Source organism: Chlamydotis macqueenii, chromosome 4 (assembly GCF_036417535.1).
Source record: "Chlamydotis macqueenii isolate bChlMac1 chromosome 4, bChlMac1.mat, whole genome shotgun sequence".
NCBI lineage: Eukaryota > Metazoa > Chordata > Aves > Otidiformes > Otididae > Chlamydotis > Chlamydotis macqueenii.
In genome coordinates, this window is record NC_141559.1 from 5932182 (window position 1) to 6001962 (window position 69781).

General features: G+C 50.7%; 5 protein-coding genes across 5 annotated transcripts; all 5 read left to right on the forward strand.

Moving 5' to 3' along the window:
• The first annotated feature begins 5535 nt into the window (after positions 1-5535).
• LOC147600804 (olfactory receptor 14A16-like) lies at positions 5536-9902 on the forward strand. Its single transcript, XM_086746613.1, has 2 exons — positions 5536-6545; positions 9848-9902. Exons 1-2 carry the CDS (start codon positions 5536-5538, stop codon positions 9900-9902), a joined length of 1065 nt encoding a protein of 354 aa, XP_086602739.1.
• Positions 9903-15445: 5543 nt separating this feature from the next.
• On the forward strand, positions 15446-16411 carry LOC147600805 (olfactory receptor 14C36-like). The gene has a single exon (XM_086746921.1). The coding sequence runs from the start codon at positions 15446-15448 to the stop codon at positions 16409-16411; it is 966 nt and encodes a 321-aa protein (XP_086603047.1).
• Positions 16412-34224: 17813 nt separating this feature from the next.
• LOC147600806 (olfactory receptor 14A16-like) lies at positions 34225-38592 on the forward strand. The gene is made up of 2 exons (XM_086746614.1): positions 34225-35234; positions 38538-38592. The coding sequence occupies exons 1-2, from the start codon at positions 34225-34227 to the stop codon at positions 38590-38592; spliced, it is 1065 nt and encodes a 354-aa protein (XP_086602740.1).
• Positions 38593-44152: 5560 nt separating this feature from the next.
• Positions 44153-45118, forward strand: LOC147600807 (olfactory receptor 14I1-like). The gene has a single exon (XM_086746471.1). It carries the CDS (start codon positions 44153-44155, stop codon positions 45116-45118), a length of 966 nt encoding a protein of 321 aa, XP_086602597.1.
• Positions 45119-62905: 17787 nt separating this feature from the next.
• On the forward strand, positions 62906-67272 carry LOC147600808 (olfactory receptor 14C36-like). The gene is made up of 2 exons (XM_086746616.1): positions 62906-63915; positions 67218-67272. Exons 1-2 carry the CDS (start codon positions 62906-62908, stop codon positions 67270-67272), a joined length of 1065 nt encoding a protein of 354 aa, XP_086602742.1.
• The last annotated feature ends 2509 nt before the right edge of the window (positions 67273-69781 follow it).

The window sequence follows — 69781 nt, forward strand, 5'->3', positions numbered from 1 at the left end:
CATCCTCGGATCTTAGCCCCATTTACAGTCTTCCTTCCTGGCAGTTCTAACGACTCTGACAATCTCCTGTCACGGTTCACAGCGCATCTGTATTGGCTGGTAAATTTGAGGGACTGACCTGGGTCACTGGTTGGCCATGGAGTTCTGCCCTGTGCTTCACAGGCCCATTTGCTAATTGTTTCCCAGATTTCAATTCTGTCATCAGCAGTGAAAAGAGTCTCAAACACTCCCTGCACGTCAGCCCACAGAGGGCTAGAGATGCCAAAGATGCCACCTACAGTTTGCATCACCTTCCCTGTGTCATCCCACTCTGGGCACTTGTTACCCCAAACCCAAATCAGCAGGTGCAAATGGCACGTAGGCTGTTCCCACAGAAAGCTGACCAGGTTCCGGTCCCAGCTCTTTTATTTCTTGTTGGAGAGCTGTTTGCAAACCAGAAGCAGCAGCTGGAGCCGAAACCAGATCAAAAGCAGAAGAAAGAGCAGTAGCATGGGCAGGTGGAGCTGAATGTGGCACGTCCCTGATTTTCCTGTTCAGACAGAGACTTTTACTCAATTTCCAACCTGGAGGGGAAACTTCTCTCTGAGATTTAATAGCTCTGGAATGTAAAGAGATACTATTTTTCCCATTTGTTCACAACCCTACTTTTTCTCCACTCTGGAGGGGAACATTTGCTTTGATACCTGTAAGTATCCCAGACATACCAAGGGCTACTTCTTGTGATGGGAACCAGATCTCCCATTGCTGGCATAATTAACTCAGCTTAATCAAAAGAACCAGAGTGCGGCCACGGTTGGTTCACATCACCAAAGGCAGTCACTCCTGGCCAAATTTCCTGACACACGGCTTGGCTTTTTGGTGACTCAGCCATCCCATCAGGTTCCAGTGTTGCAGCAATTAATCTGCTGGGGAATCTTCCACTATCCTTCCTCGGCATCCCATTATTCCAAAATCACCTCCTTACTTCCAAACAAGCTCCACACTTCACTGATCACCCTGTGCTCCAGCCTCTTGAGAGGAACTCGGCAACAAGGCAGCAGTGCAGGTCACGGGGTACGCATGGGAGAGAGACATTGGACCAGGTGAGTCAGCTGTGTCCTTTCTGGGTTTCCAAAGTGTTACAAAAATTCCCAACTGGCCAATGCCGACTGAGAACCTAGGATGCACTTACAGAATTACCAGAGTGAATATTTATTCATGTTCATGAGTGTTGTCCAGCCAAACTGGGGCACCTCAAATCTGGTTTACATGGGGTTCTTATACCCTACAAACATTGAGGTACAACAATATTTGACTAATCACTAGTTAACAAATACACTCCTGATTACTAATCATAATAAAACTTTGCAAAGCAACTGTATTTCTGTGTCATCGCCACAGATTAACGATGATTAATCCAGATGTCCCTGGAGTTGCTCTTGCTATGCTTACTTGTCTGTGGTGCCAGACACTGGGAGGGTCTCAAAGCTGTGTTAGAGGGACTGGCATGCTGGCGTTGAGTTTCGGGGGTGTTTTTTATCCCTCATGCACAGCTCTGAGATTCCGAGAGGTAAAGTCTTTGTTTTCAGGTCCAGAGTGTCCTTCAGGTTCTTGTGAGGAGCTGGTGTCTGTCAGTTTGCTTCCTTGCGCATGAGTAATCCGTACACAATGTGAAATCTCTCTGTCTCTCTCCCTCTCTCAGGTTAAAATTCTTGCATACTATAAAGGCTGATTTGCATAATTGGGAGGGAAATGTTCACAGCACTCTGCAGACACACACACAGTGTGGTTCCCTTCAGGAGCTGGTTTTAGACCCTCTGTCTATCCAGCAGCTGGCCCTGGGATCCCCTCATCCCCCAGTTCCCCCAGGCCCACACAAGAACACACACAGACAAATGTAAGTATGAAGTCCCACAGGGCACCTCACCTCTCTGACTGCTCAGTCACCCTTGTCAGGAAGATGTCGTCATTGTGCTCCAAAAACCTCCTGGACTGCTTGCGCCTGGCTATGTTGCCCCTTCACAAAATACTGGGATAGTTTAGATCTGCTTTTGGGACCAGGGCCTGCAAACATGAGGCTTCTTCCAATTCCCTGAAGAAGGCCTCATCTACTTCCTCTTCCTGACCAAGGGGTCACCACCAGACATCCACCAACCACAACGTTGCCCATGTTCTGCCCTCTCATGTTGACCACTCAGCTCTCAGCTGACTCATTGTCCCCAGGCTGAACTCCAGGCCCTCCTGCTGCTCTCTCCCATAAAGGACAACTTCCCCTCCGAGCATAGGTCTGTGGCCTTGTGGCTTGTAGATACCCCAGACCCCACAGTTCATGGGAACCTGGAGAAACTCTGGGCTTTGGCCAACAGAAACCTCTGGAAGTTTTACAAGGAGTAATGTCCAGTCCCGCAGAGTGGAGAGATTAACCAAATACAACAGGGCAGGCTGAAATCTGATTGACTGAGCAGGGACCATGAGGAGAAGGTGGTGGGCACTATGAGGGACACCACAGGTGCTCACCATGAGGAAGCCCAGCTGCATACAAGGCTGCATTAGGAGGAGCATGGGCCACCCAGACAACCTGAGGTATGATCCCACTCATCTCAGGACGGCTGTGGTCCCACACAGACAGGTGTGTCCCAGTGTGGGGCTCCCCATTTCAAAGAAGTAGGAAGGAACTGCAGAGTGACCAGAGGAGGTCTGTAGAGGTGGTGTTTGGGACCTGGTGCACATGACCTGTGTGGGATGGCTGAGGAACATGGGCTTCTTTGGCCCAACGTTGTGGATGCTCCAGACAGTATAGGAGTAGCCTAAGAGTGCTTCAATGGGGGTTTCAGTGGTGGTGAAGCTGTTCTTCACAGTGAGAAACAATATAAGAAAGAGATAATGCCCATTCAGATTTGCTCAGCATCAGAGCCACCTCTACATTGCCTTTGCCTGTCATCTCTGCCTCCAGGTTTCTGCTCTCACCAGCCCCAGGGAGGCTTTGTCAGTAATGTCCCTCAGTGGGACCCATTAGTGCTCCAAGAAGCTTTGGAGTTTGCATCTGTCCTTGACTTCTGGAGAGGTTTCATCAACTTCCTCACCATGTCTGAGGTTCATGGACTTAGCCCCAAACCCACCAGAGAGGTCATTAAAATCCTTGGGCTGGTCCTCTGCTGCTGAGCTGCTCCAGGCTCCTGGGACGCAGGGAGCTCACGGCAAGGAGGCAGAACGGCAGAGAGACAGGTCTGCCCAGGAGCAGCTGCTCTGCCAAGCGCAGCAGGGCGGAGGGCACTGCTGCAGGCACTGAGTGGGGACAGGCAGGGCAGAGAGAGGGTAAAGGCGGCCTGGGCTGAGAGCTCACTGGAGGAGAAACCTTCACAGCCCTCTGCACGGTAAGTCTCTGGCTGCAGGGCAATGAACAGGAGCTTCCTGGAGGGGTCTTGTCCAGCTGCCACAGCCCACAGAGATCTCTCTCCAGCGTGGAGGAGGAGATGCTCCAGAGCAGGGATTCCCTGGGTCTCTGGGCAATGCAGTCCAGAGGGTGGGGATGAAGCTGGCTCTCTCTTAAGGACACCCCATCTTTAGGGCATCCATACCCTCACAGCTCTTCCCTGGAGAGAAGAGTGTGGAGATCATCTGCATTTTGAAACTGGGTTCCTCTCTTCTGAGCAGCATCCAGTTCCTTCCAGGGGAAGAGCTGACTGTGCTCATCCTCTGGCTCAGAGAGGTGTGAGCCCAGGGCAGCTGACAGCAGGACGGATGGACATACTGTCTGTCCTCCCTGTGCACCAAGGCTCTGTCCCTTTGCCTCCCAGGGCTCTCAGGATGGCACCTGCAGTGTAGCAGAGATGCCAGGGATGTCTGCTTTCAGCAAAGCCTCCTCAGGTGGGACAGGGGGCAGGAACAAAAGAAACATAACCACCCCCCGACAGCTCTGCTCTGCAGTTGGGTGAGTTGGGAGGGACAGTGCTGAAATGTCGTTGATTTCATGAGGGGATTTAAACAGAGATCACTCCTGGTTCCTACCTGCCTGTTGGTGCACAGCAGCACTTACTCCTCAGGAGCCCACGGCATCATCATCTGCTCCCCATTGCACCCTCAGCCAGCAGAACCCAAAGGTCAGCAGTTGGAGAGAGTCGAGGGAAGTCCATGAAGATGATCAGAGGGCTGGAGCACCTCTCCTATCAGGACAGGCAGAGAGAGGTGCAGTTCACCCTGCAGAAGACAAGGCTCCAGGGAGACCTTATAGCGGTCGTCCAATATCTAAAGGGGGCCTACAGAAATAACTCTTCAGTAGGGCCTGTTGTGATGGGGTGAAAGGTACTGGTTTTAAAATAGACAGAGCTAGATTCAGATGAGATATTTGGAAAAAAAATTTTACAATAAGGTTCATGAAATACAGGAGCAGGTTGCCCAGAGACGTGGTTGGTGCCCCATCATTGGAAACATTTGGACAAGAGAAGGAGGCTCCTATAGTGTTACACTGACAGATCAGCAGGTCTGAGAGCAACTTGATAAAGCTCCTTCATCATTCCTTTGCCTACAGAGAGCTCAGTCATCTCTTCAGTGTTTTTCTGACCCACTCCTTAGGACTGGCCAACAGAAAGATGGGCCTGGGCAGGGTCCTGCTGCCAGGAGGTTTCCTGATGACAGGGGTGAGCACACGGTGGGTGGGATGGGCTCTGTGAGTTGTAGCCGCTGCAGCCAGAGCTCCAGCACAGGAGACTCCTGAGTGCCCCTCAGCCCCTCCATGGCCTTGCTGCCCTGGGCAGAAGCACTGGGGCATTTCTCCTTCTTTCTCCACCTGCCCCTGCTGCTGCTGCTCTTGTTTTCAGGCTCTCTGGGGATGGGGGTTCAGCAGCAGCTCAGCCACTGTCCCTGCAGGCCTTGCCGTGCAGATGTGTCCATGGCAGCAAGGTGCCCAAGCCCTCTTCTGGCCTGTGGGTCTCTGGGCAATGCAGTCCAGAGGGTGGGGATGAAGCTGGCTCTTTTTGCCAGACACCCCATCTTCAAGGGATCAGAAAGCTCACAGATCTTTACTGAGGGGAGTTTTACTGGGGAGGGGAGTTTTAAACTGGATTCCTCTGCTCTCAGCAGTCTCCAATTTTCTTTTCAAGGGAACAGCGGGGTGTGATCATCCTCCAGATTAAAGAGGTGCAAGCCCAGGGCAGCTGGGATCAAGTTTAATGGACTCACTCTGCACTAAGGGTCTGCCTGTTTGCAGCCCAGCTCTCCCAATGCAGCACTTGTAGCAGAACAGAAAATTCAAGGCTGTCTGCCTTCAAAAAGTAAAACAAACACAACCAACCCCCCACAGCTCTGCTCTGCAGCCGGGTGAGTTGGGAGGGACAATGCTGAAATGTCGTTGATTTCATGAGGGGATTTAAACAGAGATCACTCCTGGTTCCTACCTGCCTGTTGGTGCACAGCAGCACTGACTCCTCAGGAGCCCACGGCATCATCATCTGCTCCCCATTGCACCCTCAGCCAGCAGAACCCAGAGCTCAGCCAGGGAGCTGCACGAAGGTCTTTCTGGAAGGACAGAGGCTGGGGGAGTGGGAGGTTCTAGGGGAGATGGAAGAGGTTTTACTCAGAGTTTTCTGTCCTAACACTTCTCTGAATTTTTCTCCTTGGACAGCACCCAGTGCCCAAAGGAAGGAAATGTCCAACAGCAGCTCCATCACTGAGTTCCTCCTCCTGGCATTCGCAGACACACGGGAGCTGCAGCTCTTGCACTTCTGGCTCTTCCTGGGCATCTACCTGGCTGCCCTCCTGGCCAACGGCCTCATCATCACTGCCATAGCCTGTGACCACCGCCTCCACACTCCCATGTACTTCTTCCTCCTCAACCTCTCTGTCCTTGACCTGGGCTGCATCTCCACCACTGTTCCCAAAGCCATGGCCAATTCCCTCTGGGACACCAGTGCCATCTCCTACCAAGGATGTTTGGCCCAGTTCTTTTTCTTTCTCTTTTTTATCTCAGCTGAGTATTATCTTCTCACAGTCATGGCCTATGACCGCTATGTTGCCATCTGCAGACCCCTGCACTACGGGACCCTCCTGGGCAGCAGAGCTTGCGTCCACATGGCAGCAGCTGCCTGGGGCAGTGGGTTTCTCAATGCTCTGCTGCACATTGCCAATACATTTTCACTGCCACTCTGCCAGGGCAATGCTGTGGACCAGTTCTTCTGTGAAATCCCCCAGATCCTCAAGCTCTCCTGCTCAGACTCCTACCTCAGGGAAGTTGGGTTTCTTGTGGTCAGCGCCTGTGTTGCATTTGGCTGTTTTGTGTTCATTGTTGTGTCCTATGTGCAGATCTTCAGGGCTGTGCTGAGGATCCCCTCTGAGCAGGGACGGCACAAAGCCTTTTCCACGTGCCTCCCTCACCTGGCTGTGGTGTCCCTCTTTATCAGCACTGCCATGGTTGCCTACTTCAAGCCCCCCTCCATCTCCTCCCCATCTCTGAACCTGGCGGTGTCATTTCTGTACTCGGTGGTGCCTCCAGCAGTGAACCCCCTCCTCTACAGCATGCGGAACCAGGAGCTGAAGAATGCCCTATGGAAAGTGGTCCAAGGGACACAGATGCACTGCAAACAGCCTAACTCCCCTCCTCAGCATGTTTCCCAAAGTATATGTTAGGTGAGAAATTGAGGGTTTTTTTCTTCCAGATAATTCTACTTATATAAAATTTTCTCGGTTTCTACTACTTGTCTTGAGACTTGATCCTGTTGTGTCTGAGTGCATGCACCACACTGTGCCTGATGTGACCCGTCCACTAGCAGCCTGTTCAATAAAGGGACATTTCCTGTGTGCATTGTCTGAAGGCTGGGCTCTTCCTCCGACATTGCTGCAGAAAAATTTTCCAAGGAATTGGTCTTTTGAAGTGCCTTTTCTCCTTGCATTCTCCTGATGTTTTGTCTTAAGCTCACAATTTAATTGGGTTTAATTGCACCAGAAGTTATTGTTTTAAAGGCTCTCTTCTTGGAGTCCAATGGCAGTGGAGATGGTGCATGGGCTGCCCATTGCCTCCTCAGCCTCCTTCATGTATGACCACACTGATGGATGTACAATTTCTCTGGAAATTAATATGAAGATGTCAGGACAGGATGCAGACTCACCATGTACCCCGGGGTGGGAGTGAATGGAAACTCAAAAGATTAAGTTGTTCCAAAGCGAAGCATTGAATCAAGGTATCCACAAAGAGGATGCTGCAATGCCATAGGAGTCAGTGGGGACTCAGCAGGCAAGAGAGGGAAGTGAAGAGATGTTGGGAGCTGTTTGAGGAGCCCCAGGGCCAGGAATTTGTCCTGGTTAGTGGAGATAGTGGGGGCAGAGAAGAGGGCAAACGATGCAGTTGGGATTAAGGGTCTGTGCCATGTTCCATTGACATCCCAAGAAGCTGACTCAGAAAAAATTGTCCCAGACCAGTCCCACACACTGGCCAGTTCCACTTCTGCCCAGAGACCCCAGCCCTGAGAAGGACCCTCTGATGCATGATCACCTCTTTCTTCCTCCAGGGCTCAGTGATGCCCAACTCCACCACCATTACTAATAAAAAGGAAACTATTTTCCTGTTGGAAGTCATTACACACCCAGTACCACAGCTCTTGCCACAGCTGGTCTGTCAGCCAAGCCCTTTCTCAGACAGCTCCAGCTAGATCAGGTGCTCATGGCCTTGTCTTGACAACTACTGAAAATCTCCATTGATGGAGATCCCACCAACTGGCCTGGGTCCTTGCTCCAGTTTTTGGCTCTGAGGGATCTCAAAAAACACAGCTCACTCAGCCTCTCGTTGACCATAACATGCTCCAGGCCCCAAGCTTCTGGCCTCTGCAGGACTCGCTCCGGGCTGTCAGGGCCTTTCTTGTGCTGGTGAGCTCCATACTGGACACAGCAGTCCTGATGTGGTCCTGTGGTGGGTTAACCTTGACCAGCAGCAGGACACCAACTCAGCTGCTCACCCACTGACCTGACTCAACAGGACAAAAATAAAAAAAAAAAAAAGACAGAATAGCTCATGGGTCAAGATAAAGACAGGCTAATCATTTAGTAATTATTGTCAGTGGTAATGGAGAGATCAATTTAATTTATTGTTAATTAACAGATGTGGATAGTGAGAAACTACAACAAAAATATCAAAGTCTTTCCCCCACCAGACTCCTTTTTCCCAGGCTCACATTGCTCCTTCATTCCCAATTCTTCTACACACTTCAACCCTGACAGGCACAGGGGGGTGGGAAATGGAAAGGTTCCATCAGTGTACAACAGTCCAACTCTGCCCCTCCTTCTTCCTCACACTCCTCCTCTGATCCACCATGAGTCCTCTCCACAGCATCCACTCTGTATTTCTGTGGGCTGTGTGTAATTCACATCTTTCTGCCTTACTTTTCTCCTTTATGCTCACAGAACAGTTCAGTTTGAGAGGTACCTCTCGAGATCATAGACCATAGAATGGTTTGGGTTTGAAGTGACCTTTAAAAGTCATCTAGTCCAACCCCCTGCAGTGAGCAGGAACATCTTCAACCGGATCAGGTTGCTCAGAGCCCCGTCCAACCTGGCCTTGAGTGTTTCCAGGGATGGGACATCCACCACCTCTCTGAGCAACCTGTTCCTGTGTGCCACCACCTCCACTGTAAAAAAAATTTTCCTGGTGTCTAATCTCAATCTACCTTTTTCTATTTTAAAATCATTACCCCTCATTCTTCCTCAACAGGCCTACTGAAGAGTTCCTCCCTATCTCTACTGTAGACCCCCTTGGGGTACCAGAAGGCCCCTATAAGGTCTCCCTTGAGCCTCCTCTTCTCAGGCTGAACAGTGCCAACTCTCTCAGCCTGTCCTCATAGGAAAGGTGCTCCAGCCCACTGATCATCTTTGTGGCCCTCTGCACCATCTAGACTCAACATCTCGAGAGATGTGGATGGACTGGTACAGCCAGGGACATTCCCCATCTCCTAGCCTGAGGCATGCAGTCAAGATGCAAATGTCTGCAGTGCACACTTGTTAAGGGCCTCCAGGCAGAGTGTGACTCGTTCGGCATGACCCTCTAAGCCTGGATCAGCTCATTTTGCTTCTGTTCCCCTTCTCCGCAACTATCAAGACTATGGGAGCTTTCGTGAAATCTAAATTCCTCCTTTGCAGCTTCCCCTGCTTCCACCTCCTGCGTGCTGCCTTTCTGTCCTGGAGCTCAGGCAGTTCAGACAAGCAGCCTCCTGAGATGCTTGCTTCTTTCCAAGGTTATTTGGAGAGATCACTCTTGTCCTTGGAGAAGGCTGTCCTGTAAGGCCTACCGGATTGCCTGAGCTCCTCCACCCTTCAGAGCTGCTCCCCAAGGCACCGCTTGTATCAGTCTCCCAAGGACAGCACAGACTCCTGCTCCGCAGTCCACGGGCCCGTGCTCTGCTGCTGGCCTTGCTCACTGCCCTTTGTGCTTGGGACCCTGCTATTTCATGGTGATGACAGCCAAGGCTGACACAGATTGTCATAGCCATGGCCAGCTCTTTGTTCTTGGTCAGCATCAGGTCCAGGTGAGCATCACCCTTGTTGTCCCACCTGGCAGCTGTGCTAAGAAGTCATCCCAAGAACCTCCAGATTGTTGGCACCGTGTTGTTTGCCTGGCCAGTGAATGCCAGGGCACTTACCGTCCCCCATGGGAACCAGCTCGTTAAGCTGGAGACTTCCTCAGGTTGCTGACAGAAGACTTTTTCTGCCTACTCTGCTCGATCACGTAGTTTAGATCTGCCAAGACAATGTCACCGTACTGACTTCTTCTCCCATCCTCACTCACACAAGCTAACTCAACCTCTTGCCCAGCTCATAGAGAAGCTGCTCCTTCACACATTGGTCATCCTCCTCATCCTCATCCTCCCTGCCATTCCCTCTGGCAGAGCTTGTGTCCCTCCATCGCAGCACCCCAGTTGAGCAAGGTGTCTTACCACATCTAATTCAATCCAAAAATGTCACATTGCTGTGACAAGACATGGGGGTCCTCCTGACAGTGCACATTTGGGGCACAGCAACTCAGCTGTGGCACCACAGAAGAACACAATCTTCTCACAGGGAAACTGATCCCTACCAGAAGACCATGGTACATCAAGCAGTTAGCGCTGGACTGCACTGTGCTGCACGTACACCACGGCCTTGAAACCTGTGCTGTGCTGCATGGATCCTTTGGCCACAGGACAGCCTCAGCAGCAGTGTCACACAGAGTCTGCAGGCTGGTCCTGCTTTGTACTGGACATTACGTCTGCTGCGTGGCTTTGCCTGTATCGCACAGTGCAGCAGAAAGATCTCATGAAAACATCATTTCAGTTTGACTGTAGAGAAGATGAATGGAGTTGTTTCCTAGTGAGAAAATCCTGTAGTAGCTTGACTGGCCAAAACAGAAGGCAGTGTTCTATGGATGGGGTCTACAGGCTGTGCAGTGTTTGGATCGGAAGCCCGTTCAATGTTTCACCACCTGGGGTTCTCACCTTCTCAAGGGAGACAAGATTGCCTCTGTGATACTCCTCTTATAGTGCTAGACCTAACGAACAACAGTTGAAATGATACCTCATGGAGTTTGATCACCTTCCTAAGTGGGATCGTAACGGACCAGGATCTCCTGAGGAAAAAACACTTTATCAGCACCCTTGTCTGCAAATCTCCTGGTCTCAAGGACTGGTAAGGGTGTAGTTTTCTCAAGTAACCCCTGCCTTGATCCCCATCCACCCTTGGTTGTTCTCATCCAGAATCCTGCCTCAAAGCACAAAAGTCTGGGAGATGTTGCTGGGCGCAACTGAGGCAAAGACATAGATTATCTCCGATCTACCTCTACTCTGCTCTCATGAGACCCACCTGGAGTACTGCATCCAGTTCTGGAGACCCCAGCATCAGAAGCACATGGACCTGTTGGAGTGTGTCCAGAGGAGACCACAAAGATGATCAGAGGGCTGGAGCACCTCTCCTGTGAGGGCAGGCTGAGAGAGTTGGGGCTGTTCAGCCTGGAGAAGAGAAATCCCTGGGGAGACCTTATAGAAGCCTTCCAGTTCCTAAAGGGGGCCTACAGGAAAGATGGGGAGAAACTCTTCAGTAGGGTCTGCTGTGATAGGATGAGAGGTAATAGTTTGAAAATAGAAAGAGGCAGATTCAGATTAGACATTAGAAAAGTTTTTTTTACACTGAGGGTGGTAGAACACTGGCACAGGTTGCCCAGAGAGGTGGTGGATGCCCTGGAAACATTCAAGGTCAGGTTGGACGGGGCTCTGAGCAACCTGATAAGGGTGGAGATGTCCCTGGTCCTTGCAGGGGAGTTGGACGAGATGATCTTTAAAAGTCCCTTCCAACCCTAACCATTCTATGATTCTGCAATTCTCCCTACACCGACTCTTTCCAAATTTAGCAGTCATCCCACAAGACTTCTGGTTCCTTTCTAACTGTTCCTGAAGTAGCAGCAGCTCACATTGGTGCCTCTGAATGCCACTTTGAGTGTCAACTGAGTTTTGATGTGAACCATTGCTGTGCCTAGAGGATGCTGTCTTTGGAGAACAGATGATCTCTGACATGTTGCCCTGTCTCTGCGAACTTCTCCATCAGAGCTTGCAGTTACCTGCAGGTACCTTCACCACCTCCGGCAGCTCCCCTGTGGCCAGGTATTTGCACCTGAACACCTCGCTCCTGCCCTCCATCTCCACTAGTGAGCGTGGGAGTTGAGAGAAGACGCTCACGTGCAGGTGTCCATTCCGTGCACACCTGATCAGTGGCCGAAGTAGGTTTGTGGTGTGCATGGGAGGGAGCTGAGTCTCCTTCAAATGCTGGGAACAGAAACGCAGGATGAGAGGCCTTTATTGCCTCAGCTGAACCCCTTCTCTCAGGAGGGGTAAAGGAGATCCCTGCCTGTCTCTGTCTGGGAGTCCTGTCCAATTTAAAAAAAAAAAAAAATTAGATGTAACTTTGAGGGGAGAAATTGTGCTTCTGGAAAGAAGCCTCTCTCCCCGGCTGAGGGACCATCAGTGATGGCTGCAGGCTGTTTCCCAGCAGGTTCCCCTGCAGCCCCAGGGACAGCTGGAGGGAGCCCCGAGGGGACAGAGAAAGTGCCGCCTTGGGCTGGGCCTCTGCTGCTGAGCTGGGCTGGGCTCCTGGGATGGAGGGAGCTGCTGGTAACAGGGCAGCGCTGCAGAGAGACAGCTCTGCCCAGGAGCAGCTCCTCTGCCAAGCGCAGCAGGGCTGAGGGCTCTGCCTGCAGGAGCTGAGGGGAGAGGAGCGAGGCAGAGAGAGGTGAAAGGCAGCCTGGGGTGGGAGAAGAGTTGAGAACTCAACAGGAGAGAAAAATTCACAGCCCTTTACGTGGTAAGTACTTGCGTGAAGGTCAATGTGTCTGTAGTTTGTGGAAAGACCTCCAAAAGCTGTCACATCCCACAGTCAGGAGGACTTTCACAGTAGAGGAGCAGGATGTGTTCTACACGAGGGCTTCTCAGCTGCATGGCCAGAGGGACAGGGCACGACGGCTGCCTTCTCCCAGGGACGGCTGCAGGGTGTGAATGTGTGTGTGCAGCCAGGGGTGCCCAGGGCTGTCCTTCAGAGCAGGGTCCCTGCGCCCCAGGGGCTGTGTGCTGGGGCAGGGACTCTGCCTCTGCCGGCCTCAGCACTCAGCCTGCCCGGGGAGCTCCCCATGGTGTTTGGGGAGAGGCTGTGGGTGGGAGGAACAACTTGTGGCTGAGCAGGGTCCTTCTGCTGTCGAGAGGGTGCTGTGTGGGTCAGGGCTGCTCACAGCTCCACGTCACCACTGGGAAACTTCCAAGGGTATGTGTCAAGAGGAAGGTCAAGGCAGGGTTTGCTATAGAGATAAAGCGCTTTCCTGAGTCTCTGTTTTTGTTTTCCTAACAAAAGGGTAGGGGTCTAATGAAGGTGGGGAGGGAAAGAGAAATCAAAAAAGGAGCTGTCAAACTTGGACAAGTCCTTGAGACTCCTGAGCTGTAAGTGTGAGTGGTCAGTTGGTCTGCTAAGCGCCTCCTCAAGTGCCTTCAGCCACTTCTCTGCCCAGAGACAGCACCAGCATCACCCGTGCTGCACCCAGCAGCGTTGTCCTGCCCTGGCCTTTGGAACCTCCAAACAGGAACAGGCACCCAGCCAGTGCTCTGCAAACAGGCAGGTGTGTGTGGGGCCAGGGAGAGTGCACAGAGGGTGGGATGGGGTCTGTGAGTGCTGACAGGGAAAAGAGATCAGACAGGGAAACTCCTCCCAGGAGGAAAATCGCCAGGCATCACAGTTACGATCAAGGAATGAGAGGAAACTAAACCCAGAAATGTTGTGGGAGGGAGAATTCAGAAATCTCTGTAGCATCCCCTCCAGTGCAGACCCCTTGCTCTGAGCAAGCCCCCGGCCTCCTCTCCCACCCACCCAAGCCTCTGCCCTCAGGGCTGCGGGGTCCCAGCCATGAACCCCCTCCTCTGCAGCCAGAGCTCCAGCAGAGCCGTGCTGCAGCTCTCCAGCCACGTGCCCACTGCCCTCTGCAGAGCACAGGGGCTGAGAGCAGCTGCCCGGCAATGGTGGTGTCGGGGAGGGGGCACGCACAGCTGGGGGAGGGGGACGCTGTCCCCAGTGCCCGCCTGCCTCTGCCCTGTCCTCTCTCAGCCGCGCCCTGGCTGTATTTGCCCTTGTGCCTCCACCTCTCTGTGGTGTTGCTGCTGGGATCTTGTTCTTGCTGTCAGGCTGTCTGGGGAGGGGAGTTCCAGCTGCAGAGTCACCCCCTGATCTTGTGGGTCCTTTCCTGCAGCTGTGTCCGTGGGAACAAGTTTTCCAGCTTTCAGCTGTGGGGCTGTGGGCAACGCAGGCGGTGGGGCTGAGGCAGGAGCTGGTTTTCCCTCAGTTAGATACCATTTTTAAAACTCTTACTGTAACTTCTTCCAGTATCCTTCCAGGATGTGAGTTTCCTTTCAGGATGAAAACATCTCCCATAACATCTTTGTGTTACCTGCACACCCCATGGTTCAGCAGAGAGATGCTAAGGCCAAAACCCTGCTTTTGCGTTGGTGAAATGAGCCGTGAGTGCTGTGGGCTAGAAGCGAGGTGCTGAGACCCCGAGTAAGGGTGAGACATTCTGTGGTCTGCAGTGGATCCCTGTGCTCTCAGCAGTGTCTGCTGGCTTTTCACAGAAACACAGCAGTGTGATCACCTTCAGTCTCAGAAAGCTGCAAGTCCAGGGCATCTGGGACGGAGAGACAGACCAGCTCCGCTCACTCTGTGCTAAGCCGCAGGGAATTCTCTTGCCCTGCAGAGTCACTTTGCTGTGAAGCAAATTGGGAGCAGCAAGTATCAAAAGTAGGTTTCATAGAATCATAGAATCATAGAATGGTTAGGGTTGGAAGGGACCTTCAAAGGTCATCTAGTCCAACCCCCCTGCAAGGAGCAGGGACATCCCTGACTAGATCAGGTTGCTCAGAGCCTCATCCAGCCTGGCCTTGAACGTTTCCAGGGATGAGGCTTCCACCACATTTCTGGGCAACCTGTTCCAGTGTTCTATAATGCGCATCATAAAAAATTTTTTCCTAATTTCTAATCTAAATCTACCCCCCTCTATTTTAAAACCATTACCCCTCGTCCTATTGCACCAGGCCCTACTAAACAGCCTTTCCCCATCTTTCTTGTAGGCCCCCTTGAGGAACTGGAAGACCGCTATCGGGTCTCCCCGGAGCCTCCTCTTCTCCAGGCTGAACAGCCCCAACTCTCTCAGCCTGGCCTCATAAGAGAGGTGCTCCAGCCCTTTTATCATCTCCGTGGCCCTCCTCTGGACCTTCTCCAACTGGTCCATGTCCTTCTTGTGTTGGGGGCTCCAGAACTGGACACAGTACTCCAGGTGGGGTCTCACCAGGGCAGAGTAGAGGGGGAGAATCACCTCCCTCGACCTGCTGGCCATGCTTCTCTTGATGCAGTCCAGGATGCGGTTGGCCTTCTGGGCTGCAAGGGCACATTGCTGGCTCATGTTGAGCTTCTTGTCCACCAGCACTCCCAAGTCCTTCTCCTCAGGGCTGCTCTCGATCCATTCCCTGCCCAGCCTGTATTTGTGCCTGGGATTGCCATGACCCAGGTGCAGGACCTTGCACTTGGTCTGGTTGAACTTCATGAGGTTGGTACGGACCCACCTCTCCAGCCTGTCAAGGTCCCTCTGGATGGCATCCCTCCCTTCCAGCGTGTCAACGGCACCACACAACTTGGTGTCATCGGCGAAATTCCTGAGACTTTAATCTGAGATGATTCTGTGTTCCTATTTACCTATTTCTGTAGGGCAGGACTTGCCCTTCAAGACGTCACAGCAGTGCTCCCTGCTCCCAGTGGCACCTCCGCCAGCACCATGTGGAGCTCATACAAGGAACATGAGAAACGTCTCCCTGAAAGGGGCAAGGAAGTCTGGGGTGGTTCCATGGGAACTGGAGTAGGTTTTGCTTAGACGACGCTGCCTTATCTCATTGCCTTTTCTCCTTGGACAGGTCCCCATGCCCAGAAACAGAAAATGTCCAACAGCAGCTCCATCACTGAGTTCCTCCTCCTGGCATTCGCAGACACACGGGAGCTGCAGCTCTTGCACTTCTGGCTCTTCCTGGGCATCTACCTGGCTGCCCTCCTGGCCAACGGCCTCATCATCACTGCCATAGCCTGCGACCACCGCCTCCACACCCCCATGTACTTCTTCCTCCTCAACCTCTCTGTCCTTGACCTGGGCTGCATCTCCACCACTGTTCCCAAAGCCATGGCCAATTCCCTCTGGGACACCAGGGCAATCTCCTACTCAGGATGTGCTACACAGGCCTTTTTATTCGTCTTTTTCCTTTCAGCAGAGTACTGTCTTCTCACTGTCATGGCCTATGACCGCTATGTTGCCATCTGCAAACCCCTGCACTACGGGACCCTCCTGGGCAGCAGAGCTTGTGTCCACATGGCAGCAGGTGCCTGGGGCAGTGGGTTTCTCTATGCTCTGCTGCACACTGCCAATACATTTTCACTGCCACTCTGCCAGGGCAATGCTGTGGACCAGTTCTTCTGTGAAATCCCCCAGATCCTCAAGCTCTCCTGCTCAGAAACCTACCTCAGGGAATTTCAACTTCTTGCATTTAGTGCTTTTGTCTTTGTTGGCTCTTTTGTCTTCATTGTTGTGTCCTATGTGCAGACCTTCAGGGCTGTGCTGAGGATCCCCTCTGAGCAGGGACGGCACAAAGCCTTTTCCACGTGCCTCCCTCACCTGGCCGTGGTTTCCCTTTTTCTCAGCACTGCCATGTTTGCCTACCTGAAGCCCCCCTCCATCTCCTCCTCATCTTTGAATTTACTGGTTGCTGCTTCGTACTCATTGGTGCCTCCAGCACTGAACCCCCTTATCTACAGCATGAGGAACCAGGAGCTCAAGGAAGCAGCATGGAAAATGATGACTGAATGTTTTCCAGAAGCGATCCTGTGTCCATCTTCTTCAATGTATGACTCATAGTGGAACTCCTTACTGCCCCAGCCTTTATAGGTTTTGTAGTTGTCATTCTTGCTGAGTGGGACCACACCCTATGATCAGTACTGGGCTGTGTGCCACCCTCTGCTGTTTACAAGTCTCATGAACTGCGACATCTGTCTCCAGAGGACAACTGCACCTTCCCTAGGGGGATTTCTGCCATCAGCATTAATCATTTCAGTCATGTCCCAGATATATTTCTGTGGCCCAGGCAGAGCTGACCACTTCTTCTGTGAATTCACCCCATTGCTGGAGCTCTCACACGGTGACACCGTGACACCCATGCTCTTCCCGTTCATAACCTGCTTTTTAGATCCCATCCCCCCCTTTCTGTTCACGTGGCCATCCTGTGTGCATCAGAGCTGCCACCCTGGAGCAGATCTCCCATCTAGCGTTTGCAGGCAGGTAGAGACCTTTTCCACATGCTCCTCTCACCTCACTTGTGCCACTGTTTTCCATGACACCCGTACCTTGGGTCTGTGATGCCCAGAACAGTCTTCCTGTGATCATTTGACAAAGTCCTTTCTCTACACGTTCCTCACACCCCTTGTCAACCCCTTCATCTACAGCCTTTAGACTAGAAAGTCTGGGGGGAAGGGGAACCCTGAGGAAAATGCTCAGGAAAGCTCTGCGCCACACTGAGAACCCATTGGAGTCATGGACCTGCTGGGAGAAATGACTTCTGGTTCTCTCCTGAACAGGCCCCGTGGACCTGGACTGATGTGCTCTGCCTCGTGTGCTCTCCTCTGGAAATGTGTGATATGGAGAAGGCTTGTGGTATGGGAAGGGGCAGAAGGGTGCTGGTGGCATCTAAAGGACAAGAAAGAGATTGCTGAATCCATGTGGTAGGGGGAGAAGGGCGTGTTGTGTACCTGAACTTTTCCAAGTCCTTGAAAGTGATCTCCCGTAGTCTCCTTAGAGCAGATTGTTAACATGTGGCCTGAAGAAGTGGATGATGTGGCTGGTAGGAAGCTGGTTGGATGATCAAAAGTAAATGCTGTCAGTAGCAGACAGTCCTCCAAGGAGCCAGATACTAGCAGAATCCCTCCGTGATCAGCAAAATTTCATTAAAAAATCATTAAAAGCCTAATACTGCCAGAAAAGAAGCTGTTTCAGAGTGCTTTCTCTGCATAGCTTTCAATGTTTTTCAAAAACTCCCATTCTGGACTAGATTCAGTTGGTTACACAGAGGTGGCCACTGCATCCAAGATACCCTGTGCTGACTGGAGCACCCGTGTGGGAAAGGGAGCCCAGGAACCCTTCTGGTGCATGAGCTGGGTTGCAGGCAGGGTACCTCTGCGATGGTGCAGAGCATCACCTTCCTCCAGCGCTGCTGCGTGGGCCGTGAAGAGGCTGTAATTTCAAGCACAGCAGCACAACATTTCCTCTCAGACACTGGCTGTGAGGTCACTTCTGACTGGTCAGCAGCAGGGAGAGATACTGTGCGGTCATAAAGGTCGTCAGCAAGCTGCCCCCAATAAGATGACACACACTGGGGGAGGTTAGGAGAAGGCTAGGCAAGAGAGATGAGAGCTCTGGGGGAGGGAAGAGAGACTTGGCCAAAAGATTAAAAAATATTTTGAGGAGGACAAATGGGTTATAGTGATGTTGCTGTGAAAAGACCGACTGTGAAACATTCATGTGAATCCCTGACACTATCTCTAACCAGGAACCTTAAGCCCTAACCTGTTCCTAAAGGCCACTGCTCACCCTGACAGCAATCCACCAGTACTGACCTAACTGAGGTTAAGCTGTCCCTAACCTCAAACCTTACACCTAAGCCAAATCTCAAACCCACAATCCCTTAGCCGCACTCTTACCCTACTGCTCACCCTAGCCCCTAGCCTTTATCTCTGGTATTTAAATTCTAGCCTTAATCTTAGTCCTGGCTCCAGCCCTAACCAAAACCCTAGCCCACAAAGCTAGCCCACGCCTTAAACACTAACCAGGCACCCTCAGCAGAACACCAGACCTTGCCCCTAAGCCTCTGCCTAATCCCTAACTCTCAAAGGTGAGCTCTAATCCCACAGCCCTACCCTAACTGCTGAAACCCTCTTTCCCATGCTCTAATGCGCTCATAATCATCCTCTCTCCTCACCCTGCCTTCAGCTGTGTGGTCCCTTGGGGCAGGGCAGGGATCGTGAGGACCAAGAGCAATGTCATGGTGTTGGAAGAGGAATGTGAGGTGACCTGTATCTGATCAGCTCATAGGCCGCAAGGGGGAGATGGGTGAGCGTGCTGTGGTGTGGTCAGCTGTGCCTCAGGATCTCATGGACCAGCAGGAGGCACATGGCTGTGAGGGAGGCTGTGAGGTCACTTCTCTCTTTGGAGTTGAGAAGCCAGCAGCAGGAACATGGCTGGGAAAGGGGCTGTGAGGTCACTTCTTTCTGAAGGAGCTGATAGGTCAGCCCTTGACTCGTGGCTGGGATAGGTACTTCTAAGCTCACATCTGTCAGCAACCTGACAGGCCAGCAGAAGGTGCCTGGCTGCCACACTGATTCTGAGATCCTCTCTGCCCAAGTTCCTGGTGAGTCCTTCCAGGAAGAGGCCTTGAATATGAGTTGGCAAGTCCCTTCCACTAGAGTACAGGACAGGTCAGCAGCAGGAACATGGCTTGGTTGTGTCTACTGGAGAAGTTGAAAGATACATGTCTTGGAAGATCACAATGATTTTACTTTTGTTTCATCAGTTGATAGGCCACAAGAAGGCGGATGGTTTTGGCTTATTTTTATGACATCAATTGTTTCTGAGAAGGTCATAGGCCAGTAGGAGGCACTTGGCCATGGAGGGGAACATGGGCTTACTTTAGTCTCCAGTGTGCTTGAGTGACTGGCCATCAGCAGACACAGGGCTGTGGTGTTGACTATGATGTCACTTGTGCCTGAGAACCTGCCAGTCACAGACACATGACCTGGCGGTTGTTTTACACTAGGAGTTCTGGTTTGTTTAGAATGGAAAGGAATGGAATGGAATAGAATACAATAGAACAGAACAGAACAGTTCAGTCAGATGTGACAAGGATTCTAGAACGACAGAATCCTAGAATATCTCCAGTTGGAAGGAGCCCACAGAATCACTATGTCCAGCTCCTCTGCTCCTCGCAGGACTACCTAAACCCAAACCATATGACTAAGAGCATCATCCAGATGCTCCTAGAACTCTGACAGACTTTGTGCTGTGACCAGTTTCCTGGGGAGCCTGTCTGAGTGGCCAGCCATCCTCTCAGTGAAGAATCTTTTCCTTATTTCTGATCTGAACTTCCCCTGACGCAGCTTCATTTCATTTCCACTTGTCCTATTACTGCGCACCAGAGGGAGGAGATCAGCACCTCCTCCACCACTGCCCGCCTTGAGGAAGTTGTAGGCTGCAATGAGGTCACCCCTCAGCCTTCTCTTCTCCAAGCTGAACAAACCAAGTGACCTCAGCTGCTCCGCAGAAACCTTGCAATTGAGACCTTTCACCATCATGGTCGCCCTCCTCCGGACACACTCTGATAGTCTGAGCAATCAGGTTGTTCCTCAGTCTCCTTTTCCCAAAACTAGACAAGTCCGGAGTCCTCAGCCGCTCCTCATAGCACATGCCTTCCAGCCCTTTCACCAACTTTGTTGACGACTTCTGGGCACACTAAAGGACCTTCACTTTCTTTTACAACGGTGAGTTCCAAAACTGCACAGAGGACTCCATTTGAGTGTGCACCAATGCTTTTGTCAGAAATATCAGTTTCTAGCTGGCAGTCCAGAGTACCCATGCAAACCAGCAGTGCTGGAGAGGCATCTACTGTGTGTGAAAATAAGTGGGTTGGATCAATATTTGTTTCATTTTGCTGTGTAAAAACAGAAAATCCAAATACCTACAGAATGAAGTTCTGATCACCTATCTGGTCCATGTCCTTCTTGTGTTGGGGGCTCCAGAACTGGACACAGTACTCCAGGTGAGGTCTCACCAGGGCAGAGTAGAGGGGGAGAATCACCTCCCTCGACCTGCTGGCCACGCTTCTCTTGATGCAGTCCAGGATGCGGTTGGCCTTCTGGGCCGCAAGGGCTCATTGCTGGCTCATGTTGAGCTTCTCGTCCACCAGCACCCCCAAGTCTCTCTCTTCAGGGCTGCTCTCAATCCATTCCCCGCCCAGCCTGGATTTGTGCCTGGGATTGCCATGACCCAGATGCAGGACCTTGCACTTGGCCTGGTTGAACTTCATGAGGTTGGTACGGGCCCACCTCTCCAGCCTGTCAAGGTCCCTCTGGATGGCATCCCTCCCTTCCAGCGTGTCGACGGCACCACACAGCTTGGTGTCGTCAGCGAACTTGCTGAGGGTGCACTCTGTTCCACTGTCCATGTCGCCAACAAAGATGTTCAACAGGGCTGGACCTAATACGGACCCCTGAGGGACGCCACTCGTCACCAGTCTCCACCTGGACATTGAGCCACTGACCACCACTCTCTGAGTGTGGCCGTCCACACAATGTTACTGGCGTATGTTCAACCTGGTGCCCAGCGAGACCCCTGAGGCCTTTCCCGCCAAGCTGCTTCCTAGTTGGTTGTCCCCGTCAAACATTGGTGCATGAGGCTGTGCTTCTCCAGGGGTAGGACTTTGTGCTTCCCCTTGTTGCACTTCATGAGTTTCCTCACGTCCCACCTCACAGTCTGCTCATCCAGTCCACACAGCAACAGCTTCTGTATGAGGATCCTAGGGCAGACAGTGTTGAAAGCCTTCCTGAAGGCCAGGCAGGCAATATCCACTGCTCTCCCCTCATCTACTGGGTCAGTCACTTCATCCTAGAGGTTTATCAAGTTTTTAAGCATGATTTCCCCTTGGTGAAGCCACGTGGACAACTCCTGATTACTTTATTGTTTTTTAAGTGTCTGTTAATGGTTTCTAGGATTAGCTTCTCCATCACCTTCCAGGGGATCAAACTGAGGGTGACAGACCTGTAGTTCCCTCGTTCTTCCTTCTTGCCACTCTTGAATATGGGACTGACATTTGCTTTCCTCCTGTCTTCAGGCACTTCTCCCAGTCACCATCATCGATCAAAGATTATCAAGAGTGTCCTCAAAATGACATCAAAAAGTCACTGTTCCCTGACCCCTAACTCTTTTACCTAGAGTATATTTCCCTTGTTCCAGCCATTCCCACTGGTCTCTAGGACCTGGGATTCCTGAAAGCCAGTCTTGCTAGTGAAGACAGAGGTGAAGAAAGCATTCAGTACCTCCATGTTATCCATGTCTTGTGTAAGCCAGTCCCTTGATTGTTGAGCAAGGGGCCCACATTTTCCATAGTCTTCCTTTTCTCACCTATGTACTTGTTGAGGCCATTCTTGTTGTCTTTGATTTGACATCCCTGGCCAGATTCAATTCCATTTGGGTATTAGCTTTCCTGACTTCATTCCTGGATGCGTGGATAATATCTGTTTGTTTCTCCCAGTTATTCATCCTTGCTTTCACGCTGTATATGCCTTATTTTTGTATCTGAGAGCTGAGGGGTCAGCAAGAGAAGACAGAAGAACATTGGCCAGAAGGGTTGAAGACCAGCTCCTGGAGGGAGTCATATTGTCTGTCTGTCTATATAGGTATAACTTTTTCCACGAACACTGCCTGGCACACCAACTTTCATCGACTCGGTTTCCACTGGTGCTTGATTTGCTTGCTTTGTATCCCCATTTGGTGTTGCCGAGATGGTTGTCACAGTAATTCATAGCTGGGACAGAAATTAAACTAGTACGTCTTTTATTTTTTATATAGTGTCCTGAAACTTCTCCTGCTGTTATTGTGTCAGACACACCTCAGTCAGGGTGAGCCATCAGCACACAGACATTAACAGCCGACCAAATGGAGCTTAAGTCCAGGAGAACTTTGAGTAACTTGGGGAATTGGCCAAGAGAAACCTCTTGAAGTTTGCCAGAAGAAGTGGCCAGTCCTGCACCAGAGGGGAGAACAACCCCATTTATTGGGCCAACTGTAACCTGACATGCTGAGAAGTGACTCTGAGGAGAAGGCACTACGAGGGACGCCCTACAAGCCAGTGGTGCCTGCTCACCATGAACAAGGCCAGCTGGGGCTGCATTAGGAAGAATGTGTCAAATCAGACCACTTGAGTTACCTTCCCCTTCAACCCAGCACTGGTGTGACTCCATACACAGGTGTGTCCCTGTCTGCAGTTCCACATTTTGGAGGAGTTGGGAGGAGCTGGAGAGTGCCCAGAGGTGGTCTGCCAAGATGGGCTTCAGAGCCTCAAGCATATGTTCTGTGAATAGAGGAAGAAGGACCTGGGCATCTTTGGCCCAGAGACGGAGAGGCTGAGAGTAGGAGTAGCCTGAGAGTGCTTGAAGGGTGGTTTCAGAGATGGTGGAGATTTGCTTCACAGTAGTAAAAGCATGACAAGGAAATAATGGAAGAAAGTGTAACTTAGGCTCTTGAGACAGGGAAAAAAAAACAGAAAGAAATGTCTCTCCAAGGGTAGTTCTGTTCTGTACAGGTCACCAACAGAGATCCTGGACCATACCATCGCTTTGTGTTTCAAGGAACAGCTAGAGGGAATGGAAAGCGTAAGGGCAGTGAGATCTTCAGGTGAGAGCGAGGTGGGGAAGCAAGGAAGATTTTTAAAGCCTGCAGGGAAAGAGCCGCAGATGTGAAACTCTGTAGAACACCCTGTGGTGGAGATGGTCAAGGGCTGTGGCAAGGCTAAAAGCCCCCAACAGAGACAAGGTCTTTATCACCACTATGGCTGTTATGTGAACCACCAAGGCCTACCAGGAGACACCATACCTTGGTGGGACCAGGACATGAAGGCCTCCTCACCCCACCAAGGAGAGACCCATAACCATCGCACCGTAGTTCTGCACTTGGCATCACACATTCCCACATCACACTGCTCCAGGAAAAGCCCTGAGCAATGTGTGACCCACAGGATCTCCCTTCCCAGGGGCTGGGGGTCAGGCCATGGCCCTTTGTCTTCATGCAACACATGGAGGTTCACTCAGCATCAGAGCCACCTTTACATCGCCTTTGCCTGCCTCTCATCTCTGCCTCCCATTTTCTCCTCTAATCAGCCCCCAGGGAGGCTTTGTTGGTAAGGATCCCCAGTGGGACCCATTAATACTCCCTGAAACTGTAGGGGTTGCTTCTGACATTGGCTTCTTCAGGAGTTTGTCCAGGCTCCTCTCAGTGTCTGAGGTTCATGGTCTCAGCACCAAATGCACCCTGGGGCTCGTTAAAATGCAAAAAGCCATGTCTCCTCCAATTATTTCCTACAATCTTCAAGTCTTGGACAGCTAATTGGAGACGTCTCCAGAGTGGACATAAAGGGGAAGTTTTCACTGAGTATTTAACACAAAAGTATTTTTTATTTTTAAGTTTCTCAATTTTCTTTCAATTTTATTACTTTTTCAGTTGTCAGAAGGAGTGATTGCAGCATTGTCCAGTAGATATGGACGCAGGGGATTTCCTGATGGTATCAGCATGGGTAGGACCAGCTCCTCCCGGAGGTCAGACACTGCATGGACAACCTGATTCCTCACCACTCCAGCCCCACCATTTCTCTCATTGACCCCCTGGGACTTGCATCACTTTTCCTGACATCAGACTTCTCCACCCAAGTCTGCAGCTGGAGGTGACAGCTCCTCTGCACCAACTCCCACCTGCTTTCCTGAGAGACCTGGCTGCACACAGGCACAGCAGGGTTTCCTTCATTGCAAACAAAGGGAAGGAGAGGATGGTAAAGTTTAATAAACAAGAACCCACACTCCTCATCTGTATGCTAAGTCTAAGGTGCTTCCAATGAGGTTCACCACCCACAAGGGATAACCTCACTGGAGATGCTTTTCACAGGTAGATACAAACACAGTGAAGGAGCTGCATGAAGAGATAATCCTATTGCTGAGAGACGAGGCGAGGCTTCTGACTCTCTGAAGCTCAAAGCAGCACCTGGGTACTTGAGAGGGATCTGATTCTGAACAAGGTGCCAGGGCAGGGGGAAACTGGAGAGCATTGGAAAGGCCGTAGGTCCCCATGCGGCATCTGGGCTCTTGGCTCCTGAACCCCTCCTGCATGCTGCAGCTGCACCTTGCTCCGGAAAAGTTCAATAGAGATGGGAGCTTGGAAAACCAATTTTGAACTGCTTTCTTTATTGTGTCTCTCTACACAAGGAGTCTAGCGCCATTTTTCCATGAGGTGCTTGCATCAAAAAAAACCCCAGGAAGATTGAATGCCAAGAATAATGTTATTTATGCGGAAATTTTAGAATCCTACAATATTTAGGTTTGGAAGGAACCTTTAAATGTCGTCTAGTCTAACACCTCTGCAGGGAGCACGGACATCTTCAAGCAGATCAGGTTCCTCAGAGCCTCATCCAACCTGGCCTTGAATTTTACCAGGTACGGGACATTCACCATCTTTCTGGGCAACCTGGGCCAGGGTTCCACCACCCTCAGTTTAAAAAAAAAAATTCCTAATATCTAATCTGAATCTACCTCCCTTGTCAGAGACAGAAAAGGTTAATTAATGTCTCAATATCGCTAAAGGATGGATGGAACCGAGCAAAACGTCCACAAACCACAATGCTAAAAACTTCAATAACTGTGAAAGAATGTCTAGACAAATATCCTGGTTTTGTAGCTGAAGGAGCAACACATGCTTATAAAATCCAAGAACTGCAAAACGGGGTGTCTTGTTTTTGTACCCTTCCCCCAGAATAGAGCCAAACCCTGTGCATGAGCTCAGGCCCGGGACGATACCAAGCATGCACAGCATTGCCAAGGGACTGCACAATGGAGGCCTGCTCTGGGGGATGCAAAATGACTTTGTGGACACTGTCTTGCTGGACATCAGGTAACAACATGCTTCAGGTAACCGCACGGCTTACCAAGAACAAGCGGGCCTTACATTTGCAGAGAGCTAACGCCCACCACCACAGAGACAGATCAGCATGATGCAGCAATCACAAGCTAAACCACAGGCAGGAAGCACCTGACCTCCTAAGATGGAAAGACTGGTAAAGGCCCCCAAAACATCAAGAAGAGGGGGGCTGATACACAGGACTACAAAAAGTGTCAGCGCATGAACCCGTCTGAGGATCTCCACCCCACTCAGATGGACCTTCGGGACGCCGATTCTCCGTGGTGGCATTGTCATCCTTTTGAGGTGCCCACCCCACCCACTCTGTAAGACGGACTTTAGGACACTGACTCTCCATTGTGGTATTTTCTCCACACTTATTTTCTCTTTTCCTGTCTCTCCTCTTTTCTCTTTCTGTCCCACCATCACCCTTTCTGTCTGAATGAAATAAAGAACCAACATATGCGTATGACACCGTTGTGTCTTAATTCTGTAACTGAGAAATTCGTACCTTTCACAACCGGACCTTTATCGGTTCGTGACAGGAAGGAAAACAGAAAAGTGCAGAGGCCCGACCTCAGAGAAGGAGGCTTTGGCCTAGTCTTGTGATTTGTAGTGGGGGAGCACATGTGAGCAGCACAGAAGGGCAGCAGAGCTCAGTAGAGCTGGTCTTCAAGGACAGCGCTTTTCAAGTCCAAGACCGTCTGCACCAACAGTCAGGAAAACAAGAAGAGATATTCAGGAGAGATGCTTGAGGAAGCAGGAAATTCCTGGGAAAGCTCCATGGCAAAAAGGAAGCATACAGGAGATGGATGCAGAGACTTGAAAGAAAGAAGGAATTCAGAAATAGGGTTGGTTTTAGGAAAGCTGCAGAGTTGACACTTGCAAGGGAGTTCAGGGGCAAAACAATCAGCTGTTCCTACTTGAGGAAAAGTGAAAGAAGAAATGAAGAGAATGTGTGGCCACTGCTGGGTTTAGTAAGAGCAGGAATAGATAGGTTTGAGGTACTCTTGGCCTTTGTCTTCTCCAGCAAGGTCTCTCAGTTGTGTGTGCCTAAAAGGCAGAGCCCAGCCAAAACACAGCAGTGGATGGAGATGAAGTCAGAGGTTACTTAGGTTACTTAGGTAAGACCAATCTTTAAGTGTCCGTTGCACCAGATGTGATGAATGCTAGGATGCTGAGAGACCAGGATGATGTCATAGTAAGGCTGTTCCGAGACATTTCGTGAGGTCGTAATGTCTGGAGAAAGCAAAAAAGCCAATCTTGCGTCGTTCTTCTAAAAAGACCCAAGGACTGAGCAGGGGAATTACAGGCTGCAGTGACAGAGGCCAGGAGCTGTGTGGCTGGGCAACAGCTCTGTGGGAAAAGGCTGTGGTGGTCCTTCAGTTTCATGAGGCAAAACAGGACCCAGCAGAGAAGGTGGCCAACAGCATCCAGGGCTGCATGAGCAGCACCACAGCCAGGAGAAGTGATTATCTCCTTCTGCTCTGCACTTTTTACAGTACATCCAAAATAGCTCAGGCTTAGCTGTGCACTGGTGATGAGACATTGGCAAAGAGGAGTCAGTTCACTGCAGGGCTACTCAGATGGTAATCCTTCCATTATCCTTCAAATGTTTCTGTAATTTCCCCAAGAATATCAGTATTTACAAGAATCACAACAACAAAAGCATCCCCATCTCCTCCCCAGTTCTAAATCTATTTCTGGCAGTTCAGTACTGAGTGGTGCCTCCAGCAGTGAACCCCCGCATCTACAGCAGGAGGAACAAGGAGCTCAAGGATGCCCTGAGGAGAGTATATGAATACACATTATTCCATCATTAATAAGGACCCACCATCTACATATAAGTCCCAGGAATACAATAAAGTTCCAGTCTATCTTTTGCTGTTCTATTTTTTTTATTTTGCATTGTGGAGGCAGAAAGTGCAACGCAGCTGTTTGACATTGACGAATTTGGGCTATGTCCTGGAACAACGCTTGCTCAATAACAAAAAACAGCAACTAGAACAAGAAAAGGAAATAGCAAAGGCAAAAATAGTAAAGACAACCAAAAACCTATAACCAATCCAAATGAAGCATAAGGCACGTGAACAGTAAATTGCTACCAATCAAATCAGATAATTAAGTGTGTGCACTTCGTGTGTAACTTAGAGTGTAAAACGCCTACTAACAATAAAGGTCTCTGGAACACCATCCACGCAGTCCGTGTTTTTACTGCCACAATTTTCACTGGCTCTAGTACATTCCTCAAGTAAATGACCTCCCCTTGTCAGAGAATGAAACCCAGATACTTTACACTTCTCTTACAAACTGTATCTTATGTGGAGAAGCCCGATGGCCCTTCTCAGCAAGGCAAACAGGAAGGTACAGGTGTCAGCTACGTAAGATTCCTAATGAATCCTTCACATCATATACCAAAACCAGTTCTATTTTTTAAAAAACCCAACGTCCTGCAAATTTTCTACTAAAATTTTAGAAAAATAATGGAGAACCCAGGAAAGCTTTGATGGGAATCTTGCTCATGTTAGCTGTATCTTTCCCCAAGTAGATACTGAAAGTTATTGAGATTCAGATGGCTGAGTGCACTGGTTTAGAGAAGAAAACTTTGCCCCTGTATCTATCAGTCAGGAATATTTACGTTCATCAATGAAAAGATGTAAGATTCTCATAAGAAGGAGCATAAAGAAAATCCTATTGAGAGGCTCCTGGAGTGACTGCACCACAGGTCCCTGCTAACTGCCAATCCTGGGTGACACCGAGCTGTCCTTTTTGCGTACAGCAAGGAAAGATTGCACCGCAGCAGCGAGAGGTCCTTTAGGGAGGCCTGGGTTTTGTTCTGCACTTTTACCTTGGGTTTTGTCATCCTGGGCACTCCCGTTTCCGATGGCCTTGTTGTCCAGGATACCGACAACAGTTTACAACAGTCTCCTCTTCTTAGAGATCCAGTGCTTCTGACATTTTCTCCTCTGCCTCCACCTTGGAAATCTCCCCCTCCCTGTCCTCTCAACCTAGGATTATTGTTCAATGCCACTGCCAGCAGACGAGCTTTGTGTGCCTCTCCTTTCTGAGGGTTTTGCTGCAGCTGTCTTTCATCTTTTCCATTAAACATGAATGTAGCAATGCAATTTCATCCAAGCCTTTGCCCGGCCATCCTGGGCTTAGAAAAATATTTCTTAATACGTGAGGCTGCCTGATCTACAAAGAAAGAGACCATCAAAGTCTGATTTTCCTCATTTCCAGGGCTGACTCCTCTAAACATGCTCACTTGTTTAAACAATTGGGTGTAATATTGAGAAGGATGTTCAGCATATCCTTGATGGCATCCTCGGATCTTAGCCCCATTTACAGTCTTCCTTCCTGGCAGTTCTAACGACTCTGACAATCTCCTGTCACGGTTCACAGCACATCTGTATTGGCTGGTAAATTTGAGGGACTGACCTGGGTCACTGGTTGGCCATGGAGTTCTGCCCTGTGCTTCACAGGCCCATTTGCTAATTGTTTCCCAGATTTCAATTCTGTCATCAGCAGTGAAAAGAGTCTCAAACACTCCCTGCACGTCAGCCCACAGAGGGCTAGAGATGCCAAAGATGCCACCTACAGTTTGCATCACCTTCCCTGTGTCATCGCACTCTGGGCACTTGTTACCCCAAACCCAAATCAGCAGGTGCAAATGGCACTTAGGCTGTTCCCACAGAAAGCTGACCAGGTTCCGGTCCCAGCTCTTTTATTTCTTGTTGGAGAGCTGTTTGCAAACCAGAAGCAGCAGCTGGAGCCAAAACCAGATCAAAAGCAGAAGAAAGAGCAGTAGCATGGGCAGGTGGAGCTGAATGTGGCACGTCCCTGATTTTCCTGTTCAGACAGAGACTTTTACTCAATTTCCAACCTGGAGGGGAAACTTCTCTCTGAGATTTAATAGCTCTGGAATGTAAAGAGATACTATTTTTCCCATTTGTTCACAACCCTACTTTTTCTCCACTCTGGAGGGGAACATTTGCTTTGATACCTGTAAGTATCCCAGACATACCAAGGGCTACTTCTTGTGATGGGAACCAGATCTCCCATTGCTGGCATAATTAACTCAGCTTAATCAAAAGAACCAGAGTGCGGCCACGGTTGGTTCACATCACCAAAGGCAGTCACTCCTGGCCAAATTTCCTGACACACGGCTTGGCTTTTTGGTGACTCAGCCATCCCATCAGGTTCCAGTGTTGCAGCAATTAATCTGCTGGGGAATCTTCCACTATCCTTCCTCGGCATCCCATTATTCCAAAATCACCTCCTTACTTCCAAACAAGCTCCACACTTCACTGATCACCCTGTGCTCCAGGCTCTTGAGAGGAACTCGGCAACGAGGCAGCAGTGCAGGTCACGGGGTACGCATGGGAGAGAGACATTGGACCAGGTGAGTCAGCTGTGTCCTTTCTGGGTTTCCAAAGTGTTACAAAAATTCCCAACTGGCCAATGCTGACTGAGAACCTAGGATGCACTTACAGAATTACCAGAGTGAATATTTATTCATGTTCATGAGTGTTGTCCAGCCAAACTGGGGCACCTCAAATCTGGTTTACATGGGGTTCTTATACCCTACAAACATTGAGGTACAACAATATTTGACTAATCACTAGTTAACAAATACACTCCTGATTACTAATCATAATAAAACTTTGCAAAGCAACTGTATTTCTGTGTCATCGCCACAGATTAACGATGATTAATCCAGATGTCCCTGGAGTTGCTCTTGCTATGCTTACTTGTCTGTGGTGCCAGACACTGGGAGGGTCTCAAAGCTGTGTTAGAGGGACTGGCATGCTGGCGTTGAGTTTCGGGGGTGTTTTTTATCCCTCATGCACAGCTCTGAGATTCCGAGAGGTAAAGTCTTTGTTTTCAGGTCCAGAGTGTCCTTCAGGTTCTTGTGAGGAGCTGGTGTCTGTCAGTTTGCTTCCTTGCGCATGAGTAATCCGTACACAATGTGAAATCTCTCTGTCTCTCTCCCTCTCTCAGGTTAAAATTCTTGCATACTATAAAGGCTGATTTACATAATTGGGAGGGAAATGTTCACAGCACTCTGCAGACACACACACAGTGTGGTTCCCTTCAGGAGCTGGTTTTAGACCCTCTGTCTATCCAGCAGCTGGCCCTGGGATCCCCTCATCCCCCAGTTCCCCCAGGCCCACACAAGAACACACACAGACAAATGTAAGTATGAAGTCCCACAGGGCACCTCACCTCTCTGACTGCTCAGTCACCCTTGTCAGGAAGATGTCGTCATTGTGCTCCAAAAACCTCCTGGACTGCTTGCGCCTGGCTTTGATCCTCCTTCACAAAATACTGGGATAGTTTAGATCTGCTTTTGGGACCAGGGCCTGCAAACATGAGGCTTCTTCCAATTCCCTGAAGAAGGCCTCATCTACTTCCTCTTCCTGACCAAGGGGTCACCACCAGACATCCACCAACCACAACGTTGCCCATGTTCTGCCCTCTCATGTTGACCACTCAGCTCTCAGCTGACTCATTGTCCCCAGGCAGAACTCCAGGCCCTCCTGCTGCTCTCTCCCATAAAGGGCAACTTCCCCTCCGAGCACAGGTCTGTGGCCTTGTGACTTGTAGATCCCCCAGACCCCACAGTTTCTCCTGGAGGTGTTATTTGTAGTGCCCTGCAACTCCTCCTGCTGTTACCTTGTGAGAGACACCACCATCATGGTGAGCCATCTGCACACAAACATGAACAGCTGGCTCAGTTCATGGGAACCTGGAGAAACTCTGGGCTTTGGCCAACAGAAACCTCTGGAAGTTTTACAAGGAGTAATGTCCAGTCCCGCAGAGTGGAGAGATTAACCAAATACAACAGGGCAGGCTGAAATCTGATTGACTGAGCAGGGACCATGAGGAGAAGGTGGTGGGCACTATGAGGGACACCATAGGTGCTCACCATGAGGAAGCCCAGCTGCATACAAGGCTGCATTAGGAGGAGCATGGGCCACCCAGACAACCTGAGGTATGATCCCACTCATCTCAGGACGGCTGTGGTCCCACACAGACAGGTGTGTCCCAGTGTGGGTCTCCCCATTTCAAAGAAGTAGGAAGGAACTGCAGAGTGACCAGAGGAGGTCTGTAGAGGTGGTGTTTGGGACCTGGTGCACATGACCTGTGTGGGATGGCTGAGGAACATGGGCTTCTTTGGCCCAACGTTGTGGATGCTCCAGACAGTATAGGAGTAGCCTAAGAGTGCTTCAATGGGGGTTTCAGTGGTGGTGAAGCTGTTCTTCACAGTGAGAAACAATATAAGAAAGAGATAATGCCCATTCAGATTTGCTCAGCATCAGAGCCACCTCTACATTGCCTTTGCCTGTCATCTCTGCCTCCAGGTTTCTGCTCTCACCAGCCCCAGGGAGGCTTTGTCAGTAATGTCCCTCAGTGGGACCCATTAGTGCTCCAAGAAACTTTGGAGTTTGCATCTGACTTTGACTTCTGGAGAGGTTTCCTCAACTTCCTCACCGTGTCTGAGGTTCATGGACTTGTCCCCAAACCCACCAGAGAGGATATTACAACGCCTTGGGCTGGTCCTCTGCTGCTGAGCTAGTCCAGGCTCCTGGGACACAGGGAGCTCACGGCAAGGAGGCAGAACGGCAGAGAGACAGCTCTGCCCAGGAGCAGCTGCTCTGCCAAGCGCAGCAGGGCGGAGGGCACTGCTGCAGGCACTGAGTGGGGACAGGCAGGGCAGAGAGAGGGTAAAGGCGGCCTGGGCTGAGAGCTCACTGGAGGAGAAACCTTCACAGCCCTCTGCACGGTAAGTCTCTGGCTGCAGGGCAATGAACAGGACCTTCCTGGAGGGGTCTTGTCCAGCTGCCACAGCCCACAGAGATCTCTCTCCAGCGTGGAGGAGGAGATGCTCCAGAGCAGGGATTCCCTGGGTCTCTGGGCAATGCAGTCCAGAGGGTGGGGATGAAGCTGGCTCTCTCATAAGGACACCCCATCTTTAGGGCATCCATACCCTCACAGCTCTTCCCTGGAGAGAAGAGTGTGGAGATCATCTGCATTTTGAAACTGGGTTCCTCTCTTCTGAGGAGCATCCAGTTCCTTTCAGGGGAAGAGCTGAGTGTGCTCATCCTCTGACTCAGAGAGGTCTGAGCCCAGGGCAGCTGACAGCAGGACGGATGGACATACTGTCTGTCCTCCCTGCGCACCAAGGCTCTGTCCCTTTGCCTCCCAGGGCTCTCAGGATGGCACCTGCAGTGTAGCAGAGATGCCAGGGATGTCTGCCTTCAGCAAACCCTCCTCAGGTGGGACAGGGGGCAGGAACAAAAGAAACATAACCACCCCCCGACAGCTCTGCTCTGCAGTTGGGTGAGTTGGGAGGGACAGTGCTGAAATGTCATTGATTTCATGAGGGGATTTAAACAGAGATCACTGCTGGTTCCTACCTGCCTGTTGGTGCACAGCAGCACTGACTCCTCAGGAGCCCACGGCATCATCATCTGCTCCCCATTGCACCCTCAGCCAGCAGAACCCAAAGGTCAGCAGTTGGAGAGAGTCGCGGGAAGTCCATGAAGATGATCAGAGGGCTGGAGCACCTCTCCTATCAGGACAGGCTGAGAGAGGTGCAGTTCACCCTGCAGAAGACAAGGCTCCAGGGAGACCTTATAGCGGTCGTCCAATATCTAAAGGGGGCCTACAGAAATAACTCTTCAGTAGGGCCTGTTGTGATGGGGTGAAAGGTACTGGTTTTAAAATAGACAGAGCTAGATTCAGACGAGATATTTGGAAAAAAAATTTTACAATAAGGTTCATGAAATACAGGAGCAGGTTGCCCAGAGACGTGGTTGGTGCCCCATCATTGGAAACATTTGGACAAGAGAAGGAGGCTCCTATAGTGTTACACTGACAGATCAGCAGGTCTGAGAGCAACTTGATAAAGCTCCTTCATCATTCCTTTGCCTACAGAGAGCTCAGTCATCTCTTCAGTGTTTTTCTGACCCACTCCTTAGGACTGGCCAACAGAAAGATGGGCCTGGGCAGGGTCCTGCTGCCAGGAGGTTTCCTGATGACAGGGGTGAGCACACGGTGGGTGGGATGGACTCTGTGAGTTGTAGCCGCTGCAGCCAGAGCTCCAGCACAGGAGACTCCTGAGTGCCCCTCAGCCCCTCCATGGCCTTGCTGCCCTGGGCAGAAGCACTGGGGCATTTCTCCTTCTTTCTCCACCTGCCCCTGCTGCTGCTGCTCTTGTTTTCAGGCTCTCTGGGGATGGGGGTTCAGCAGCAGCTCAGCCACTGTCGCTGCAGGCCTTGCCGTGCAGATGTGTCCATGGCAGCAAGGTGCCCAAGCCCTCTTCTGGCCTGTGGGTCTCTGGGCAATGCAGTCCAGAGGGTGGGGATGAAGCTGGCTCTTTTTGCCAGACACCCCATCTTCAAGGGATCAGAAAGCTCACAGATCTTTACTGAGGGGAGTTTTACTGGGGAGGGGAGTTTTAAACTGGATTCCTCTGCTCTCAGCAGTCTCCAATTTTCTTTTCAAGGGAACAGCGGGGTGTGATCATCCTCCAGATTAAAGAGGTGCAAGCCCAGGGCAGCTGGGATCAAGTTTAATGGACTCACTCTGCACTAAGGGTCTGCCTGTTTGCAGCCCAGCTCTCCCAATGCAGCACTTGTAGCAGAACAGAAAATTCAAGGCTGTCTGCCTTCAAAAAGTAAAACAAACACAACCAACCCCCCACAGCTCTGCTCTGCAGCCGGGTGAGTTGGGAGGGACAATGCTGAAATGTCGTTGATTTCATGAGGGGATTTAAACAGAGATCACTCCTGGTTCCTACCTGCCTGTTGGTGCACAGCAGCACTGACTCCTCAGGAGCCCACGGCATCATCATCTGCTCCCCATTGCACCCTCAGCCAGCAGAACCCAGAGCTCAGCCAGGGAGCTGCACGAAGGTCTTTCTGGAAGGACAGAGGCTGGGGGAGTGGGAGGTTCTAGGGGAGATGGAAGAGGTTTTACTCAGAGTTTTCTGTCCTAACACTTCTCTGAATTTTTATCCTTGGACAGCACCCAGTGCCCAAAGGAAGGAAATGTCCAACAGCAGCTCCATCACTGAGTTCCTCCTCCTGGCATTCGCAGACACACGGGAGCTGCAGCTCTTGCACTTCTGGCTCTTCCTGGGCATCTACCTGGCTGCCCTCCTGGCCAACGGCCTCATCATCACTGCCATAGCCTGCGACCACCGCCTCCACACTCCCATGTACTTCTTCCTCCTCAGCCTCTCCCTCCTTGACCTGGGCTGCATCTCCACCACTGTTCCCAAAACCATGGCCAATTCCCTCTGGGACACCAGGGCCATCTCCTACCAAGGATGTTTGGCCCAGCTCTTTTTCTTTCTCTTTTTTATCTCAGCTGAGTACTGTCTTCTCATCGTCATGGCCTATGACCGCTACATTGCCATCTGCAAACCCCTCCACTATGGGACCCTCCTGGGCAGCAGAGCTTGCGTCCACATGGCAGCAGGTGCCTGGGGCAGTGGGTTTCTCTATGCTCTGCTGCACACTGCCAATACATTTTCACTGCCACTCTGCCAGGGCAATGCTGTGGACCAGTTCTTCTGTGAAATCCCCCAGATCCTCAAGCTCTCCTGCTCAGACTCCTACCTCAGGGAAGTTGGGCTTCTTGTGGTCAGCGCCTGTGTTGCATTTGGCTGTTTTGTGTTCATTGTTGTGTCCTATGTGCAGATCTTCAGGGCTGTGCTGAGGATCCCCTCTGAGCAGGGACGGCACAAAGCCTTTTCCACGTGCCTCCCTCACCTGGCTGTGGTGTCCCTCTTTATCAGCACTGCCATGGTTGCCTACTTCAAGCCCCCCTCCATCTCCTCCCCTTTTCTGAACCTGGCGGTGTCATTTCTGTACTCGGTGGTGCCTCCAGCAGTGAACCCCCTCCTCTACAGCATGCGGAACCAGGAGCTGAAGAATGCCCTATGGAAAGTGGTTCAAGGGACACAGATGCACTGCAAACAGCCTAACTCCCCTCCTCAGCATGTTTCCCAAAGTATATGTTAGTTGAGAAATTGAGGTTCTTTTTCTCCCAGATAATTCTACTTATATAAAATTTTCTCAGTTTCTACTACTTGTCTTGAGACTTGATCCTGTTTTGTCTGAGTGCATGCACCACACTGTGCCTGATGTGACCCGTCCACTAGCAGCCTGTTCAATAAAAGGATATTTCCTGTGTGCATTGTCTGAAGGCTGGGCTCTTCCTCCAAGATTGCTGCAGAAAAATTTTCCAAGGAATTGGTCTTTTGAAGTGCCTTTTCTCCTTGCATTCTCCTGATGTTTTGTCTTAAGCTCACAATTTAATTGGGTTTAATTGCACCAGAAGTTATTGTTTTAAAGGCTCTCTTCTTGGAGTCCAATGGCAGTGGAGATGGTGCATGGGCTGCCCATTGCCTCCTCAGCCTCCTTCATGTATGACCGCACTGATGGATGTACAATTTCTCTGGAAATTAATATGAAGATGTCAGGACAGGATGCAGACTCACCATGTACCCCGGGGTGGGAGTGAATGGAAACTCAAAAGATTAAGTTGTTCCAAAGCGAAGCATTGAATCAAGGTATCCACAAAGAGGATGCTGCAATGCCACAGGAGTCAGTGGGGACTCAGCAGGCAAGGGAGGGAAGTGAAGAGATGTTGGGAGCTGTTTGAGGAGCCCCAGGGCCAGGAATTTGTCCTGGTTAGTGGAGATAGTGGGGGCAGAGAAGAGGGCAAACGATGCAGTTGGGATTAAGGGTCTGTGCCATGTTCCATTGACATCCCAAGAAGCTGACCCAGAAAAAATTGTCCCAGACCAGTCCCACACACTGGCCAGTTCCACTTCTGCCCAGAGACCCCAGCCCTGAGAAGGACCCTCTGATGCATGATCACCTCCTTCTTCCTCCAGGGCTCAGTGATGCCCAACTCCACCAGCATTACTAATAAAAAGGAAACTATTTTCCTGTTGGAAGTCATTACACACCCAGTACCACAGCTCTTGCCACAGCTGGTCTGTCAGCCAAGCCCTTTCTCAGACAGCTCCAGCTAGATCAGGTGCTCATGGCCTTGTCTTGACAACTACTGAAAATCTCCATTGATGGAGATCCCACCAGCTGGCCTGGGTCCTTGCTCCAGTTTTTGGCTCTGAGGGATCTCAAAAAACACAGCTCACTCAGCCTCTCGTTGACCATAACATGCTCCAGGCCCCAAGCTTCTGGCCTCTGCAGGACTCGCTCCGGGCTGTCAGGGCCTTTCTTGTGCTGGTGAGCTCCATACTGGACACAGCAGTCCTGATGTGGTCCTGTGGTGGGTTAACCTTGACCAGCAGCAGGACACCAACTCAGCTGCTCACCCACTGACCTGACTCAACAGGACAAAAAAAAAAAAAAAAAAAAAAGACAGAATAGCTCATGGGTCAAGATAAAGACAGGCTAATCATTTACTAATTATTGTCAGTGGTAATGGAGAGATCAATTTAATTTATTGTTAATTAACAGATGTGGATAGTGAGAAACTACAACAAAAATATCAAAGTCTTTCCCCCACCAGACTCCTTTTTCCCAGGCTCACATTGCTCCTTCATTCCCAATTCTTCTACACACTTCAACCCTGACAGGCACGGGGGGTGGGAAATGGAAAGGTTCCATCAGTGTACAACAGTCCAACTCTGCCCCTCCTTCTTCCTCACACTCCTCCTCTGATCCACCATGAGTCCTCTCCACAGCATCCACTCTGTATTTCTGTGGGCTGTGTGTAATTCACATCTTTCTGCCTTACTTTTCTCCTTTATGCTCACAGAACAGTTCAGTTTGAGAGGTACCTCTCGAGATCATAGACCATAGAATGGTTTGGGTTTGAAGTGACCTTTAAAAGTCATCTAGTCCAACCCCCTGCAGTGAGCAGGAACATCTTCAACCGGATCAGGTTGCTCAGAGCCCCGTCCAACCTGGCCTTGAGTGTTTCCAGGGATGGGACATCCACCACCTCTCTGAGCAACCTGTTCCTGTGTGCCACCACCTCCACTGTAAAAAAAATTTTCCTGGTGTCTAATCTCAATCTACCTTTTTCTATTTTAAAATCATTACCCCTCATTCTTCCTCAACAGGCCTACTGAAGAGTTCCTCCCTGTCTCTACTGTAGACCCCCTTGGGGTACCAGAAGGCCCCTATAAGGTCTCCCTTGAGCCTCCTCTTCTCAGGCTGAACAGTGCCAACTCTCTCAGCCTGTCCTCACAGGAAAGGTGCTCCAGCCCACTGATCATCTTTGTGGCCCTCTGCACCATCTAGACTCAACATCTCGAGAGATGTGGATGGACTGGTACAGCCAGGGACATTCCCCATCTCCTAGCCTGAGGCATGCAGTCAAGATGCAAATGTCTGCAGTGCACACTTGTTACAGGCCTCCAGGCAGAGTGTGACTCGTTCAGCATGACCCTCTAAGCCTGGATCAGCTCATTTTGCTTCTGTTCCCCTTCTCCGCAACTATCAAGACTATGGGAGCTTTCGTGAAATCTAAATTCCTCCTTTGCAGCTTCCCCTGCTTCCACCTCATGCGTGCTGCCTTTCTGTCCTGGAGCTCAGGCAGTTCAGACAAGCAGCCTCCTGAGATGCTTGCTTCTTTCCAAGGTTATTTGGAGAGATCACTCTTGTCCTTGGAGAAGGCTGTCCTGTAAGGCCTACCGGATTGCCTGAGCTCCTCCACCCTTCAGAGCTGCTCCCCAAGGCACCGCTTGTATCAGTCTCCCAAGGACAGCACAGACTCCTGCTCCGCAGTCCACGGGCCCGTGCTCTGCTGCTGGCCTTGCTCGCTGCCCTTTGTGCTTGGGACCCTGCTATTTCATGGTGATGACAGCCAAGGCTGACACAGATTGTCATAGCCATGGCCAGCTCTTTGTTCTTGGTCATCATCAGGTCCAGGTGAGCATCACCCTTGTTGTCCCACCTGGCAGCTGTGCTAAGAAGTCATCCCAAGAACCTCCAGATTGTTGGCACCGTGTTGTTTGCCTGGCCAGTGAATGCCAGGGCACTTACCGTCCCCCATGGGAACCAGCTCGTTAAGCTGGAGACTTCCTCAGGTTGCTGACAGAAGACTTTTTCTGCCTACTCTGCTCGATCACGTAGTTTAGATCTGCCAAGACAATGTCACCGTACTGACTTCTTCTCCCATCCTCACTCACACAAGCTAACTCAACCTCTTGCCCAGCTCATAGAGAAGCTGCTCCTTCACACATTGGTCATCCTCCTCATCCTCATCCTCCCTGCCATTCCCTCTGGCAGAGCTTGTGTCCCTCCATCGCAGCACCCCAGTTGAGCAAGGTGTCTTACCACATCTAATTCAATCCAAAAATGTCACATTGCTGTGACAAGACATGGGGGTCCTCCTGACAGTGCACATTTGGGGCACAGCAACTCAGCTGTGGCACCACAGAAGAACACAATCTTCTCACAGGGAAACTGATCCCTACCAGAAGACCATGGTACATCAAGCAGTTAGCGCTGGACTGCACTGTGCTGCACGTACACCACGGCCTTGAAACCTGTGCTGTGCTGCATGGATCCTTTGGCCACAGGACAGCCTCAGCAGCAGTGTCACACAGAGTCTGCAGGCTGGTCCTGCTTTGTACTGGACATTACGTCTGCTGCGTGGCTTTGCCTGTATCGCACAGTGCAGCAGAAAGATCTCATGAAAACATCATTTCAGTTTGACTGTAGAGAAGATGAATGGAGTTGTTTCCTAGTGAGAAAATCCTGTAGTAGCTTGACTGGCCAAAACAGAAGGCAGTGTTCTATGGATGGGGTCTACAGGCTGTGCAGTGTTTGGATCGGAAGCCCGTTCAATGTTTCACCACCTGGGGTTCTCACCTTCTCAAGGGAGACAAGATTGCCTCTGTGATACTCCTCTTATAGTGCTAGACCTAACGAACAGCAGTTGAAATGATACCTCATGGAGTTTGATCACCTTCCTAAGTGGGATCGTAACAGACCAGGATCTCCTGAGAAAAAACACTTTATCAGCACTCTTGTCTGCAAATCTCCTGGTCTCAAGGACTGGTAAGGGTGTAGTTTTCTCAAGTAACCCCTGCCTTGATCCCCATCCACCCTTGGTTGTTCTCATCCAGAATCCTGCCTCAAAGCACAAAAGTCTGGGAGATGTTGCTGGGGGCAACTGAGGCAAAGACATAGATTATCTCAGATCTACCTCTACTCTGCTCTCATGAGACCCACCTGGAGTACTGCATCCAGTTCTGGAGACCCCAGCATCAGAAGCACATGGACCTGTTGGAGTGTGTCCAGAGGAGACCACAAAGATAATCAGAGGGCTGGAGCACCTCTCCCGTGAGGGCAGGCTGAGAGAGTTGGGGCTGTTCAGCCTGGAGAAGAGAAATCCCTGGGGAGACCTTATAGAAGCCTTCCAGTTCCTAAAGGGGGCCTACAGGAAAGATGGGGAGAAACTCTTCAGTAGGGTCTGCTGTGATAGGATGAGAGGTAATAGTTTGAAAATAGAAAGAGGCAGATTCAGATTAGACATTAGAAAAGTTTTTTTTTACACTGAGGGTGGTAGAACACTGGCACAGGTTGCCCAGAGAGGTGGTGGATGCCCTGGAAACATTCAAGGTCAGGTTGGACGGGGCTCTGAGCAACCTGATAAGGGTGGAGATGTCCCTGGTCCTTGCAGGGGAGTTGGACGAGATGATCTTTAAAAGTCCCTTCCAACCCTAACCATTCTATGATTCTGCAATTCTCCCTACACCGACTCTTTCCAAATTTAGCAGTCATCCCACAAGACTTCTGGTTCCTTTCTAAATGTTCCTGAAGTAGCAGCAGCTCACATTGGTGCCTCTGAATGCCACTTTGAGTGTCAACTGAGTTTTGATGTGAACCATTGCTGTGCCTAGAGGATGCTGTCTTTGGAGAACAGATGATCTCTGACATGTTGCCCTGTCTCTGCGAACTTCTCCATCAGAGCTTGCAGTTACCTGCAGGTACCTTCACCACCTCCGGCAGCTCCCCTGTGGCCAGGTATTTGCACCTGAACACCTCGCTCCTGCCCTCCATCTCCACTAGTGAGCGTGGGAGTTGAGAGAAGACGCTCACGTGCAGGTGTCCATTCCGTGCACACCTGATCAGTGGCCGAAGTAGGTTTGTGGTGTGCATGGGAGGGAGCTGAGTCTCCTTCAAATGCTGGGAACAGAAACGCAGGATGAGAGGCCTTCATTGCCTCAGCTGAACCCCTTCTCTCAGGAGGGGTAAAGGAGATCCCTGCCTGTCTCTGTCTGGGAGTCCTGTCCAATTTAAAAAAAAAAAAAAATTAGATGTAACTTTGAGGGGAGAAATTGTGCTTCTGGAAAGAAGCCTCTCTCCCCGGCTGAGGGACCATCAGTGCTGGCTCCAGGCTGTTTCCCAGCAGGTTCCCCTGCAGCCCCAGGGACAGCTGGAGGGAGCCCCGAGGGGACAGAGAAAGTGCCGCCTTGGGCTGGGCCTCTGCTGCTGAGCTGGGCCGGGCTCCTGGGATGGAGGGAGCTGCTGGTAACAGGGCAGCGCTGCAGAGAGACAGCTCTGCCCAGGAGCAGCTCCTCTGCCAAGCGCAGCAGGGCTGAGGGCTCTGCCTGCAGGAGCTGAGGGGAGAGGAGCGAGGCACAGAGAGATGAAAGGCAGCCTGCGGTGGGAGAAGAGTTGAGAACTCAACAGGAGAGAAAAATTCACAGCCCTTTACGTGGTAAGTACTTGCATGAAGGTCAATGTGTCTGTAGTTTGTGGAAAGACCTCCAAAAGCTGTCACATCCCACAGTCAGGAGGACTTTCACAGTAGAGGAGCAGGATGTGTTCTACACGAGGGCTTCTCAGCTGCACGGCCAGAGGGACAGGGCACGACGGCTGCCTTCTCCCAGGGACGGCTGCAGGGTGTGAATGTGTGTGTGCAGCCAGGGGTGCCCAGGGCTGTCCTTCAGAGCAGGGTCCCTGCGCCCCAGGGGCTGTGTGCTGGGGCAGGGACTCTGCCTCTGCCGGGCTCAGCACTCAGCCTGCCCGGGGAGCTCCCCATGGTGTTTGGGGAGAGGCTGTGGGTGGGAGGAACAACTTCTGGCTGAGCAGGGTCCTTCTGCTGTCGAGAGGGTGCTGTGTGGGTCAGGGCTGCTCACAGCTCCACGTCACCACTGGGAAACTTCCAAGGGTATGTGTCAAGAGGAAGGTCAAGGCAGGGTTTGCTATAGAGATAAAGCGCTTTCCTGAGTCTCTGTTTTTGTTTTCCTACTCTGAGGGTAGGGGTCTAATGAAGGTGGGGAGGGAAAGAGAAATCAAAAAAGGAGCTGTCAAACTTGGACAAGTCCTTGAGACTCCTGAGCTGTAAGTGTGAGTGGTCAGTTGGTCTGCTAAGCGCCTCCTCCAGTGCCTTCAGCCACTCCTCTGCCCAGGCACAGCACCAGCATCACCCGTGCTGCACCCAGCAGCGTTGTCCTGCCCTGGCCTTTGGAACCTCCAAACAGGAACAGGCATCCAGCCAGTGCTCTGCAAACAGGCAGGTGTGTGTAGGGCCAGGGAGAGTGCACAGAGGGTGGGATGGGGTCTGTGAGTGCTGACAGGGAAAAGAGATCAGACAGGGAAACTCCTCCCAGGAGGAAAATCCCCAGGCATCACAGTTACGATCAAGGAATGAGAGGAAACTAAACCCAGAAATGTTGTGGGAGGGAGAATTCAGAAATCTCTGTAGCATCCCCTCCAGTGCAGACCCCTTGCTCTGAGCAAGCCCCCTGGCCTCCTCTCCCACCCACCCAAGCCTCTGCCCTCAGGGCTGCGGGGTGCCAGCCATGAACCCCCTCCTCTGCAGCCAGAGCTCCAGCAGAGCCGTGCTGCAGCTCTCCAGCCACGTGCCCACTGCCCTCTGCAGAGCACAGGGGCTGAGAGCAGCTGCCCGGCAATGGTGGTGTCGGGGAGGGGGCACGCACAGCTGGGGGAGGGGGACGCTGTCCCCAGTGCCCGCCTGCCTCTGCCCTGTCCTCTCTCAGCCGCGCCCTGGCTGTATTTGCCCTTGTGCCTCCACCTCTCTGTGGTGTTGCTGCTGGGATCTTGTTCTTGCTGTCAGGCTGTCTGGGGAGGGGAGTTCCAGCTGCAGAGTCACCCCCTGATCTTGTGGGTCCTTTCCTGCAGCTGTGTCCATGGGAACAAGTGTCCCAGCTTTCAGCTGTGGGGCTGTGGGCAATGCAGGCGGTGGGGCTGAGGCAGGAGCTGGTTTTCCCTCAGTTAGATACCATTTTTAAAACTCTTACTGTAACTTCTTCCAGTATCCTTCCAGGATGTGAGTTTCCTTTCAGGATGAAAACATCTCCCATAACATCTTTGTGTTACCTGCACACCCCATGGTTCAGCAGAGAGATGCTAAGGCCAAAACCCTGCTTTTGTGTTGGTGAAATGAGCCGTGAGTGCTGTGGGCTAGAAGCGAGGTGCTGAGACCCCGAGTAAGGGTGAGACATTCTGTGGTCTGCAGTGGATCCCTGTGCTCTCAGCAGTGTCTGCCGGCTTTTCACAGAAACACAGCAGTGTGATCACCTTCAGTCTCAGAAAGCTGCAAGTCCAGGGCATCTGGGACGGAGAGACAGACCAGCTCCGCTCACTCTGTGCTAAGCCGCAGGGAATTCTCTTGCTCTGCAGAGTCACTTTGCTGTGAAGCAAATTGGGAGCAGCAAGGTTGCAAAGCTCACTGGTATCAAAAGTAGATTTCATAGAATCATAGAATCATAGAATGGTTAGGGTTGGAAGGGACCTTCAAAGGTCATCTAGTCAACCCCCCTGCAAGGAGCAGGGACATCCTTGACTAGATCAGGTTGCTCAGAGCCTCATCCAGCCTGGCCTTGAACGTTTCCAGGGATGAGGCTTCCACCACATTTCTGGGCAACCTGTTCCGGTGTTCTATAATGCGCATCATAAAAAATTTTTTCCTAATTTCTAATCTAAATCTACCCCCCTCTATTTTAAAACCATTACCCCTCGTCCTATCACAACAGGCCCTACTAAACAGCCTCTCCCCATCTTTCTTGTAGGCCCGCTTGAGGAACTGGAAGACCGCTATCGGGTCTCCCCGGAGCCTCCTCTTCTCCAGGCTGAACAGCCCCAACTCTCTCAGCCTGGCCTCATAAGAGAGGTGCTCCAGCCCTTTTATCATCTCCGTGGCCCTCCTCTGGACCTTCTCCAACTGGTCCATGTCCTTCTTGTGTTGGGGGCTCCAGAACTGGACACAGTACTCCAGGTGGGGTCTCACCAGGGCAGAGTAGAGGGGGAGAATCACCTCCCTCGACCTGCTGGCCACACTCCTCTTGATGCAGCCCAGGATGCGGTTGGCCTTCAGGGCTGCAAGGGCGCATTGCCGGCTCATGTTGAGCTTCTTGTCCACCAGCACTCCCAAGTCCTTCTCCTCAGGGCTGCTCTCAATCCATTTTCTGCCCAGCCTGTATTTGTGCCTGTGATTGCCATGACCCAGGTGCAGGACCTTGCACTTGGCCTAGTTGAACTTCATGAGGTTGGCACGGGCCCACCTCTCCAGCCTGTCCAGGTCCCTCTGGATGGCATCCCTCCCTTCCAGCGTGTCAACGGCACCACACAACTTGGTGTCATCGGCGAAATTCCTGAGACTTTAATCTGAGATGACTCTGTGTTCCTATTTACCTATTTCTGTAGGGCAGGACTTGCCCTTCAAGACGTCACAGCAGTGCTCCCTGCTCCCAGTGGCACCTCCGCCAGCACCATGTGGAGCTCATACAAGGAACATGAGAAACGTCTCCCTGAAAGGGGCAAGGAAGTCTGGGGTGGTTCCATGGGAACTGGAGTAGGTTTTGCTTAGACGACGCTGCCTTATCTCATTGCCTTTTCTCCTTGGACAGGTCCCCATGCCCAGAAACAGAAAATGTCCAACAGCAGCTCCATCACTGAGTTCCTCCTCCTGGCATTCGCAGACACACGGGAGCTGCAGTTCTTGCACTTCTGGCTCTTCCTGGGCATCTACCTGGCTGCCCTCCTGGGCAACGGCCTCATCATCACTGCCATAGCCTGTGACCACCGCCTCCACACTCCCATGTACTTCTTCCTCCTCAACCTCTCTGTCCTTGACCTGGGCTGCATCTCCACCACTGTTCCCAAAACCATGGCCAATTCCCTCTGGGACACCAGGGCCATTTCCTACCAAGGATGTTTGGCCCAGCTCTTTTTCTTTCTCTTTTTTATCTCAGCTGAGTATTATCTTCTCACCATCATGGCCTATGACCGCTATGTTGCCATCTGCAGACCCCTGCACTACGGGACCCTCCTGGGCAGCAGAGCTTGCGTCCACATGGCAGCAGGTGCCTGGGGCAGTGGGTTTCTCAATGCTCTGCTGCACACTGCCAATACATTTTCACTGCCACTCTGCCAGGGCAATGCTGTGGACCAGTTCTTCTGTGAAATCCCCCAGATCCTCAAGCTCTCCTGCTCAGAAACCTACCTCAGGGAATTTCAACTTCTTGCATTTAGTGCTTTTGTCTTTGTTGGCTGTTTTGTGTTCATTCTTGTGTCCTATGTGCAGATCTTCAGGGCTGTGCTGAGGATCCCCTCTGAGCAGGGACGGCACAAAGCCTTTTCCACGTGCCTCCCTCACCTGGCCGTGGTTTCCCTTTTTCTCAGCACTGGTATGTTTGCCTGCCTGAAGCCCCCCTCCATCTCCTCCTCATCTTTGAATTTACTGGTTGCTGCTCTGTACTCATTGGTGCCTCCAGCACTGAACCCCCTTATCTACAGCATGAGGAACCAGGAGCTCAAGGAAGCAGCATGGAAAATGATGACTGAATGTTTTCCAGAAGCGATCCTGTGTCCATCTTCTTCAATGTATGACTCATAGTGGAACTCCTTACTGCCCCAGCCTTTATAGGTTTTGTAGTTGTCATTCTTGCTGAGTGGGACCACACCCTATGATCAGTACTGGGCTGTGTGCCACCCTCTGCTGTTTACAAGTCTCATGAACTGCGACATCTGTCTCCAGAGGACAACTGAACCTTCCCTAGGAGGATTTCTGCCATCAGCATTAATCATTGCAGTCATGTCCCAGATATATTTCTGTGGCCCAGGCAGAGCTGACCACTTCTTCTGTGAATTCACCCCATTGCTGGAGCTCTCACACGGTGACACCGTGACACCCATGCTCTTCCCGTTCATAACCTGCTTTTTAGATCCCATCTCCCCCTTTCTGTTCACGTGGCCATCCTGTGTGCATCAGAGCTGCCACCCTGGAGCAGATCTCCCATCTAGCGTGTGCAGGCAGGTAGAGACCTTTTCCACATGCTCCTTTCACCTCACTTGTGCCACTGTTTTCCATGACACCCGTACCTTGGGTGTGTGATGCCCAGAACAGTCTTCCTGTGATCATTTGACAAAGTCCTTTCTCTACACGTTCCTCACACCCCTTGTCAACCCCTTCATCTACAGCCTTTAGACTAGAAAGTCTGGGGGGAAGGGGAACCCTGAGGAAAATGCTCAGGAAAGCTCTGCGCCACACCGAGAACCCATTGGATTCATGGGCCTGCTGGGAGAAATCACTTCTGGTTCTCTCCTGAACAGGCCCCGTGGACCTGGACTGATGTGCACTGCCTCGTGTGCTCTCCTCTGGAAATGTGTTATATGGAGAAGGCTGGTGGTGTGGGAAGGGGCAGAAGGGTGCTGGTGGCATCTAAAGGACAAGAAAGAGATTGCTGTATCCATGTGGTAGGGGGAGAAGGGCGTGTTGTGTACCTGAACTTTTCCAAGTCCTTGAAAGTGATCTCCCGTAGTCTCCTTAGAGCAGATTGTTAACATGTGGCCTGAAGAGGTGGATGATGTGGCTGGTAGGAAGCTGGTTGGATGATCAAAAGTAAATGCTGTCAGTAGCAGACAGTCCTCCAAGGAGCCAGATAGTAGCAGAATCCCTCCGTGATCAGCAAAATTTCATTAAAAATCATTAAAAGCCTAATACTGCCAGAAAAGAAGCTGTTTCAGAGTGCTTTCTCTGCATAGCTTTCAATGTTTTTCAAAAACTCCCATTCTGGACTAGATTCAGTTGGTTACACAGAGGTGGCCACTGCATCCAAGATACCCTGTGCTGACTGGAGCACCCGTGTGGGAAAGGGAGCCCAGGAACCCTTCTGGTGCATGAGCTGGGTTGCAGGCAGGGTACCTCTGCGATGGTGCAGAGCATCACCTTCCTCCAGCGCTGCTGGGTGGGCCATGAAGAGACTGTAAAGAGGAATTTCAAGCACAGCAGCACAACGTTTCCCCTCAGCCGCTGGCTGTGAGGTCACTTCTGACTGGTCAGCAGCAGGGAGAGAGATACGGTCATGAAGGTCGTCAGCAAGCTGCCCCCAATAAGATGGCACACTGGGGGAGGTTAGGAGAAGGCTAGGCAAGAGAGATGAGAGCTCTGGGGGAGGGAAGAGAGACTTGGCCAAAAGATTTAAAAATATTTTGAGGAGGACAAATGGGTTATAGTGATGTTGCTGTGAAAAGACCGACTGTGAAACATTCATGTGAATCCCTGACACTATCTCTAACCAGGAACCTTAAGCCCTAACCTGTTCCTAAAGGCCACTGCTCACCCTGACAGCAATCCACCAGTACTGACCTAACTGAGGTTAAGCTGTCCCTAACCTCAAACCTTACACCTAAGCCAAATCTCAAACCCACAATCCCTTAGCCGCACTCTTACCCTACTGCTCACCCTAGCCCCTAGCCTTTATCTCTGGTATTTAAATTCTAGCCTTAATCTTAGCCCTGGCTCCAGCCCTAATCAAAACCCTAGCCCACAAAGCTAGCCCACGCCTTAAACACTAACTAGGCACCCTCAGCAGAACACCAGACCTTGCCCCTAAGCCTTTGCCTAATCCCTAACTCTCAAAGGTGAGCTCTAATCCCACAGCCCTACCCTAACTGCTGAAACCCTCTTTCCCACGGTCTAACGCGCTCATAATCATCCTCTCTCCTCACCCTGCCTTCAGCTGTGTGGTCCCTTGGGGCAGGGCAGGGATCGTGAGGACCAAGAGCAATGTCATGGTGTTGGAAGAGGAATGTGAGGTGACCTGTATCTGATCAGCTCATAGGCCGCAAGGGGGAGATGGGTGAGCGTGCTGTGGTGTGGTCAGCTGTGCCTCAGGATCTCATGGACCAGCAGGAGGCACATGGCTGTGAGGGAGGCTGTGAGGTCACTTCTCTCTTTGGAGTTGAGAAGCCAGCAGCAGGAACATGGCTGGGAAAGGGGCTGTGAGGTCACTTCTTTCTGAAGGAGCTGATAGGTCAGCCCTTGACTCGTGGCTGGGATAGGTACTTCTAAGCTCACATCTGTCAGCAACCTGACAGGCCAGCAGAAGGTGCCTGGCTGCCACACTGATTCTGAGATCCTCTCTGCCCAAGTTCCTGGTGAGTCCTTCCAGGAAGAGGCCTTGAATATGAGTTGGCAAGTCCCTTCCACTAGAGTACAGGACAGGTCAGCAGCAGGAACATGGCTTGGTTGTGTCTACTGGAGAAGTTGAAAGATACATGTCTTGGAAGATCACAATGATTTTACTTTTGTTTCATCAGTTGATAGGCCACAAGAAGGCGGATGGTTTTGGCTTATTTTTATGACATCAATTGTTTCTGAGAAGGTCATAGGCCAGTAGGAGGCACTTGGCCATGGAGGGGAACATGGGCTTACTTTAGTCTCCAGTGTGCTTGAGTGACTGGCCATCAGCAGACACAGGGCTGTGGTGTTGACTATGATGTCACTTGTGCCTGAGAACCTGCCAGTCACAGACACATGACCTGGCGGTTGTTTTACACTAGGAGTTCTGGTTTGTTTAGAATGGAAAGGAATGGAATGGAATAGAATACAATAGAACAAAACAGAACAGTTCAGTCAGATGTGACAAGGATTCTAGAACGACAGAATCCTAGAATATCTCCAGTTGGAAGGAGCCCACAGAATCACTATGTCCAGCTCCTCTGCTCCTCGCAGGACTACCTAAACCCAAACCATATGACTAAGAGCATCATCCAGATGCTCCTAGAACTCTGACAGACTTTGTGCTGTGACCAGTTTCCTGGGGAGCCTGTCTGAGTGGCCAGCCATCCTCTCAGTGAAGAATCTTTTCCTTATTTCTGATCTGAACTTCCCCTGACGCAGCTTCATTTCATTTCCACTTGTCCTATTACTGCGCACCAGAGGGAGGAGATCAGCACCTCCTCCACCACTGCCCGCCTTGAGGAAGTTGTAGGCTGCAATGAGGTCACCCCTCAGCCTTCTCTTCTCCAAGCTGAACAAACCAAGTGACCTCAGCTGCTCCGCAGAAACCTTGCAATTGAGACCTTTCACCATCATGGTCGCCCTCCTCCGGACACACTCTGATAGTCTGAGCAATCAGGTTGTTCCTCAGTCTCCTTTTCCCAAAACTAGACAAGTCCGGAGTCCTCAGCCGCTCCTCATAGCACATGCCTTCCAGCCCTTTCACCAACTTTGTTGACGACTTCTGGGCACACTAAAGGACCTTCACTTTCTTTTACAACGGTGAGTTCCAAAACTGCACAGAGGACTCCATTTGAGTGTGCACCAATGCTTTTGTCAGAAATATCAGTTTCTAGCTGGCAGTCCAGAGTACCCATGCAAACCAGCAGTGCTGGAGAGGCATCTACTGTGTGTGAAAATAAGTGGGTTGGATCAGTATTTGTTTCATTTTGCTGTGTAAAAACAGAAAATCCAAATACCTACAGAATGAAGTTCTGATCACCTATCTGGTCCATGTCCTTCTTGTGTTGGGGGCTCCAGAACTGGACACAGTACTCCAGGTGGGGTCTCACCAGGGCAGAGTAGAGGGGGAGAATCACCTCCCTCCACCTGCTGGCCACGCTTCTCTGGATGCAGTCCAGGATGCGGTTGGCCTTCTGGGCCGCAAGGGCTCATTGCTGGCTCATGTTGAGCTTCTCATCCACCAGCACCCCCAAGTCTCTCTCTTCAGGGCTGCTCTCAATCCATTCCCCGCCCAGCCTGGATTTGTGCCTGGGATTGCCATGACCCAGATGCAGGACCTTGCACTTGGCCTGGTTGAACTTCATGAGGTTGGTACGGGCCCACCTCTCCAGCCTGTCCAGGTCCCTCTGGATGGCATCCCTCCCTTCCAGCGTGTCGACGGCACCACACAGCTTGGTGTCGTCAGCGAACTTGCTGAGGGTGCACTCTGTTCCACTGTCCATGTCGCCAACAAAGATGTTCAACAGGGCTGGACCTAATACGGACCCCTGAGGGACGCCACTCGTCACCAGTCTCCACCTGGACATTGAGCCACTGACCACCACTCTCTGAGTGTGGCCATCCACACAATGTTACTGGCGTATGTTCAACCTGGTGCCCAGCGAGACCCCTGAGGCCTTTCCCGCCAAGCTGCTTCCTAGTTGGTTGTCCCCGTCAAACATTGGTGCATGAGGCTGTGCTTCTCCAGGGGTAGGACTTTGTGCTTCCCCTTGTTGCACTTCATGAGTTTCCTCACGTCCCACCTCACAGTCTGCTCATCCAGTCCACACAGCAACAGCTTCTGTATGAGGATCCTAGGGCAGACAGTGTTGAAAGCCTTCCTGAAGGCCAGGCAGGCAATATCCACTGCTCTCCCCTCATCTACTGGGTCAGTCGCTTCATCCTAGAGGTTTATCAAGTTTTTAAGCATGATTTCCCCTTGGTGAAGCCACGCGGACAACTCCTGATTACTTTATTGTTTTTTAAGTGTCTGTTAATGGTTTCTAGGATTAGCTTCTCCATCACCTTCCAGGGGATCAAACTGAGGGTGACAGACCTGTAGTTCCCTCGTTCTTCCTTCTTGCCACTCTTCAATATGGGACTGACATTTGCTTTCCTCCTGTCTTCAGGCACTTCTCCCAGTCACCATCATCGATCAAAGATTATCAAGAGTGTCCTCAAAATGACATCAAAAAGTCACTGTTCCCTGACCCCTAACTCTTTTACCTAGAGTATATTTCCCTTGTTCCAGCCATTCCCACTGGTCTCTAGGACCTGGGATTCCTGAAAGCCAGTCTTGCTAGTGAAGACAGAGGTGAAGAAAGCATTCAGTACCTCCATGTTATCCATGTCTTGTGTAAGCCAGTCCCTTGATCGTTGAGCAAGGGGCCCACATTTTCCATAGTCTTCCTTTTCTCACCTATGTACTTGTTGAGGCCATTCTTGTTGTCTTTGATTTGACATCCCTGGCCAGATTCAATTCCATTTGGGTATTAGCTTTCCTGACTTCATTCCTGGATGCGTGGATAATATCTGTTTGTTTCTCCCAGTTATTCATCCTTGCTTTCACGCTGTATATGCCTTATTTTTGTATCTGAGAGCTGAGGGGTCAGCAAGAGAAGACAGAAGAACATTGGCCAGAAGGGTTGAAGACCAGCTCCTGGAGGGAGTCATATTGTCTGTCTGTCTATATAGGTATAACTTTTTCCACGAACACTGCCTGGCACACCAACTTTCATCGACTCGGTTTCCACTGGTGCTTGATTTGCTTGCTTTGTATCCCCATTTGGTGTTGCCGAGATGGTTGTCACAGTAATTCATAGCTGGGACAGAAATTAAACTAGTACGTCTTTTATTTTTTATATAGTGTCCTGAAACTTCTCCTGCTGTTATTGTGTCAGACACACCTCATTCAGGGTGAGCCATCAGCACACAGACATTAACAGCCGACCAAATGGAGCTTAAGTCCAGGAGAACTTTGAGTAACTTGGGGAATTGGCCAAGAGAAACCTCTTGAAGTTTGCCAGAAGAAGTGGCCAGTCCTGCACCAGAGGGGAGAACAACCCCATTTATTGGGCCAACTGTAACCTGACATGCTGAGAAGTGACTCTGAGGAGAAGGCACTACGAGGCACGCCATACAAGCCAGTGGTGCCTGCTCACCATGAACAAGGCCAGCTGGGGCTGCATTAGGAAGAATGTGTCAAATCAGACCACTTGAGCTACCTTCCCCTTCAACCCAGCACTGGTGTGACTCCATACACAGGTGTGTCCCTGTCTGCAGTTCCACATTTTGGAGGAGTTGGGAGGAGCTGGAGAGTGCCCAGAGGTGGTCTGCCAAGATGGGCTTCAGAGCCTCAAGCATATGTTCTGTGAATAGAGGAAGAAGGACCTGGGCATCTTTGGCCCAGAGACGGAGAGGCTGAGAGTAGGAGTAGCCTGAGAGTGCTTGAAGGGTGGTTTCAGAGATGGTGGAGCTTTGTTTCACAGTAGTAAAAGCATGACAAGGAAATAATGGAAGAAAGTGTAACTTAGGCTGTTGAGACAGGGAAAAAAAAACAGAAAGAAATGTCTCTCCAAGGGTAGTTCTGTTCTACAACAGGTCACCAACAGAGATCCTGGACCATACCATCGCTTTGTGTTTCAAGGAACAGCTAGAGGGAATGAAAAGCGTAAGGGCAGTGAGATCTTCAGGTGAGAGCGAGGTGGGGAAGCAAGGAAGATTTTTAAAGCCTGCAGGGAAAGAGCCGCAGATGTGAGACTCTGTAGAACACCCTGTGGTGGAGATGGTCAAGGGCTGTGGCAAGGCTAAAAGCCCCCAACAGAGACAAGGTCTTTATCACCACTATGGCTGTTATGTGAACCACCAAGGCCTAGCAGGAGACACCATACGTTGGTGGGACCAGGACATGAAGGCCTCCTCACCCCACCAAGGAGAGACCCATAACCATCGCACCGTAGTTCTGCACTTGGCATCACACATTCCCACATCACACTGCCCCAGGAAAAGCCCTGAGCAATGTGTGACCCACAGGATCTCCCTTCCCAGGGGCTGGGGGTCAGGCCATGGCCCTTTGTCTTCATGCAACACATGGAGGTTCACTCAGCATCAGAGCCACCTTTACATCGCCTTTGCCTGCCTCTCATCTCTGCCTCCCATTTTCTCCTCTAATCAGCCCCCAGGGAGGCTTTGTTGGTAAGGATCCTCAGTGGGACCCATTAATACTCCCTGAAGCTGTAGGGGTTGCTTCTGACATTGGCTTCTTCAGGGGTTTGTCCAGGCTCCTCTCAGTGTCTGAGGTTCATGGTCTCAGCACCAAATGCACCCTGGGGCTCATTAAAATGCAAAAAGCCATGTCTCTTCCAATTATTTCCTACAATCTTCAAGTCTTGGACAGCTAATTGGAGAGGTCTCCAGAGTGGACATAAAGGGGAAGTTTTCACTGAGTATTTAACACAAAAGTATTTTTTACTTTTAAGTTTCTTAATTTTCTTTCAATTTTATTACTTTTTCAGTTGTCAGAAGGAGTGATTGCAGCATTGTCCAGTAGATATGGACGCAGGGGATTTGCTAATGGTATCAGGATGGGTAGGACCAGCTCCTCCTGGAGGTCAGACACTGCATGGACAACCTGATTCCTCACCACTCCAGCCCCACCATTTCTCTCATCGACCCCCTGGGACTTGCATCACTTTTCCTGACATCAGACTTCTCCACCCAAGTCTGCAGCTGGAGGTGACAGCTCCTCTGCACCAACTCCCACCTGCTTTCCTGAGAGACCTGGCTGCACACAGGCACAGCAGGGTTTCCTTCATTGCAAACAAAGGGAAGGAGAGGATGGTAAAGTTTAATAAACAAGAACCCACACTCCTCATCTGTATGCTAAGTCTAAGGTGCTTCCAATGAGGTTCACCACCCACAAAGGATAACCTCACTGGAGATGCTTTTCACAGGTAGATACAAACACAGTGAAGGAGCTGCATGAAGAGATAATCCTATTGCTGAGAGATGAGGCGAGGCTTCTGACTCTCTGAAGCTCAAAGCAGCACCTGGGTACTTGAGAGGGATCTGATTCTGAACAAGGTGCAAGGGCAGGGGGAAACTGGAGAGCATTGGAAAGGCCGTAGGTCCCCATGCGGCATCTGGACTCTTGGCTCCTGAACCCCTCCTGCATGCTGCAGCTGCACCTTGGTTCAGAGAAGTTCAATAGAGATGGGAGCTTGGAAAAACAATTTTGAACTGGTTTCTTTATTGTGTCTCTCTACACAAGGAGTCTAGCTCCATTTTTACATGAGGTGTTTGGATCAAAAGAACCCAGGAATCGAATGCCAAGAATAATATTATTTAAGCGGAAATTTTAGAATCCTAGAATATTTACGTTTGGAAGGAACCTTTAAATGTTGTCTAGTCTAACACCTCTGCAGGGAGCATGGACATCTTCAACCAGATCAGGTTCCTCAGAGCCTCATCCAACCTGGCCTTGAATTTTACCAGGTACGGGACATTCACCACCTCTCTGGGCAACCTGGGCCAGGGTTCCACCACCCTCAGTTTAAAAAAATAAATTCCTAATATCTAATCTAAATCTACCTCCCTTGTCAGAGACAGAAAAGGTTAATTAATGTCTCAATATCGCTAAAGGATGGATGAAACCGACCAAAACATCCACAACCCACAATGCTAAAAACTTCAATAACTGTGAAAGAATGTCTAGAAAAATATCCTGGTTTTGTAGCTGAAGCAGCAACATGTGCTTATAAACTCCAAGAACTGCAAAACGGGGTGTCTTGTTTTTGTACCCTTCCCCCAGAATAGAGCCAAACCCTGTGCATGAGCTCAGGCCCGGGACGATACCAAGCATGCACAGCATTGCCAAGGGACTGCACAATGGAGGCCTGCTCTGGGGGATGCAAAATGACTTTGTGGACACTGTCTTGCTGGACATCAGGTAACCGCACGGCTTACCAAGAACAAGCGGGCCTTGCATTTGCAGAGAGCTAACGCCCACCACCACAGAGACCGATCAGCATGATGCAGCAATCACAAGCTAAACCACAGGCAGGAAGCACCTGACCTCCTAAGATGGAAAGACTGGTAAAGGCCCCCAAAACATCAAGAAGGGGGGGCTGATACACAGGACTACAAAAAGTGTCGCCGCATGAACCCGTCTGAGGATCTCCACCCCACTCAGATGGACCTTCGGGACGACGATTCTCCGTGGTGGCATTGTCATCCTTTTGAGGCGCCCACCCCATCCACTCTGTAAGACGGACTTTCAGGACGCTGACTCTCCATGGTGGTATTTTATCACCTCTTTTTTTCTCTTTTATTCTCTCTTCTTTCCTTCTCTTTCTCTCCCCGCCATTATCCTTTGTGTGTGAATGAAATAAAGAACCAACATACGCGTATGACACCGTTGTGTCTTAATTCTTTAACCGATAAATTCGTCCCTTTCACGGCCGGATATTTATCGGTTCGTGACAGGAAGGAAAATAGAAAAGTGCAGATGCCCGACCTCAGAGAAGGAGGCATTGGCCTAGTCTTGTGATTTGTAGTGGGGGAGCCCATGTGAGCAGCACAGAAGGGCAGCAGAGCTCAGTAGAGCTGGTCTTCAAGGACAGCGCTTTTCAAGTCCAAGACCGTCTGCACCAACAGTCAGGAAAACAAGAAGAGATATTCAGGAGAGATGCTTGAGGAAGCAGGAAATTCCTGGGAAAGCTCCATGGCAAAAAGGAAGCATACAGGAGATGGATGCAGAGACTTGAAAGAAAGAAGGAATTCAGAAATAGGGTTGGTTTTAGGAAAGCTGCAGAGTTGACACTTGCAAGGGAGTTCAGGGGCAAAACAATCAGCTGTTCCTACTTGAGGAAAAGTGAAAGAAGAAATGAAGAGAATGTGTGGCCACTGCTGGGTTTAGTAAGAGCAGGAATAGATAGGTTTGAGGTACTCTTGGCCTTTGTCTTCTCCAGCAAGGTCTCTCAGTTGTGTGTGCCTAAAAGGCAGAGCCCAGCCAGAACACAGCAGTGGATGGAGATGAAGTCAGAGGTTACTTAGGTAAGGTCAAGCATTAAGAGTCTGTTGCACCAGATGGGATGGATCTTAGGGTGCTAGGAGACCAGGATGATGTCATAGCAAGGCTGTTCCAAGACATTTTGTGAGGTCATAAAGAGTGGAGAAAGCAAAAAGCCAATCTTGCGTCCATGTTCTAAAAAGACCCAAGGACTGAGCAGGGGAATTACAGGCTGCAGTGACAGAGGCCAGGAGCTGTGTGGCTGGGCAACAGCTCTGTGGGAAAAGGCTGTGGTGGTCCTTCAGTTTCATGAGGCAAAACAGGACCCAGCAGAGAAGGTGGCCAACAGCATCCAGGGCTGCATGAGCAGCACCACAGCCAGGAGAAGTGATTATCTCCTTCTGCTCAGCACTTTTTACAGTACATCCAAAATAGCTCAGGCTTAGCTGTGCACTGGTGATGAGACATTGGCAAAGAGGAGTCAGTTCACTGCAGGGCTACTCAGATGGTAATCCTTCCATTATCCTTCAAATGTTTCTGTAATTTCCCCAAGAATATCAGTATTTACAAGAATCACAACAACAAAAGCATCCCCATCTCCTCCCCAGTTCTAAATCTATTTCTGGCAGTTCAGTACTGAGTGGTGCCTCCAGCAGTGAACCCCCGCATCTACAGCAGGAGGAACAAGGAGCTCAAGGATGCCCTGAGGAGAGTATATGAATACACATTATTCCATCATTAATAAGGACCCACCATCTACATATAAGTCCCAGGAATACAATAAAGTTCCAGTCTATCTTTTGCTGTTCTATTTTTTTTATTTTGCATTGTGGAGGCAGAAAGTGCAACGCAGCTGTTTGACATTGACGAATTTGGGCTATGTCCTGGAACAACGCTTGCTCAATAACAAAAAACAGCAACTAGAACAAGAAAAGGAAATAGCAAAGGCAAAAATAGTAAAGACAACCAAAAACCTATAACCAATCCAAATGAAGCATAAGGCACGTGAACAGTAAATTGCTACCAATCAAATCAGATAATTAAGTGTGTGCACTTCGTGTGTAACTTAGAGTGTAAAACGCCTACTAACAATAAAGGTCTCTGGAACACCATCCACGCAGTCCGTGTTTTTACTGCCACAATTTTCACTGGCTCTAGTACATTCCTCAAGTAAATGACCTCCCCTTGTCAGAGAATGAAACCCAGATACTTTACACTTCTCTTACAAACTGTATCTTATGTGGAGAAGCCCGATGGCCCTTCTCAGCAAGGCAAACAGGAAGGTACAGGTGTCAGCTACGTAAGATTCCTAATGAATCCTTCACATCATATACCAAAACCAGTTCTATTTTTTAAAAAACCCAACGTCCTGCAAATTTTCTACTAAAATTTTAGAAAAATAATGGAGAACCCAGGAAAGCTTTGATGGGAATCTTGCTCATGTTAGCTGTATCTTTCCCCAAGTAGATACTGAAAGTTATCGAGATTCAGATGGCTGAGTGCACTGGTTTAGAGAAGAAAACTTTGCCCCTGTATCTATCAGTCAGGAATATTTACGTTCATCAATGAAAAGATGTAAGATTCTCATAAGAAGGAGCATAAAGAAAATCCTATTGAGAGGCTCCTGGAGTGACTGCACCACAGGTCCCTGCTAACTGCCAATCCTGGGTGACACCGAGCTGTCCTTTTTGCGTACAGCAAGGAAAGATTGCACCGCAGCAGCGAGAGGTCCTTTAGGGAGGCCTGGGTTTTGTTCTGCACTTTTACCTTGGGTTTTGTCATCCTGGGCACTCCCGTTTCCGATGGCCTTGTTGTCCAGGATACCGACAACAGTTTACAACAGTCTCCTCTTCTTAGAGATCCAGTGCTTCTGACATTTTCTCCTCTGCCTCCACCTTGGAAATCTCCCCCGCCCTGTCCTCTCAACCTAGGATTATTGTTCAATGCCACTGCCAGCAGACGAGCTTTGTGTGCCTCTCCTTTCTGAGGGTTTTGCTGCAGCTGTCTTTCATCTTTTCCATTAAACATGAATGTAGCAATGCAATTTCATCCAAGCCTTTGCCCGGCCATCCTGGGCTTAGAAAAATATTTCTTAATACGTGAGGCTGCCTGATCTACAAAGAAAGAGACCATCAAAGTCTGATTTTCCTCATTTCCAGGGCTGACTCCTCTAAACATGCTCACTTGTTTAAACAATTGGGTGTAATATTGAGAAGGATGTTCAGCATATCCTTGATGGCATCCTCGGATCTTAGCCCCATTTACAGTCTTCCTTCCTGGCAGTTCTAACGACTCTGACAATCTCCTGTCACGGTTCACAGCGCATCTGTATTGGCTGGTAAATTTGAGGGACTGACCTGGGTCACTGGTTGGCCATGGAGTTCTGCCCTGTGCTTCACAGGCCCATTTGCTAATTGTTTCCCAGATTTCAATTCTGTCATCAGCAGTGAAAAGAGTCTCAAACACTCCCTGCACGTCAGCCCACAGAGGGCTAGAGATGCCAAAGATGCCACCTACAGTTTGCATCACCTTCCCTGTGTCATCCCACTCTGGGCACTTGTTACCCCAAACCCAAATCAGCAGGTGCAAATGGCACGTAGGTTGTTCCCACAGAAAGCTGACCAGGTTCCGGTCCCAGCTCTTTTATTTCTTGTTGGAGAGCTGTTTGCAAACCAGAAGCAGCAGCTGGAGCCAAAACCAGATCAAAAGCAGAAGAAAGAGCAGTAGCATGGGCAGGTGGAGCTGAATGTGGCACGTCCCTGATTTTCCTGTTCAGACAGAGACTTTTACTCAATTTCCAACCTGGAGGGGAAACTTCTCTCTCAGATTTAAAAGCTCTGGAATGTAAAGAGATACTATTTTTCCCATTTGTTCACAACCCTACTTTTTCTCCACTCTGGAGGGGAACATTTGCTTTGATACCTGTAAGTATCCCAGACATACCAAGGGCTACTTCTTGTGATGGGAACCAGATCTCCCATTGCTGGCATAATTAACTCAGCTTAATCAAAAGAACCAGAGTGCGGCCACGGTTGGTTCACATCACCAAAGGCAGTCACTCCTGGCCAAATTTCCTGACACACGGCTTGGCTTTTTGGTGACTCAGCCATCCCATCAGGTTCCAGTGTTGCAGCAATTAATCTGCTGGGGAATCTTCCACTATCCTTCCTCGGCATCCCATTATTCCAAAATCACCTCCTTACTTCCAAACAAGCTCCACACTTCACTGATCACCCTGTGCTCCAGCCTCTTGAGAGGAACCCGGCAACAAGGCAGCAGTGCAGGTCACGGGGTACGCATGGGAGAGAGACATTGGACCAGGTGAGTCAGCTGTGTCCTTTCTGGGTTTCCAAAGTGTTACAAAAATTCCCAACTGGCCAATGCCGACTGAGAACCTAGGATGCACTTACAGAATTACCAGAGTGAATATTTATTCATGTTCATGAGTGTTGTCCAGCCAAACTGGGGCACCTCAAATCTGGTTTACATGGGGTTCTTATACCCTACAAACATTGAGGTACAACAATATTTGACTAATCACTAGTTAACAAATACACTCCTGATTACTAATCATAATAAAACTTTGCAAAGCAACTGTATTTCTGTGTCATCGCCACAGATTAACGATGATTAATCCAGATGTCCCTGGAGTTGCTCTTGCTATGCTTACTTGTCTGTGGTGCCAGACACTGGGAGGGTCTCAAAGCTGTGTTAGAGGGACTGGCATGCTGGCGTTGAGTTTCGGGGGTGTTTTTTATCCCTCATGCACAGCTCTGAGATTCCGAGAGGTAAAGTCTTTGTTTTCAGGTCCAGAGTGTCCTTCAGGTTCTTGTGAGGAGCTGGTGTCTGTCAGTTTGCTTCCTTGCGCATGAGCAATCCGTACACAATGTGAAATCTCTCTGTCTCTCTCCCTCTCTCAGGTTAAAATTCTTGCATACTATAAAGGCTGATTTGCATAATTGGGAGGGAAATGTTCACAGCACTCTGCAGACACACACACAGTGTGGTTCCCTTCAGGAGCTGGTTTTAGACCCTCTGTCTATCCAGCAGCTGGCCCTGGGATCCCCTCATCCCCCAGTTCCCCCAGGCCCACACAAGAACACACACAGACAAATGTAAGTATGAAGTCCCACAGGGCACCTCACCTCTCTGACTGCTCAGTCACCCTTGTCAGGAAGATGTCGTCATTGTGCTCCAAAAACCTCCTGGACTGCTTGCGCCTGGCTTTGATCCTCCTTCACAAAATACTGGGATAGTTTAGATCTGCTTTTGGGACCAGGGCCTGCAAACATGAGGCTTCTTCCAATTCCCTGAAGAAGGCCTCATCTACTTCCTCTTCCTGACCAAGGGGTCACCACCAGACATCCACCAACCACAACGTTGCCCATGTTCTGCCCTCTCATGTTGACCACTCAGCTCTCAGCTGACTCATTGTCCCCAGGCAGAACTCCAGGCCCTCCTGCTGCTCTCTCCCATAAAGGGCAACTTCCCCTCCGAGCACAGGTCTGTGGCCTTGTGACTTGTAGATCCCCCAGACCCCACAGTTTCTCCTGGAGGTGTTATTTGTAGTGCCCTGCAACTCCTCCTGCTGTTACCTTGTGAGAGACACCACCATCATGGTGAGCCATCTGCACACAAACATGAACAGCTGGCTCAGTTCATGGGAACCTGGAGAAACTCTGGGCTTTGGCCAACAGAAACCTCTGGAAGTTTTACAAGGAGTAATGTCCAGTCCTGCAGAGTGGAGAGATTAACCAAATACAACAGGGCAGGCTGAAATCTGATTGACTGAGCAGGGACCATGAGGAGAAGGTGGTGGGCACTATGAGGGACACCATAGGTGCTCACCATGAGGAAGCCCAGCTGCATACAAGGCTGCATTAGGAGGAGCATGGGCCACCCAGACAACCTGAGGTATGATCCCACTCATCTCAGGACGGCTGTGGTCCCACACAGACAGGTGTGTCCCAGTGTGGGGCTCCCCATTTCAAAGAAGTAGGAAGGAACTGCAGAGTGACCAGAGGAGGTCTGTAGAGGTGGTGTTTGGGACCTGGTGCACATGACCTGTGTGGGATGGCTGAGGAACATGGGCTTCTTTGGCCCAACGTTGTGGATGCTCCAGACAGTATAGGAGTAGCCTAAGAGTGCTTCAATGGGGGTTTCAGTGGTGGTGAAGCTGTTCTTCACAGTGAGAAACAATATAAGAAAGAGATAATGCCCATTCAGATTTGCTCAGCATCAGAGCCACCTCTACATTGCCTTTGCCTGTCATCTCTGCCTCCAGGTTTCTGCTCTCACCAGCCCCAGGGAGGCTTTGTCAGTAATGTCCCTCAGTGGGACCCATTAGTGCTCCAAGAAACTTTGGAGTTTGCATCTGACTTTGACTTCTGGAGAGGTTTCCTCAACTTCCTCACCTTGTCTGAGGTTCATGGACTTGTCCCCAAACCCACCAGAGAGGATATTACAACGCCTTGGGCTGGTCCTCTGCTGCTGAGCTGCTCCAGGCTCCTGGGACGCAGGGAGCTCACGGCAAGGAGGCAGAACGGCAGAGAGACAGCTCTGCCCAGGAGCAGCTGCTCTGCCAAGCGCAGCAGGGCGGAGGGCACTGCTGCAGGCACTGAGTGGGGACAGGCAGGGTAGAGAGAGGGTAAAGGCGGCCTGGGCTGAGAGCTCACTGGAGGAGAAACCTTCACAGCCCTCTGCACGGTAAGTCTCTGGCTGCAGGGCAATGAACAGGAGCTTCCTGGAGGGGTCTTGTCCAGCTGCCACAGCCCACAGAGATCTCTCTCCAGCGTGGAGGAGGAGATGCTCCAGAGCAGGGATTCCCTGGGTCTCTGGGCAATGCAGTCCAGAGGGTGGGGATGAAGCTGGCTCTCTCTTAAGGACACCCCGTCTTTAGGGCATCCATACCCTCACAGCTCTTCCCTGGAGAGAAGAGTGTGGAGATCATCTGCATTTTGAAACTGGGTTCCTCTCTTCTGAGGAGCATCCAGTTCCTTCCAGGGGAAGAGCTGAGTGTGCTCATCCTCTGGCTCAGAGAGGTGTGAGCCCAGGGCAGCTGACAGCAGGACGGATGGACATACTGTCTGTCCTCCCTGTGCACCAAGGCTCTGTCCCTTTGCCTCCCAGGGCTCTCAGGATGGCACCTGCAGTGTAGCAGAGATGCCAGGGATGTCTGCCTTCAGCAAACCCTCCTCAGGTGGGACAGGGGGCAGGAGCAAAACAAACATAACCACCCCCCGACAGCTCTGCTCTGCAGTTGGGTGAGTTGGGAGGGACAGTGCTGAAATGTCATTGATTTCATGAGGGGATTTAAACAGAGATCACTGCTGGTTCCTACCTGCCTGTTGGTGCACAGCAGCACTGACTCCTCAGGAGCCCACGGCATCATCATCTGCTCCCCATTGCACCCTCAGCCAGCAGAACCCAAAGGTCAGCAGTTGGAGAGAGTCGAGGGAAGTCCATGAAGATGATCAGAGGGCTGGAGCACCTCTCCTATCAGGACAGGCTGAGAGAGGTGCAGTTCACCCTGCAGAAGACAAGGCTCCAGGGAGACCTTATAGCGGTCGTCCAATATCTAAAGGGGGCCTTACAGAAATAACTCTTCAGTAGGGCCTGTTGTGATGGGGTGAAAGGTACTGGTTTTAAAATAGACAGAGCTAGATTCAGACGAGATATTTGGAAAAAAAATTTTACAATAAGGTTCATGAAATACAGGAGCAGGTTGCCCAGAGACGTGGTTGGTGCCCCATCATTGGAAACATTTGGACAAGAGAAGGAGGCTCCTATAGTGTTACACTGACAGATCAGCAGGTCTGAGAGCAACTTGATAAAGCTCCTTCATCATTCCTTTGCCTACAGAGAGCTCAGTCATCTCTTCAGTGTTTTTCTGACCCACTCCTTAGGACTGGCCAACAGAAAGATGGGCCTGGGCAGGGTCCTGCTGCCAGGAGGTTTCCTGATGACAGGGGTGAGCACACGGTGGGTGGGATGGGCTCTGTGAGTTGTAGCCGCTGCAGCCAGAGCTCCAGCACAGGAGACTCCTGAGTGCCCCTCAGCCCCTCCATGGCCTTGCTGCCCTGGGCAGAAGCACTGGGGCATTTCTCCTTCTTTCTCCACCTGCCCCTGCTGCTGCTGCTCTTGTTTTCAGGCTCTCTGGGGATGGGGGTTCAGCAGCAGCTCAGCCACTGTCCCTGCAGGCCTTGCCGTGCAGATGTGTCCATGGCAGCAAGGTGCCCAAGCCCTCTTCTGGCCTGTGGGTCTCTGGGCAATGCAGTCCAGAGGGTGGGGATGAAGCTGGCTCTTTTTGCCAGACACCCCATCTTCAAGGGATCAGAAAGCTCACAGATCTTTACTGAGGGGAGTTTTACGGGGGAGGGGAGTTTTAAACTGGATTCCTCTGCTCTCAGCAGTCTCCAATTTTCTTTTCAAGGGAACAGCGGGGTGTGATCGTCCTCCAGATTAAAGAGGTGCAAGCCCAGGGCAGCTGGGATCAAGTTTAATGGACTCACTCTGCACTAAGGGTCTGCCTGTTTGCAGCCCAGCTCTCCCAATGCAGCACTTGTAGCAGAACAGAAAATTCAAGGCTGTCTGCCTTCAAAAAGTAAAACAAACACAACCAACCCCCCACAGCTCTGCTCTGCAGCCGGGTGAGTTGGGAGGGACAATGCTGAAATGTCGTTGATTTCATGAGGGGATTTAAACAGAGATCACTCCTGGTTCCTACCTGCCTGTTGGTGCACAGCAGCACTGACTCCTCAGGAGCCCACGGCATCATCATCTGCTCCCCATTGCACCCTCAGCCAGCAGAACCCAGAGCTCAGCCAGGGAGCTGCACGAAGGTCTTTCTGGAAGGACAGAGGCTGGGGGAGTGGGAGGTTCTAGGGGAGATGGAAGAGGTTTTACTGAGAGTTTTCTGTCCTAACACTTCTCTGAATTTTTCTCCTTGGACAGCACCCAGTGCCCAAAGGAAGGAAATGTCCAACAGCAGCTCCATCACTGAGTTCCTCCTCCTGGCATTCGCAGACACACGGGAGCTGCAGCTCTTGCACTTCTGGCTCTTCCTGGGCATCTACCTGGCTGCCCTCCTGGGCAACGGCCTCATCATCACTGCCATAGCCTGCGACCACCGCCTCCACACTCCCATGTACTTCTTCCTCCTCAACCTCTCTGTCCTTGACCTGGGCTGCATCTCCACCACTGTTCCCAAAGCCATGGCCAATTCCCTCTGGGACACCAGGGCAATCTCCTACTCAGGATGTGCTACACAGGCCTTTTTATTCGTCTTTTTCCTTTCAGCAGAGTACTGGCTTCTCACTGTCATGGCCTATGACCGCTACATTGCCATCTGCAGACCCCTGCACTACGGGACCCTCCTGGGCAGTAGAGCTTGCGTCCACATGGCAGCAGCTGCCTGGGGCAGTGGGTTTCTCTATGCTCTGCTGCACACTGCCAATACATTTTCACTGCCATTCTGCCAGGGCAATGCTGTGGACCAGTTCTTCTGTGAAATCCCCCAGATCCTCAAGCTCTCCTGCTCAGACTCCTACCTCAGGGAAGTTGGGCTTCTTGTGGTCAGCGCCTGTGTTGCATTTGGCTGTTTTGTGTTCATTGTTGTGTCCTATGTGCAGATCTTCAGGGCTGTGCTGAGGATCCCCTCTGAGCAAGGACGGCACAAAGCCTTTTCCACGTGCCTCCCTCACCTGGCTGTGGTGTCCCTCTTTATCAGCACTGCCATGGTTGCCTACTTCAAGCCCCCCTCCATCTCCTCCCCATCTCTGAACCTGGCTGTGTCATTTCTGTACTCGGTGCTGCCTCCAGCAGTGAACCCCCTCCTCTACAGCATGCGGAACCAGGAGCTGAAGAATGCCCTACGGAAAGTGGTCCAAGGGACACAGATGCACTGCAAACAGCCTAACTCCCCTCCTCAGCATGTTTCCCAAAGTATATGTTAGATGAGAAATTGAGGTTCTTTTTCTCCCAGATAATTCTACTTATATAAAATTTTCTCGGTTTCTACTACTTGTCTTGAGACTTGATCCTGTTGTGTCTGAGTGCATGCACCACACTGTGCCTGATGTGACCCGTCCACTAGCAGCCTGTTCAATAAAAGGACATTTCCTGTGTGCATTGTCTGAAGGCTGGGCTCTTCCTCCAACATTGCTGCAGAAAAATTTTCCAAGGAATTGGTCTTTTGAAGTGCCTTTTCTCCTTGCATTCTCCTGATGTTTTGTCTTAAGCTCACAATTTAATTGGGTTTAATTGCACCAGAAGTTATTGTTTTAAAGGCTCTCTTCTTGGAGTCCAATGGCAGTGGAGATGGTGCATGGGCTGCCCATTGCCTCCTCAGCCTCCTTCATGTATGACCGCACTGATGGATGTACAATTTCTCTGGAAATTAATATGAAGATGTCAGGACAGGATGCAGACTCACCATGTACCCCGGGGTGGGAGTGAATGGAAACTCAAAAGATTAAGTTGTTCCAAAGCGAAGCATTGAATCAAGGTATCCACAAAGAGGATGCTGCAATGCCATAGGAGTCAGTGGGGACTCAGCAGGCAAGGGAGGGAAGTGAAGAGATGTTGGGAGCTGTTTGAGGAGCCCCAGGGCCAGGAATTTGTCCTGGTTAGTGGAGATAGTGGGGGCAGAGAAGAGGGCAAACGATGCAGTTGGGATTAAGGGTCTGTGCCATGTTCCATTGACATCCCAAGAAGCTGACTCAGAAAAAATTGTCCCAGACCAGTCCCACACACTGGCCAGTTCCACTTCTGCCCAGAGACCCCAGCCCTGAGAAGGACCCTCTGATGCATGATCACCTCCTTCTTCCTCCAGGGCTCAGTGATGCCCAACTCCACCAGCATTACTAATAAAAAGGAAACTATTTTCCTGTTGGAAGTCATTACACACCCAGTACCACAGCTCTTGCCACAGCTGGTCTGTCAGCCAAGCCCTTTCTCAGACAGCTCCAGCTAGATCAGGTGCTCATGGCCTTGTCTTGACAACTACTGAAAATCTCCATTGATGGAGATCCCACCAGCTGGCCTGGGTCCTTGCTCCAGTTTTTGGCTCTGAGGGATCTCAAAAAACACAGCTCACTCAGCCTCTCCTTGACCATAACATGCTCCAGGCCCCAAGCTTCTGGCCTCTGCAGGACTCGCTCCAGTCTGTCAGGGCCTTTCTTGTGCTGGTGAGCTCCATACTGGACACAGCAGTCCTGATGTGGTCCTGTGGTGGGTTAACCTTGACCAGCAGCAGGACACCAACTCAGCTGCTCACCCACTGACCTGACTCAACAGGACAAAAATAAAAAAAAAAAAAAGACAGAATAGCTCATGGGTCACGATAAAGACAGGCTAATCGTTTACTAATTATTGTCAGTGGTAATGGAGAGATCAATTTAATTTATTGTTAATTAACAGATGTGGATAGTGAGAAACTACAACAAAAATATCAAAGTCTTTCCCCCACCAGACTCCTTTTTCCCAGGCTCACATTGCTCCTTCATTCCCAATTCTTCTACACACTTCATCCCTGACAGGCACAGGGGGGTGGGAAATGGAAAGGTTCCATCAGTGTACGACAGTCCAACTCTGCCCCTCCTTCTTCCTCACACTCCTCCTCTGATCCACCATGAGTCCTCTCCACAGCATCCACTCTGTATTTCTGTGGGCTGTGTGTAATTCACATCTTTCTGCCTTACTTTTCTCCTTTATGCTCACAGAACAGTTCAGTTTGAGAGGTACCTCTCGAGATCATAGACCATAGAATGGTTTGGGTTTGAAGTGACCTTTAAAAGTCATCTAGTCCAACCCCCTGCAGTGAGCAGGAACATCTTCAACCGGATCAGGTTGCTCAGAGCCCCGTCCAACCTGGCCTTGAGTGTTTCCAGGGATGGGACATCCACCACCTCTCTGAGCAACCTGTTCCTGTGTGCCACCACCTCCACTGTAAAAAAAATTTTCCTGGTGTCTAATCTCAATCTACCTTTTTCTATTTTAAAATCATTACCCCTCATTCTTCCTCAACAGGCCTACTGAAGAGTTCCTCCCTATCTCTACTGTAGACCCCCTTGGGGTACCAGAAGGCCCCTATAAGGTCTCCCTTGAGCCTCCTCTTCTCAGGCTGAACAGTGCCAACTCTCTCAGCCTGTCCTCATAGGAAAGGTGCTCCAGCCCACTGATCATCTTTGTGGCCCTCTGCACCATCTAGACTCAACATCTCGAGAGATGTGGATGGACTGGTACAGCCAGGGACATTCCCCATCTCCTAGCCTGAGGCATGCAGTCAAGATGCAAATGTCTGCAGTGCACACTTGTTACAGGCCTCCAGGCAGAGTGTGACTCGTTCAGCATGACCCTCTAAGCCTGGATCAGCTCATTTTGCTTCTGTTCCCCTTCTCCGCAACTATCAAGACTATGGGAGCTTTCGTGAAATCTAAATTCCTCCTTTGCAGCTTCCCCTGCTTCCACCTCCTGCGTGCTGCCTTTCTGTCCTGGAGCTCAGGCAGTTCAGACAAGCAGCCTCCTGAGATGCTTGCTTCTTTCCAAGGTTATTTGGAGAGATCACTCTTGTCCTTGGAGAAGGCTGTCCTGTAAGGCCTACCGGATTGCCTGAGCTCCTCCACCCTTCAGAGCTGCTCCCCAAGGCACCGCTTGTATCAGTCTCCCAAGGACAGCACAGACTCCTGCTCCGCAGTCCACGGGCCCGTGCTCTGCTGCTGGCCTTGCTCACTGCCCTTTGTGCTTGGGACCCTGCTATTTCATGGTGATGACAGCCAAGGCTGACACAGATTGTCATAGCCATGGCCAGCTCTTTGTTCTTGGTCAGCATCAGGTCCAGGTGAGCATCACCCTTGTTGTCCCACCTGGCAGCTGTGCTAAGAAGTCATCCCAAGAACCTCCAGATTGTTGGCACCGTGTTGTTTGCCTGGCCAGTGAATGCCAGGGCACTTACCGTCCCCCATGGGAACCAGCTCGTTAAGCTGGAGACTTCCTCAGGTTGCTGACAGAAGACTTTTTCTGCCTACTCTGCTCGATCACGTAGTTTAGATCTGCCAAGACAATGTCACCGTACTGACTTCTTCTCCCATCCTCACTCACACAAGCTAACTCAACCTCTTGCCCAGCTCATAGAGAAGCTGCTCCTTCACACATTGGTCATCCTCCTCATCCTCATCCTCCCTGCCATTCCCTCTGGCAGAGCTTGTGTCCCTCCATCGCAGCACCCCAGTTGAGCAAGGTGTCTTACCACATCTAATTCAATCCAAAAATGTCACATTGCTGTGACAAGACATGGGGGTCCTCCTGACAGTGCACATTTGGGGCACAGCAACTCAGCTGTGGCACCACAGAAGAACACAATCTTCTCACAGGGAAACCTGAGCACTGATCCCTACCAGAAGACCATGGTACATCAAGCAGTTAGCGCTGGACTGCACTGTGCTGCACGTACACCACGGCCTTGAAACCTGTGCTGTGCTGCATGGATCCTTTGGCCACAGGACAGCCTCAGCAGCAGTGTCACACAGAGTCTGCAGGCTGGTCCTGCTTTGTACTGGACATTACGTCTGCTGCGTGGCTTTGCCTGTATCGCACAGTGCAGCAGAAAGATCTCATGAAAACATCATTTCAGTTTGACTGTAGAGAAGATGAATGGAGTTGTTTCCTAGTGAGAAAATCCTGTAGTAGCTTGACTGGCCAAAACAGAAGGCAGTGTTCTATGGATGGGGTCTACAGGCTGTGCAGTGTTTGGATCGGAAGCCCGTTCAATGTTTCACCACCTGGGGTTCTCACCTTCTCAAGGGAGACAAGATTGCCTCTGTGATACTCCTCTTATAGTGCTAGACCTAACGAACAGCAGTTGAAATGATACCTCATGGAGTTTGATCACCTTCCTAAGTGGGATCGTAACGGACCAGGATCTCCTGAGGAAAAAACACTTTATCAGCACCCTTGTCTGCAAATCTCCTGGTCTCAAGGACTGGTAAGGGTGTAGTTTTCTCAAGTAACCCCTGCCTTGATCCCCATCCACCCTTGGTTGTTCTCATCCAGAATCCTGCCTCAAAGCACAAAAGTCTGGGAGATGTTGCTGGGGGCAACTGAGGCAAAGACATAGATTATCTCAGATCTACCTCTACTCTGCTCTCATGAGACCCACCTGGAGTACTGCATCCAGTTCTGGAGACCCCAGCATCAGAAGCACATGGACCTGTTGGAGTGTGTCCAGAGGAGACCACAAAGATGATCAGAGGGCTGGAGCACCTCTCCTGTGAGGGCAGGCTGAGAGAGTTGGGGCTGTTCAGCCTGGAGAAGAGAAATCCCTGGGGAGACCTTATAGAAGCCTTCCAGTTCCTAAAGGGGGCCTACAGGAAAGATGGGGAGAAACTCTTCAGTAGGGTCTGCTGTGATAGGATGAGAGGTAATAGTTTGAAAATAGAAAGAGGCAGATTCAGATTAGACATTAGAAAAGTTTTTTTTACACTGAGGGTGGTAGAACACTGGCACAGGTTGCCCAGAGAGGTGGTGGATGCCCTGGAAACATTCAAGGTCAGGTTGGACGGGGCTCTGAGCAACCTGATAAGGGTGGAGATGTCCCTGGTCCTTGCAGGGGAGTTGGACGAGATGATCTTTGAAAGTCCCTTCCAACCCTATCCATTGTATGATTCTGCAATTCTCCCTACACCGACTCTTTCCAAATTTAGCAGTCATCCCACAAGACTTCTGGTTCCTTTCTAACTGTTCCTGAAGTAGCAGCAGCTCACATTGGTGCCTCTGAATGCCACTTTGAGTGTCAACTGAGTTTTGATGTGAACCATTGCTGTGCCTAGAGGATGCTGTCTTTGGAGAACAGATGATCTCTGACATGTTGCCCTGTCTCTGCGAACTTCTCCATCAGAGCTTGCAGTTACCTGCAGGTACCTTCACCACCTCCGGCAGCTCCCCTGTGGCCAGGTATTTGCACCTGAACACCTCGCTCCTGCCCTCCATCTCCACTAGTGAGCGTGGGAGTTGAGAGAAGACGCTCACGTGCAGGTGTCCATTCCGTGCACACCTGATCAGTGGCCGAAGTAGGTTTGTGGTGTGCATGGGAGGGAGCTGAGTCTCCTTCAAATGCTGGGAACAGAAACGCAGGATGAGAGGCCTTCATTGCCTCAGCTGAACCCCTTCTCTCAGGAGGGGTAAAGGAGATCTCTGCCTGTCTCTGTCTGGGAGTCCTGTCCAATTTAAAAAAAAAAAAAAATTAGATGTAACTTTGAGGGGAGAAATTGTGCTTCTGGAAAGAAGCCTCTCTCCCCGGCTGAGGGACCATCAGTGATGGCTGCAGGCTGTTTCCCAGCAGGTTCCCCTGCAGCCCCAGGGACAGCTGGAGGGAGCCCCGAGGGGACAGAGAAAGTGCCGCCTTGGGCTGGGCCTCTGCTGCTGAGCTGGGCCGGGCTCCTGGGATGGAGGGAGCTGATGGTAACAGGGCAGCGCTGCAGAGAGACAGCTCTGCCCAGGAGCAGCTCCTCTGCCAAGCGCAGCAGGGCTGAGGGCTCTGCCTGCAGGAGCTGAGGGGAGCGGAGCGAGGCACAGAGAGATGAAAGGCAGCCTGGGGTGGGAGAAGAGTTGAGAACTCAACAGGAGAGAAAAATTCACAGCCATTTACGTGGTAAGTACTTGCGTGAAGGTCAATGTGTCTGTAGTTTGTGGAAAGACCTCCAAAAGCTGTCACATCCCACAGTCAGGAGGACTTTCACAGTAGAGGAGCAGGATGTGTTCCACACGAG

Coding starts and splice junctions, on each gene's coding strand:
- LOC147600804 (XM_086746613.1), top strand. CDS start 5,536: ATGGAAGAGGTTTTACTCAGAGTTTTCTGTCCTAACACTTCTCTGAAT. Junction 6,546..9,847: donor GTGGTCCAAGGGACACAGAT/GCACTGCAAACA, acceptor CCTCTGGCAGAG/CTTGTGTCCCTCCATCGCAG.
- LOC147600805 (XM_086746921.1), top strand. CDS start 15,446: ATGTCCAACAGCAGCTCCATCACTGAGTTCCTCCTCCTGGCATTCGCA.
- LOC147600806 (XM_086746614.1), top strand. CDS start 34,225: ATGGAAGAGGTTTTACTCAGAGTTTTCTGTCCTAACACTTCTCTGAAT. Junction 35,235..38,537: donor GTGGTTCAAGGGACACAGAT/GCACTGCAAACA, acceptor CCTCTGGCAGAG/CTTGTGTCCCTCCATCGCAG.
- LOC147600807 (XM_086746471.1), top strand. CDS start 44,153: ATGTCCAACAGCAGCTCCATCACTGAGTTCCTCCTCCTGGCATTCGCA.
- LOC147600808 (XM_086746616.1), top strand. CDS start 62,906: ATGGAAGAGGTTTTACTGAGAGTTTTCTGTCCTAACACTTCTCTGAAT. Junction 63,916..67,217: donor GTGGTCCAAGGGACACAGAT/GCACTGCAAACA, acceptor CCTCTGGCAGAG/CTTGTGTCCCTCCATCGCAG.